At 34.1% G+C, this 72089-nt stretch overlaps 1 protein-coding gene and 1 pseudogene across 1 annotated transcript; both read left to right on the top strand.

Annotated features, from left to right (window-relative positions):
- The first annotated feature begins 24410 nt into the window (after positions 1-24410).
- LOC145255603 (uncharacterized) lies at positions 24411-54976 on the top strand. Its single transcript, XM_080114093.1, has 3 exons — positions 24411-24949; positions 48856-49065; positions 54604-54976. The coding sequence occupies exons 1-3, from the start codon at positions 24892-24894 to the stop codon at positions 54654-54656; spliced, it is 321 nt and encodes a 106-aa protein (XP_079970219.1). The 5' UTR covers positions 24411-24891; the 3' UTR covers positions 54657-54976.
- A 9089-nt stretch (positions 54977-64065) lies between these two features.
- On the top strand, positions 64066-64182 carry LOC145263677 (5S ribosomal RNA; annotated as a pseudogene).
- The last annotated feature ends 7907 nt before the right edge of the window (positions 64183-72089 follow it).

Genomic DNA, 72089 nt, shown 5'->3' on the forward strand with positions numbered 1-72089 from the left:
TATTACTTGAATTACTTTCCTTCCCATGAATCAAAGAAGAGGTAAGAAAATAAAACCCTGATGACTGAAAATTAGTAAAAGAAATAAAGTTATTTATACTCCTTGCTTTGTGTGTTACAGGAGAGGTAACAAGATATTAAGATTAAAGTAAATAAAATAAACCGTTTAATATAAAAAATTAAACTTATTACTATTAGAGCCAAGTCCTCCGATTGAGGTCAGCCCAAGTTTATTTAATGGGTGAGAGATTATTTCGATATTCTTAGTATTATTTTATTCCCCTTATGTAAAATGTCAAAAAATATAATATTCAAGCGTTTTCAGCAGTAACAATATATATATATATATATATATATATATATATATATATATATATATATATATGTGTGTGTGTGTGTGTGTGTGTGTGTGTGTGTGGTCCAAGATTAAACGTTATCAAGTTTTCAACTTTTCAAAATATATATTTGAAAATTTTCACTCTTCAACTTATATATATTCTTTATGAAATACGAGCAGGCCACTCGGTCGTAAACAATTAGATATTATATTTAAATTCATACAGATTTCTTATTTATTATTATAGAGTCAATTCTTTATTTATTATTATCCAATTATATAGTAATGATTTCAAAAGTTATTTTTTAAGTCTATAAATTGGGTACCATCCGCTAGAATCGAAACCAGGACGTTGAGCTATGAATGTTTAATTTTTGTACATGCAGGAGTAATATTTTATTCTACTTATTCTGCCAAGATCAAGTGTTTGCTTTCAATTTCAATTTGGACCCTTTAGCAGGAATTTTGCCTGATAAAAACCAAATAGAAAGTGTATTACAAGTCCAAATAACTTATATATAAAATTTCAACTCTGTAGACCAAATATTCTGAGAGGAATTTGGTAGAGACTTTTCGTACACACACACTGACACGGTTCCTTTTTATAGATATATATGTGTGTGTATGTGTGTGTGTGTGTTTCTGTGTGCTGAAACATCTTCGCTTTAAATTCTACGCAATTATGCAGAATGTAGAAAATATACATAAATAAATTCAGCGTAATAGTGAAAATGAAACTAAGCATCTAATAAGAAACCGAAAAAAGTGAATAAGTAATTAACGCTCGTTTTTTCAAATGAATTTACAAATTAGTTAACCTTCATATAGTCGTTTATTCATGACTGAGTATATTAAGAAGTTCGTTTCAATAATATTTAAATAGAAAAAGTAGGCTTTTAATATCAATATCAGAACAACATTCATAGATATAATTTACTTGATAATGATTAAAAGCAATCAATTCTTGTTGTTTTTGTTTTTTAATTTTACAAAAAATAATCTTCTAGATATAATTCCATAAAAACGATGAGTATAATTCCATAAAAACGATGGAGTCGGCATTGTTTGCTGTTGTAAAGATGTGCAGAGGGAGATGCTACGGTTGGCCAACCGTCTGCCTCTTTTATTCCTGCTTTAAAAATGCCCTTTTAAAAGAAATTTATTATAGGCCTGTGCCCCACAGAGACACGTTCATTAGTGCATATTTTCTTTTTTTTTTCACTTGAGTACCCGTCCTGAACTAGTTCTCTGTACATCACTGTGCTGTTGTAGTGAAAGTTTTTAAAGCGCGTAAATAAATGCTATTAAATGAGAAACGGTGATTTAATACTTAATAAATTTTGATTTATTGCTATTTACGAGCGCAAAGCAGGTAATAACATGAGTATTCACCTTCATAAACCAGAATGAGTAAAGAATATATATATATATATATATATATATATATATATAGTAACTTAAAAAATATATATTGCAATTAAGCTACACAGAATACTCTACCTATGTATTGAGCACTGTTGAAGTAAATACTTAAAGTTTACGCATAAAATTATACTTTCGTATATTAATTTATGCGATTAAATGAAGTAGTCATATATATATATATATATATATATATATATATATATATATATATATATATATATATATATATATATATATATATATATATATATATATATATATATATATATATATCATTATTTGGGGGGGATACAAAACTTTATTATAGCTATGAAAAAGTGAAGATTGAGTTTTTTTTTGTATCCATGATAAAAAGAAGGACGGAGGGAAAACATTTAATGGAAGTTAAGAAAAAAAATAGATAATTGGGGTGGATTCGGCCGACCAGGTTTCGCCCTCACTTTTCCAAAAGCCAAATCGAGGTTTTTTTTTTTTATTTATTTTATTATTATAGGGAAATGAATTTAAACGTGGGGAGCGGCTAAAATAAAATAAAATTATCGGGGGTAAGAAAAAAAATGGGGGAACAACTAAAATAAATCTATCGTTATGATAATTGTACAATGGGGGCAAAACGCCTTAGAGACAAGTAACGTCCACACCCAAAAGACAATCCTTCTGCTTACAGAGAGAAGGTCTCTAACCGGACGTGAATATATATATATATATATACTAGCAAAATTACCCGTCGTTGACTGGGTCCAAAAACAGCCTACAGAAAATGGACTCTGATTTATGAAAGTATGATAGGTTATGAAAAGGAAGGGTTGTAAATTTGGGTTGAATTTGGGGGTATCAAAACCAAAGCAAAATATGATGAAAGTAAAAATAAAATAGATACACCCCATAATTTATTATACAATACCTGTTCACACTGAAACACTTATCACAATATTCTGTGGATCTATATTAAAAAACCTTGTTAAACTGTAACATATTTCCATATATATATATATATATATATATATATATATATATATATATATATATATATATATATATAGATAGATAGATAGATAGATATATATATACGTGTTACGTCCCTTGAAGTCTTTTTCAAGTTAACAATCCTAAACTATACTAGCTATGAATAAGAATGAATTTGTATGCAGTCTACGTTGCAAAAAAACAAAACAAAAAACACAAGACAATGAATAACCCGAACTCACTTTTTCGTGCAACGACATTTATTTCCTCATTCTCAGCCACGTGTGACTTCTCGTTACAGTGGTAACGTCTCTCCCGTGATCGTCTTCTCTAACGTACTCTTTCGCTCCTCTTTTTACAGTGACGTCGTTTCGTATTTTATATGCATCTTCATATGCACATTCGCGCTCTGTTACAAATCTTTAATTTTGAAATACGAAAAAGCTGCATAGTGCAAGATTATAAATGTTGGCATTCGTTTCCCTGATATCTTTTAGTTAGTATTAGCATTTCATCCCGACGTTGCCCGGGTGTTTGGATGTGTCTGTTGAGCAAAAAAGCGAAAACAAAAAAAGTGGTGGTAGGAAGGCAGGCTTGAACCCGTACTGGTAAGGAGGAAAAGAACGGGGGGAAAACCCCCGACGTCTTGTTGCAGAATATAATGCGGTGTTAAAATAAATAAATAAACAATGGCTTTTCTGACTAGCACAGGAACAGTAAGTTTAAAAAGATGCCCTATACGACGAAGTGACTGAGAAACAAAACAATAAATAAATTAACTAAATCGACGTTTATAATGTATTTACATGTTGAAATTCTCTTCAAAAGACCGGGTTGTGATTGTTATAAAAAGTATGTGTCGTTTTTAGTGTTCATATAAAATAGTTTGATGGGCAATAGTGACCTGACATTAAACGAGAGTGTTTTGCACTTGCAAATAAAAAGCACGTCAAGTGGGAATACAATATGGCGAGGTTGTTGCGTGTTGGGGAGAGGAAGGAAAATCGAAATGTAATAAAGTCGTTAGTAATTTTTAATAGAAAAGAGAAAGCGTAGATATCGATTATAGTTTATTTTATAGTTAACTAGCAGTTCATCCCGGCTTTGCTTGGGCCCTATGTACTGTTCATAACTTTATACGCATATGTATATAGATATTAAAAAGTTTGACTTATGTCCAGGTAACCTACATCTAAAATTTCAAGTGTTTAGACCCAAAATTGGCGGAGGAGTTTGGTAGAGTGTCTTTCAACTTTGACCTCTTGACAGCCAAATGTTCACCCCAAAAACTGATTAAAAAGCTTGCTACATATCTGCATAATCTTTATGTAAAATTTCAAATGTTTAGACCCAAAATTGGCTGAATAGTTTGCTAGAGACCGCAAAGGTGAAATCTTTTGAACTTTTACCTCTTTGTAACCAAATTTTCGGCAAAAAAAAAAAAACGATTAAAAAGCTTGCCCTATGTCTGATTACACTTTATATTAAATTTCAAATGTTTAGACCAAAAATTGGCTGAGTAATTTGGTAGAGTCCACAGAAGTCAATTTTTTTTTTTTACTTTGACCACAATTTTGACTCCTTAACATTCATTGTTTTTGGCTTAAATCAAATTAAAAGTTTGACCCATGTCCAAGTAACCTACATCTAAAATTTCAAGTGTTTAGACCTAAAATTGGCGAAGGAGTTATGTAGAGTTTTCAAATGTAAAATCGTTGAACATTGACCTCTTGACAACTAAATTTCTGGCCGAAAACCGATTGAAATGATTTCCCCAAATCTCAATATCCCTTATGTCAAATCTCAAGTCTGTAGAAAATTGACAGAGTAGTTTGGTAAGGAAATGTACACACACACACACACACACACACACACACACACACACACACTATTTTTAATTCCGCCCGAATAGATCAGAGTGGATTGGAAATTGATCTTTTAATGTGACTGAACTTATGCATTCATGGCCTCAACTTTTTATCTTTCTGTTGTAGATATTGGACAGTATGAGACTCTAAGTATGCAACCCTTGTCATGTACCTGCGTCAAAATTCCTGTCAAAAGGAGAATAGTGGTGACGATGTAGAAAAATAAATTCTGGAGCACAAAATGTCTCTCGTTTAAATGGTACCACTCTCTTCTTCGTAGTTCTTTAAAAAAAAATTTAGTTAAAAAGCAATAGGCACCTTTACTTTTGGAACGACCCTCGTATTACAAGAGTATCTGTTCCATCAAAAATCGCGGAATAAGATGTTACATTTCTTTAAAAGATAAATCAACCCTTGAAAAAAAAAATAAGAAAATATTTTATCCATGTCTATGTTGGCAAAAAATAGCAATATAGTCCATTAAATAAGAGAGATGCAAGGAAAGCAACTCTGAAAACATTTATTTTCCATACGAGTGACTTCCCCTTGAAACAATTATAATTAGCAAATTAATAACATTTCGAAAAAAGAAAGTATAGTAGAAAAGGTACGTATAAATATAAGAATAACAATTAATAAAGAAAAAAATAAATTTTTAAAAAATACATATAGGAAAGAAATAAAAACTTGAAAAAAAGCAAAGGAAAAAATCTGAAAAAGGTAAAAAACGAAATTCTTAAAAAATACAAAAATAAGGTTTCAAGCGAGAATTTTGGTTCGCACGATATTCAGTATGGACGAACTTTAACAACGTGGTTATGGAATTTGTTTCCTCAAAAAAGTATACCAGGTTTTATGATGTACAAACAACTTTTTTAAAAAATAACATCGGAAGAATCGCATCTTGGTGACTTGATATAGGTTGGAAGATTTCGGTGAAAACATAAGAGCACGGATTTGTCCACCTGTTAACGAAACAGCTGTAATGGGAAAATTCACGATGGAATAAAAGAAAGTTATTAAAAACCTGCAAGTCTTTGAGTTTTAGCTATATATATATATATATATATATATATATATATATATATATATATATTAGCTATAGTTTTAGCTATATATATATATATATATATATATATATATATTAATCGAGCAAGTGACTGCTCGACAACAAAATGTTACTTGCAAGACTACAGTTGCGTAATGACGCCCTGAGTACTGCTTGAAAAAACACTGCTTGCTAGAGAGAAAGAGAGAGAGAGAAAGAGAGAGATAGGTGAGTGAGGAAAAATGGTAGTATGTTTATATATATTATATATATATATATAGAGAGAGAGGGAGAGAGAGTATATATAAACATACTGCTTTTCCTCGCTCACCCCTCTCTCTCTCTCTCTTTCTCTCTCTCTCTTTCTCTCTTTAATTCTAGCAGTGACGCTGTTATAGAGATGCAGAGTAGTAGTAGTAGTAGTAATAGTTTTAGCCGACAGATAAATGTTATGTTGTGGTGGTATAAATTGACGCACTACATTACAGCGTGTTTTTGTTCTTTCTTTGTTTTACGATATTCTGTACTCTGTGTGTGTGTGTGTGTGTGTGTGTGTGTGTGTGTGTGTGTGTGTGTGTGTGTGTGTATATTTATAACTATTTATTTAACAGAAAAAAGAAGCAATTTCTAGAAAGTTATATTGTCTTAACAGAACAAAATATAATATTTAAAAAAACTGAAACTTTGTCGTGTGTAAAGCGTAAGACTTGAAATAGAATATTTTTTAAACATATTTAAAAATATCTAAATATTTAAAAAAATATTTGAAAACATTAATAATTCGTAATATCGTGATAAAACTTTAATAATTCGTATTATCGTGATTTAACGGTTTTGCCCTCAAATAAATTTTTTTTAAATATTAAAACATTTTTTTTAAACCGTGAAAATTTGCTGTGCGTAATAAAAGGAAATACGGTACTCTTGCATAATTTGACCCGAATTCTCGTGAATTCCCGTCAAACATGGATCGGACGAGACCGGCAATCATCGGTGTTAGCCGAGCGTTGTTCAAATGTTGAAACGCTAACTCGACTTTTTATTTTATTTATTTAATTTTTTTTTCTGTTATGTTTTTAGTAATTTTTAAGGTGATATTAAGGGGACGGGATGACTTTATTTTCTTTTTAGTTACTTATATATTATTTATTATTATTTTTTTTTTATTATTGAATTTGTGGGAGTTTGATTAGCCAATGAAAAAGCGCTATCTAAATGGAAGCAGACGACATTCGAATTGGAAGAAAGCGACTAAACCAACACAAAAAAGAAAAGAAAATGTGAAAAACAAATATATTTTCAAATTTGCCAAACAAAAAAAATGAAAGGCGAGAAAATAAATCTATACACGTTAGAAAAAGAACTGAAAACATCGATGCAGACAATCAAGAGAAGTAATGGCTGTCTCAAAAATGGGGTGCAACAATAATGCAACATTAAACACAAACGTTTACTTTAAAAAAAAAGATCGTGTGTAAAGGATGGTTTCTCCTGGAGATGTACAAATGGACAGTGCCACCAAAAGAACTTGACTGAACAACAAGTCTTGAAAATAAAAAAAAACAAACAAGGAAAAAAATACGGTGACAAAAAAACAAAACAAAACAAAAAAAACTTGTAAACTAACAATTACACGGTTAAAAAATCTTTTCTTGGAGAAAAAAACTTTCTGTTAGTAAATATTTTGCAAAAATAAAAAAGAAAATTAAATACTGAAATGAAATAAACATATTTTCATTTTCCAAGGTAGTTTTTTTTTGTTTTGTTTTGTTATTTTTGATTATTTGCATTTTAATTTTTTCCGGTTTGCTTTGTTTTTTGTTTTTTTTGTTTTTGTTTTTGTTTTTGTTTTCATTAGTCTGCAACTGAGTTTCCTTTGCAAACAGGCGCCACACTAGATGATTTAAAAATCACCCCTTCTCAGGTACAAGGTATCATAACAACCCTAGACACCTCAAAACCATGTGGACCCGATTTCATCTTAGCTGTGCTATTAAAAAAATGCTTCGCTGAGATTGCTCCAGTTCTCTCCAAACTTTACAACAAATGCCTCAACGAATCTTGTTTTCCTGACTGCTGGAAAACCGCTTCTGTGGAACTAGTTTTCAAGAATTCTGGCGAAAGAACTGACCCATTAAATTATCGCTCCATTAGCCTTCTCCAATTTTTCGCCAAAATATCTGAGTCCTTAAATAATCAAGCTGTAGTCCATCACCTTACAGCTGCTAAACTCCTGGCCGACAATCAATATGGATTTAGGCAAGCCCGTTCCACAGCAGATACCCTAATTGTAATCTCTGAACATATATACCATTCACTGGACAAAATAGGGGAGGGTAGAGCGGTAGCCCTTGATATATCTATGGCTTTTGACAGGGTATGCCACGATGGTCTTTTAAGAAAAATTAGATCATATGCATCACTGGAAGAATACATAATGTAATTAAACCCTTCTTAAGAGAAAAATCTAGGTTGTCCTTGATGGTCGTATATCTAAACAATAAGATATAAATGCGGGAGTACCTCAGGGGTTTATCCTTGGACCTTTATTATTCTTGATATTCATAAATGACATCCCTGATAAAAAAAATTTTCTGAGATGGGTATATTTGCTGATGACACCACATTCTATAGCAGGCACGAGGGGAAAATAAATGAACACATATCTAAGGAAATGGCAGAAACACTAGAGGATGACCTCCAATCTGTAGTGGACTGGTGACAAAAATGGAGGGTCACATACAATGCCACCAAGACTAAGCTTGTTTCCTTCAATAATTACAAGAAACCTTCTCTACCACTAATAGCAATGGCCAAGAACACATTACCTGAAAGTACTTCCTTTAAACTCCTCGGCCTAACGTTTACAGGGAACATGAACTGAAATATATACATTGAGAGCATTGCCAAGGCTGCTGCGAAGAAGGTGAGCTCTTTCTACTGCACTAGAAAACTACTTACGCCTGAAAGTATCCTGTACCTCTATAAGGCCACCATTCGCCCATGTATGGAGTACTGTTGTCACATTTGGGCTGGTGCATCTGCTACTTGTCTCTCACTTATTGACAGGATTCAAAAGAGAGTCGCCAACCTGATAGGTCGTGAACTGTCATCTAGGCTTCAGCCTCTGTCCCATCGACGAAATGTTGCATCCCTCTGCCTGTTCTACAAGTATTTTAATGGCGAATGCTCTGACGAACTACAAGCACTTGTACTCCCTCGATGTCAAAACCCCTGGCAAACCCGACAAACAGCTAAATCCCACCACTTCACACTAGAGATCCCTAAGTGTAAGAAAGCCTTCTACTCCAATAGTTTCTTCCCCAGAATTGCTAAACTTTGGAACTCGCTTCCGGGATTCTGCTTTCCCAACTGTACTGACATGCAGAAGTTCAAGTGTAATGTGAACAGACATCTTACTGCTCATCTCCCTTCATAATACTCCTGTAACTTATGTCCCTGATAGTAGCCCCCCCCCCTACTTCAAAGTGGCACTGCCTAGTTTGGGATGAAAATTTGAATAAAAAGTATATTTCTGGCCCAAATGTCAAAGTAAAATCAGCTATTCTGCACACTTTGAATAAAATTGATTTTGGGCATTATACTTGCATTGTTAGAAATAATAACAACAAGTGGAATATTGTCAGTCACACCAACATTTCTAATGCCAATTTTCCTGCCGAAATGTCCAACATTGTTGGCATTTTTTTTTTTTTTGAAAAATTATGAAGGAAATAAAAATTTGACAAAAAACAGCTCATATATCCAATCTAAATAGAAAATAAATAGTGGTGGCTTTCTCCTTTAACCTTCAACCATCACCTCGGCGTGGCATGGGGTTGTAACTGCATCTCTGCAGGCAAACAATGGCACTGTTGAATCATTATAACTCAATTGGAAACAAGATTTCTGCTTCAACAGATAAATGTGCAATAGAATGTTTAGCTGGAAAATTATTTTACTGAAACTATTGATCAATATTAAACTTTAAAAAGGAAGATACTAGAGGTTAAAAAAAACTATTTACACTCAAACAATTCAAAAGTTTGCTCAAAACTAACTCTTCAATTCTCGAACATTGAATGTCAATAAAATACTGAGCACTTGGAAAAAGTTACTAGAACTTTTCCTACTTTTCAGCTGATATAACCTCCAACCTTTAGGTGCAATTTGTTGAACTCAGCAATCTATATGCTGAACTCGGAAGTCTGCACACAATTTCGATTATTTAATCCACGAGGTAGTTGCTCTCGTTCCATCAGCAATGACCGGGCAGAAGCCAATTCTAATCCTAATATTGTCCGTACTGAGGATCGAATCTTCAACCTCCAGAAGACTGTCATTGAAAACTGATTATTACTTAGCACTTATATCCGTGTTGCCACGGATCATTGCGGAACGAATGAATTAAGATGGGTGATGTAACGAGAGTAAGTTTCTTCAGTCAATTAAATAAAGCGTTCTGTTCGAAATTTAGTACAGATTCCCGAATCATAAATTTTCTCCATTTCTACAAGACGCACTCGAAAAAAGTCGACGATTTGGGGAATCTTAAGTAGGACGATCACTGGAGTGAATGTAATATTATGAAGATTCTAGCTGTGAAAATGATGGTGATTGAAGATTCTAGCTATGAAAATGATAGACATATATAAGGTGCAGTGACAAGGATTATCATAGACCCTTCTCTTCCCCTCCCCAGCACTTTGAATGGCCTAGTGCTCAATTTATTTTTGTATTTTTTCAGAAATAAATGATTTTTTCCAAGATGATTAGTCAGAATAATCCAAATAAGACAGAATACATTATATTGCAACGCGTACATTAACAATGTTCCTATTTATTTGCTTTTCCACGAAGGCAAAATTAGACACAAAGTCGTTTTTTTTTTAATGTGGGGGAAAATCCAGCTCCCCAAAATGGGGCACTCTGGATAGGAACAAAAATAAAAATTGCCTCAGTCATGAATACCTCACCTCCACCGACCGAGGACAGAAAAGGCGAAGTGCAATATCAGAACAGATACTACACTGTACATTAACAATGTTAACATACCAGACGAGTTTTCTAAAACTCCTGATCAAATTTGGAATTTGATGTTTCTTCCAATACCGGGTGATGTTGCGGCTTGTTTGATAACACTACGTTATAACTGACGATCTTTGGATCTCTCCCGTTGTGCTTGCAAAATTACTATTTGTTCTGAGTTACTTTATTCTTTTCACGATTTGGTTTTATCTTTTACAATCTTTCCCACTTCATAATTCCCTATTTATTCCATTTCTGCAAGTAGACAGAATAATTCTTAAAGATTCTTTGGTAGAAACAGTCGCGTTTTATTTATCAATGGACTTTGAACAAAGGAGATTTTAGCACAATCTACACCAGTGTTTCTTAATCTTTTTTTTTATCTTTGCGTAATCTTCAAAATAAATTGCACGTCTCAAGGAACGCCTACGCCATAACAAAATTGTATCCCATATCTTTTTAAATTTTACTTTAATCATAGTCCACATGGTAAATCTCTTAGTATATATCATAGAATAGTTTTTGTTATTGTTGTTGTTTTTTTTAATTAATACTCCTTTATCATTTTTTTTCGGTAATATTAAATAGAATCCATACTCGTTGTATTTAGATTCTTCGGATTACTGTTCTCATCTTGAGTGTCATTTTTCACAACGTTTTGATCGATGTAACCTCCGACCTTCTTCAGGTGTGTCTTGTCGAACTCTAGAATGTTTCTGGTTGAACTCGAGAATCTGCACGAAATTTCGAACGGAACCCTTTATTAACTTCACAAGGGTTAGTATGCTCTCGTTCCATCAGCCATGACTGGATAGAGGTCCTAAGTAATTTGCGATTGTATTTTTCAGTGGCTCACACTGAAGATACTTGGTGCGGTGGTTAGAGTACTTGGAAAACTTCTATTGTAAAAGTGACCTTTTCCTGAAGGTTGAAGGTTCAATTCTCCGTGTGGGCGACCGAAAAATACAATTGCGAATTACTTAGGACCTCTATCCAGCCATGACTGATGGAACAAGAGCATGCTACCCTCCGTGGAGTAACTAAAAGGTTCCATTCGAAATCCCGTGTAGATTCCTGACTTCGACAGAAACATTCCAGAGTTCAACAACATACACCTGAATAAGGTCGGCTACACCGACTGAAACGTTGTGAAAATGACAGTGAAGATGAGAAAAAAGTCACTGTTATATAAACTTGTTTAACTTCACACTAGGTTTTCTTTACATGGGATTCACTACTTATCAAGGCCTGAAAGCTACTCGAGGATAATAAGAGTTAATGAGTGTGCGGTAGTCACTGAGATAACAGCATATTAATAGTCAATGGTGGAAATGGGGTACAAATTGATTATTTATGGGGCTCAACAAGAACTTGTTTACATTGGACTTGATGACGACCATATTGTAGTCAGCTGGAAACCAAGCCAGTGGAACAGAGTTTCATGGGCGGGAAGTTCTAGAAGCTTTGTTCATGGAATTTACGCTTAAATTTAGACACAGATAGAGAGTGGAGAAATTGTTGATGGTTGTTATAGCTAAACGAGTGGGGTTTTTTTTGTCAAAGTTTGGCAAGGCGGACTATAGATTGAAGCTCAGACGAGCACTTGCCTTGAAAATAATGCTCGAAGTCTGAGGAGAGAGATGAGGACAGATGTTTGGTCGTTTCTGGCCTTTGAAGTGATGTCATAGATTGTAATGGAGTGTTACTTTTGGCGATTGAAACGATTTCTATTGGTTGGAAAATACTTTGGGTTCACATGTTTCTGTGAAAACTTTCTTGCTTTAGAAGTGAAGCAGAGAGCGAATCTCAGCGAAGCGAAAAAAAGAAAAAGAGCAAGTAAAGCCGTTTGGTTTCTAGCATTCGTTCGAATCGTATCTCGATGTAGAAATCCGACGATAAAAGAAATGAAAAGGAAAAAGGAAGCCAGACGAACAAAGAAAATGGGTAGTTTATTATGATCCGTCGTCTCGCACATCAATTTCTGATCTACCACAATATAAACATAAACAAAATGAAAAGTAAATAATTCCTGCATTAGTTTATCATTTACTAGCAGGGAGCGCCTGGCGTAGCCCGGTTGTAAAATATGCTTAAATATGATATTTTAATTTATGTTAATTTCGTATATATTATTATAGAGTCTATTCTTTATCGATTATTATACCTTAATTAGTAGTAATTTCAAAGGTAAAAAATTTCAATTTGGGTGCCATCAGCTAGAATCAAATCCGAAACCAAAACTTATAAACTAATTCCTGAATTAGTTTATTATTTATTTATTTATGCTGGCAATGTTGCAAAGATATACAATAAATTAAGGCAAAATGTATTGTGAACAAACAGATAGGTTAAGAAAATGCTCCAAGCTATTTTTACAAAGTTTTCATCATTTTTATAGACGAAAACAATTTAATGATTAAACTCTAAGTTTTGATTATCAAATTACTCCGAGGAGTATTTAGGCACCAATACCTAATGAAATATATACGGCATGATCACGTTGACACACCAGTTCCCGCCAGAACACCGAAGTTAAGCAACGATGAGCCTGGCTAATAACAAATCGGTGATCATTTGGGAATACTAAGCACTGTATAGGGTGGCGAGATAGTACTACTGTCAAAGGAAAAGTTAGGCACTTCCTTCCTTCCGATAGTCTGTCTGTGAGAGACTCCTGGGCATGCCGAGAACCCACTTCAGCCCCCCCCCCCGATCGGGTAACGTGATGTCATGGAAAGCAGGTGACAGATGTAATACGGAAGTAATCAGGAATAATTCTGTTCATAGTTTCGTATCTCGTTATACTAGGCAGAAGATCTCTTTGGGTACAATAGTCAGGACAATCGCCTAGTATGGGCACTGCTCGGACAGAAAGAAACTGCAACTTGCTGTCTGTACAACTACAAAGAAAGTTGTGGCAATACATCAAAAATTTTCGAGAAAACAGCATGAATGGGGTTGTGAATGATGAGCAGCAATGAATTTACGAATACCTCGAGGGAGAGAGATAGATGGAGTGTCATAGCTGTCAATTCCTGAATGAATGAACCTAATGAAACATGACGATATATTTACACAATCCTTTAAATAAATGACATGTCTCTAGTAAACCCTGTCCCTAAAGATTATATTCCATAGCTTTCTCATTTTATATTCATTGTAGTTTACATGGTAAATATCATTATATACATGGTGAGAAATAAATAACAGATGTTTTTTTTTTTGTTTATTTTTTTAATCATGAAATACAAGATTTTATTGAAAATGAGATAATATTTTCGTCAATTTTTTTCAAAAAGTGTGGTTATTCTATAAAGTCAAGTGTGGAATATGATCTCTTTCACTGAATGCCCATTTTTGATGATGCAGGTATGAATGTGTTTACGAAAGTTAGCATCCACTCTTTGCAGCAGGTCTCTGTCTATGCCTTCTATACGAAGAGAATGAACCCAGTTTAGAATTGTGTCTACTTTGGGAACTGCCTGATGTCGAGTTAGGTTAAAATGCTGACGAAATTCTCTCTGAACATTTGTGACCGACTCGTTACTTTTCGCGTAGCTCTCGTATGTGAATTATTATTGTTTCACACACGTGGTTGGAAACTACGTTGAGATAAACTTTATTTATACATTTATGACTGTTATAACGATGAAATAATTTGTTCTTACCGCTCAGGCCTGTGTTCCATGTAATTATGAGAGATGTTAGGGTTAGATTATTAGTACATTTTATTAAGAGAAAGCCATTTACCGGAAGACCTCGGGGTAACAGGAAATCCCAAATCGAAAGTCAGCAGTAAAATGTCTTTCGTATATATATATATATATATATATATATATATATATATATATATATATATATATATATATATATATATACGTCCTCCCAAGTCCTTTGATGTTGAGATGCAAGTTCTCTTAGCTTGTGTAATCTTGAATCCATCTTGATTGACATATTCGTCGTCCTGATCTTGATCGAGCCCCTAATTCTGGAGTTGCTGGATCTGGTGCTCCTGATCTTGGTTGATGAACCTGCTTGTGTACACTAAATATTGTGTCTGGGTAAGGTTGTGCTGCTGATATCTTTAAACGAGATATCAACAATACATATCAGCGGTTTCGGCGAATACTTCTGCCATTATTCATTAGTGTCGAGTTTAAGGTTGCCGAACAGTACTACTATCAAAGGAAAAGTTAGGCACCTCTTTCCCTCCATTGTTTGAGTATCCTGAACAAGGTCGAGAACCCACTTCATCCCCCCCCCCGATCAGGATAACGTGAGGTTATGGAAAGCAGGTGAACGATGTAATACGGAAGTCCTTGGTTGGGAGCAATGTTGAATCACTTTGCCTATTCTGGACCATGTTTTCCCATTGTGTATTCGGACATAATCACCTATCTATCTTTAGTGGAGACAGCTTACGCCGAATGCTGCTGTGCTGTTTGTTAGTTGAGAATGATATAGAAAGATCATGACTATATATTCTCATACTTAGAAGTGTTCTTAGTTGTCGGTTTATCAGTTTAGCTACTGGTGAAGAAGAGTTATTTTGCCAGATGTTGTGCTTAAGGTCAGTAGAGAAAGTTATGGGTCATCTCCAGTCTGGAAACATTTGAGCAATGTTTTCCTCACCGTTTGAATAGTTCTCTCCACTAGACCATTAGGTTGTAGGTATTCTGGACTGTTAGTTACATGGGAAAAGTCCCATTTTGTGGCAAATTTCTTGTATTCATGAGATTTGAATTTGGGGTAATTATCGTAGATTACAAGTTTGGGTATTCCATGCTTAGAGGAGATGTGTTTTGTACGAGTTATCACCGTTGGTACAAATATATCAGTGATATAATTAAATTAAAATAAAAAAATTAGTAGTAATCCACAACCATGACATAATCTTCCCCCCGCAATCTGAAGCGGTCTGTGCCAATCTTCTGCCATAGTTGGTTTGGGTATATCATACGACATCTCTGACTCTGAACTTTATCGATTGCTAAACCGTTGACATGAATTGCAGTTTTTTTTTTATCATGTTTTCTATTTCTTTGTTCATGTTTGGCCAAAAAAGAGTCTGCTTGGCATTTGATTTAGTTTCTCCAATTCCCAGATGTGCCTGATGCAAAATCCTACGCATTTTTTGCTCGCATATTGCTTGGGACAAAAATTTGTTGGCCCTTTAATAGTTGTCCTTCTTGGGATGTCAGGTTATTTCTGTAATTAAAATATGGGTAGAGACAAGCGTTGAAATTATATTGATGATCTGGCCAACCTATCATAATTTACTGTTGCATTTGTTGTAGAGTTTCATCATTAGTCGTCTCAATTGTCAGCTGTTGTCGACGTTTGTTGCTGATGGGTCTTGAGGACATTATGGAGTTGACAAAAAGGTTCATTTCTTTATCAGAGATTTCTGGAGTTTTGTATTTCTGTGCCGCACGGCTGAGTGCGTTAGCAACATGCATGAGTTTGCCCTGAGTGAAGTCAATTTCAACGTTATATTTCTGTAAGCGCAATCGGGAACGTTGTACTCTGGCTGGTGTTTTAGCAATTGGTTTTATAACAATGGTTTTGAGAGGCTTGTGATCATTGTTTATTCGAAAGTGTTGGCCATATAGAAATTCATGAAAATGTTCACAAGCAAATACTATGGAACGCATTTCAAGTTCAAGAGGGCAATAGTTTTTCTCAGCAAATGTAAGAGAGCGGCTAGCAAATGCCACTCGAGCCCAAATATTATTGTATTTTTGTTCCAACATAACTTCAAGTCCGTTGATGCGTCTGAAGAGACTTTGATGGGAAGTGCTGGGTTAAAGTATTTTAATGTTGGACTTTGCGTAATTAAATTTTTTAGTCGTTGAACAGCTTCTTTTTGTGATTTATCAAAAGACCACATGTTATCTTTTTCTAACAAGAGGCGAAGAGGTGCAGTTTCATTTGATAAGCTAAGAATGAATGTTAAATCAGCCACATTTTGAACTTTTATCTGAACCAAACAACATAATTGATTATCAAATTATAAAATGGCATGTTTTTGCAAAAAAAAAAAAAAAAAAAAAAAAAAAAAAACGGCATCTGTTTAATGTATTTCTAATAATATAGGGCAGAATAATAGCAATTTTAAAAACATTTCTGACCGCCATGTACAAGTGTATTAGAAGGCTATAGCAATGTGGGTTACCGGCGTGATAAGTGGTATGGAAAATGAATAAAAATAGACAAAAAGGTGAAAATCTTGTAGAATAGTGAAACGTCTATTTATTGTTGAAAGTCACATGTAATATCACTAAAATCAGTAAATGGGGACTTACTGTTTTTGAGGACTGGGATGGTTAATGTCTTTGATATTTCGGGATAAAATCACTTTGTCAAAAAGTAAAACGGTGTAAAGAACCGATGAGTGTTTCAAAAGAGATAAACCGCCATGGTGGTGTTACAGGAAGATGAGTTGGAACTACCACGCAGAAAACAAAGTCAAATTAATTATGATGGGGTTTAGGTTCTAATTAAATTTGGTGTGTAATAATATATAATATTTTACTTTGTTAATTTATCAGTACTTTATTTTTACTTTTTTATTTATTTCTGTGTATTTATTTATTTACTTGTTTACTTTTTCCGTTTTATTTATAGATTCATTTTATTTCATTTATTTGTATTCTTATTTATTTTTATACAATATATATGTACTTAATTTATTTTATTGAGTTTTCTATTTATTTTTTTTATTTTTTATTTTATGTACACATATATACACATATATGTGTACATAAAATAAAACATAGTAGAAAACTAAATAAGTTTTAGCGCATATACAAACGCACGCACGCACACACACACACACGCACACACACACACACACACACACACACAAAAACCGACGTTTGAGATTTATATAATAGATAAATAGCAAACATATTAATAATTATCTTCTTACCGCAACATGGAAAGCGCAACAATGTTGTAAAATATGAAAGAATAATTATAACATTGACGAAACATTAAAAAACAAAGAAAAAAATCAGTTTTGAAAAGTAAGGAAGCTTTACTTGCTCTAGTAAAATAATCAGAAACAATAAAATGGGACGATATATATATAAAAAAGGTACACACATAATTACCTTAGTTAAAGTGAAAAAAATGAATTTTCTTTCATAAAGTTTTCAAATTTCGATATGAATATGAATGAGCAAAAAATGGCGCCTTTTCCAATCAGAAGAGCCTTGTTTTCAGTTTTACTTTGTTGCAGAGTCTAGCTAGTAGTAGCTAGTAGGAAGCATCCACGTAAGAGAAGCATCGCCATTCGAATCTAGAACCCGTTCGATACAAGCAATAAGAATATGAATGCAAATTTGAGTGCCGTGTGGGCTCAGAGTGGTAGTAGATAAAGACATTCTTTTCTCCCTTCTTCTTCTTTTTTTTTTCTTCTTCTTCTTCTTCTTCAAAAGAGTGGCGACAATACCTCGGCCACGTGCAAGTGGAGAAGGAAGAAAATGAGAGTTGTGAAAAGTTCGTGTGTCGAGAATTGTCTAAAGTTCTGACCCTCTTTTTTGGCTTTCACTTTAATAACAACGCGTTAACAGGTGAATTTATTCGACACAATATGATTTCAACAGTAAAAAAAAGAATAAACTTTAGTTAATAATGAAGACAACGAAATGAAGTCTCATTTTAACATTTGAGAAACAACTTTATTTGTCATCTTCGTTAGTAGCGTTAGTATAAGAAAGAAACGGGTTAGTAAGAGGAAGTGTTCTTACGTAAAGATAGATTTAATATATTGCCGGCTTGTTGAGGAGAGAATAGTTCCAGTTAAAGAAGAAAGAAAGAGCAAGGTCTTCGGTGTATTTAAGTATTGCACTGTGTGTGTGTGTGTGTGTGTGTGTGTGTGTGTGTGTGTGTGTGTGTGTGTGTGTGTGTGTGTGTGTGTGTCGACGAGAGCAGTTCTTTAACATGATAAAGAATGTTCGTTTAGGTATATCACGTGGAAACAAATAGGAGCTAGAAGGTTGCCATGTTAGTTTGTACTCACGTTCGGCCTGGTCGAAGTCTGCTGCCAGCTGGAGCCAGTGAGAAAGAGAGAAGAAAACTTTGTGATTTCGTCTTTTATGTACTCGATCACGTGATTGAGAGCTGGCTTGTGATTGGACAAGCCAGGGAGAAAATGGGTTTCAAATCACGAGCCGCGAGAATTAGCTCCTGCCTGTGATTGTAGCAAGTTTCGCCTGCTACAAAATGAATGAATAAATAAATAAATAAATAATATTAATGTATATAATAAAGCTCAACGTATGCTTTTGTGTCTGTCTGTGCAAGAATATCCTCATATATGATTTATTATTATACTATATTATACATTATAGAAGAGGTAGTAAGGATAAAATGGATATGATAAAGTCGCCCCATAAAAGGAGGAAGGGTCCCACAATGATTGCCTTCGATCTCGACTAAAGTAGTTAGTTTCGTTTTTATTTTTTATTACTACCGTGCTGCAATAAAGCTCTTACAGTTTACGCACCGTGTTACAACAAAAGTGTCCGGGATAAACAACTTCTCTGTTCTTAAGTCATATATCCCGGGCGACACTGTGTTAGAATACAGTGTGTAAACAGTAAAAACTTTATTTCAGAAATGTAGTAATCATATTAAAGCGAAAAATATTTAAAAAAAAAAAAAAAAAGAAAAAGAAACTCACAACAGCCGAGATCGATCATAAAATGTTTGAGTATAAAAGCCGGATCGTAATCCATCGCGCCACAAAGGACAATGTGCAAAACAGTCGTTTTATAAAATAAAAGAGAAATCGTACAAAAAGCTAAGATGAAATAAGATAAAAGTTAAGGCATCTTTGTGAGACCCCATCCCTTTGGTGGGGGTGAGATTATCATACCTATTTTTTCTTCTTGATGACTCTTTTATCCTTGTATGTGGTCAGTTTAGTACCCAGAGCCTATTCGTGTATAGACAGACACATTGACAGATGTTAAGATTTATGTGTGTGTGTGTGTGTGTGTGTGTGTGTGTGTGTGTGTGTGTGTGTGTGTGTGTGTGTGTGTGTGTGTGTGTGTGTGTGTGTGTGTTAGCAGGACGACTTGTATTCCGGACAGCATCGAGTAAAATAGTATCCCCCTCCCGGAAGTGCTGGAACAACTTGCTCTATGCTGGATATTTAGCACTCGGGAAAAAAATAAAACAGATAGTAAAGTTGTTTATTCCAGCGGACACTGTGTTTGAACCTGATGCGTAAACTATAAGATTTATTTCAGCACGACTGTAACCAAAAAAAACAAAAAACAAAGAAAAAATGAAACTAACTACTTTAGACGAGATCGAACGTAAAACCTTATAAAAAAACTTATTATATGGATGCAAGGGGCTTACCTATTGGCCCGCGGCACCAAAGACAGCAAAACATCAGAATTCAGTTGTTTTCTAAAATAAAAGGGAAATCGCGTACGCACGCGCAAATAAAAGCTAATACATTATGGGTCCCCACACCTTGGTAAGGATGACTTCATCATACCCATTTTTCATCCGTGATACCTCTTCTGTCATTGAATGTGGTCAGTTTTGTTTAATAATAAACCATATAGGAACCTATTCGTGTACAGACAGACAGACAGACACACACAGACGTATATATCTGTGTGTGTGAGTGTGCGGACGCGTTCGTGTGTGTGCGTGTGTGTGTGTATGTATGTGTGTGTTTGTGTGTGTGCACACGCGTGTGTGTGTATGAATAACTGGTTTCAGAAAAAATAATACTTCTTTGTTAAATTTGTTTGTAATCTATATATCTATAAACGTGAGAATGTGTGTGAGTGAGGACAACTCTCAACCTCAACAATTCTTTTATCTATAGACTTGAAATTTGGTATATAGGGTATTCAGATATGTGGAAAAATTTTAATCGGTTTTCATTCGGAAAAAGAGGTTGCTAAGAGGTCAAAACTGAAAAATTGGTACTTCGGGGTCGGGGGGGGGGTCATCAGATTTTTATCAGCTTGTCAACTGTTTCACAGATGTGCATGCGTGAATCGTTCACATGGCAGCTTCCTTACGTTAAGAATAAGTAGGTTTGGAAACACGTCAAAGTTTGTGTCAAGCTGGCCTAATGGTTATCGTACGTCTCACTGTCTTTAGATTTTGGTTTCGATCTCAGCTCGAGTATTTTTTTTTACTTACAAGAAGTGAACTGTTTAGAAAAAAAAAAACATAATACTCGCATGCATGCACATGGTTCAGGTTATTCCCCCCCCTCCTTTTTTACTTAATTTTTTAAAGGAATTTAACGTTACGCTTAACACCTGGCAACGTTAGTATTAAATAAAATTCTTACTGTTCGTTTATAATATTTCATTCACAAAAGGTTTTAACCTCAAACGAAAAAAGAAATAAACGTAAGTAATCAATATCATATATCTATGTTATAAATCTAAACAAAACGGAAACAAATATTTGCTGTATCAGTTTATTGTTTACCTTAGAACTGCAAGCCTGTGAAACTCTCTTCCGATTGCCTGTTTCCCACCTGACTACAACTTGGATGTCTTCAAGTCCAACATAAACAAATTCCTGATAAACCGCCCCCTTAAGTAATCCAATTTATCAAATCTTCATTACTAATGATTACTACGATATTATCCCATTGATTACTGTACACGCAATAACCCTTATCTTCGTGTGGCCTCCGGGCCTTGATAAGTGGTCACTCCCATGTACAAAAAAAAAAAAAATGCTGCACTAGCCATGTTGAAAAAATAAACTATTGAAGAGGTTTTTATAAAATCTGTTTTTAGCAAAGAGTGTTAAGACCAATTTATTAGTAGTACAATGAAAATGATCGTGACACGAAGGAAAGCAAAACCTTTTTTTATATATAACAACAAAAGGATATTTATATTACTTACACCGTTTGTTAAAGGTTGAACAGTTTCCGAGGAAGGACAAGAAAAATAAGAAAGTTCTTTAGATATCGAAAGTGTTCGAGCAGTTGTTCTTCGAGTGAAAGTAGTCGATGCTCGGAAATCTAATGGATTAAGACAGAAGAAAGGAAGAGGGTCCCGTAACAGAGTGCGGACGCGCGTCTGGCGGCTATATGCAAATGCCGAGTCGTGTGCGAAATGACGTCACGGTAAGGAAAACGAAAAAGACTATAAAAAGGAGAGAGCACATTAGAGAAGACGATCACGTTAGAGACATAGGTGACGTCATAATCGTAACGAGAAGTCACGTGTGGTGGGAGAATAGGGAACTAAAGATCGTTGTTACAACAAAAATGGGATCGAATTATTACTTGTCCTTTGTTCCTTTGCAACGTAGGCTGCATACAACGTGTGGGTCCCGTGTGTAAACGTGTCCTTCTTTGCGATTTTCAGAAAACTCTCTGGTGATTGCTGCGATTCCTGAAGGGGTTTACTGTAGCTCTTCAGGGGAAATATGAAATCAGTGTACCCTGCAAGCTGATTGGTCAGTGTGTGACGAAATCACCTTACAGCTTTTATTTATGTCTGCTACAGTTCCACACTGACGCTTTATATATATATATATATATATATATATATATATATATATATATATACATATATATATATATATATATATTGCCAATGATTGTTATATATTTTTAATAATATAATTTACATATGATGACATCTTATAAACAATAAATGATAATAACTTTTTATTCATACTCATTCCAAATAAGACGAGATGCAAGGGGCTACTATGAATTAGAGATCAGATTTATGGGGGTATCGTAAATGGGGAGTTGTGCGTGTTTAGTAATATTACGCATATGGAATTAAATAAAACGTCAAATGTGCATTAGTTTATCTCATTTGTTCTCACGGAACCTAAGGGGACATTTGTTTTTTGTTATTCGCTTTAAACAAGACATGGCATGCTTCCCTGCTGACTACAACATAGTCGTTTTAGCAGAACGAATATGTTGTAGTCTGAGGGAGTATATATTACGTACGTGTGTCTAGGCTCGTACATCATCTAGTGGTATAAAATGTTCTTTTAACGAATGTGTTTGTCTATCTTGTTTTTCTACTGTTCATTGAATTGATGCGTGTATAACACTCACGACACTGTTGATATATGACAGATACAGTTTAACAACGGACATGTAATATTTACAATAGAAAGGGACAAATTACAGTTCTCTGAGGTTTTAACATCAGCCTAATCAGAGAAGCATACCTGATCCGTTTTTGATCTTGTTTGACGGATCCTCGGAAAAAGCTGCAAAAAAGATTCATCCCAATGAATCAACAAATCTCCGACTGTCTTTCCAGCAACTTTATTTACCAATGTTTCCCCCATTGGAAAGCTGCCGTCCGAAACTAACGCATTCTGCTCCCTTCTACTGGGAGCTATCATCGTCGTCCGTGGACCATCTTTCTCCTTCTCTCGATCCCGACTGCCTCTGCTCTCTCTCTCTCTCTCTCTCTCTCTCTCTCTCACACACACACACACACGCACGATTCTTAACTGACAAAATGATACGTGTTTTTCCTAGATCTACCGTAAGTCCACGTCACTTTAAGTGATCTCTACGAAGAACTACGTCAGACTCTAGAAGACAACCTATTTTAAATTATTGTTTGTGTTCTAAAATTCTTTTCTATTAAAACATCTTAACATAAATAATCTTGTCTGCAAATAATTATTTCGCTATGATAATACTATTTCTGACATTCTATTTTTTTTACAAATATTATAATTGCTATAACAATCGTCGACTAGCACATCTGTCGGCATTGCCTTTCCAATATCTAACACTTGTTGGGCCCTCCTTTTAAATAATAAAACTCTACACAATCCCCACTATAGTTATCAATCCTTTAGACAAACTCATTAACTTTTATCCTTGAGCGACCCTTGGGCCTTGATAAGCGGTGATTCGCTAAAAAATAGAAAATATTCGTTTTAATTAGATTTATTCGTAAACAGAAGAGACGTTGCGAGCCTGTCTCTGCTTTATCGTTATTTTCATGGCAAGTGCTCATCTAAGCTCCATCTATGGTCTCCCCTGGCCTGACTTTCACGAAAAACTCTCGTCGGTCTGAAATCACTATCAATAATTTCCCCCACTCTATCTGTGCCTAAACCTAAATGTAGATTCCATGAACAAGTCTTCTTTCTTAGAACTGCACGCCTTCGGAACTCCATTTTCTTGCTTTCCAACTGACTACAATATAGTCGTCTTCAAGTCCAACGTGAACAAGTTCTTGATGAGCCATTCCCCTTAAGTAATCCAATTTACCAAATTTCCACTATTAATGATTATTACGATATTTTCCCATTGACAACTATACATTCACTAACCTTTAACCTCGATTGGCTTCCGGGATTTGATAAGTGGTGACTCCTTCATAAAAAAAAAAGTTTTAAAAGAAAGAAAGCGATTCGATTTGGAAGAAAAGCATTTAATTGCGATCAAATTTACATGAGGGTTTACGAACAATAAACCTTACGTTTCCGTTTTTTTTTTATTTTGTTGTTGTTGTTGTTGTTGTTTTTTTTGTTTTTTTTTTAAGACACAAAATTACTATTAGTTAAATACACTCTATTGGGATTAGTTAGAAAATACACATAGTACTGAGAGAGAAGAGACTGATAGAAAGAGAGAGAAAGAGAGAGAGAAGGAAATAAAGATAACAAAGTAGTGTGAGAGAAAAGGAGGAAGCAAGAGAGAGAGAGAGAAATAAAAAGAAAGAGAGAAAGGGTGTTAGTTATTTCGAGCATTTTATTCGCGGTTTTAACTGTAATTTAATTAACATTCTTATTACAAAACCTTTTTGTGCATTGGTTTTAGAAGCCATATAGGTTGAATTGTATTCTGTCTTGTTTCAGCGGGGGTTCAAGAACTTACACGAAACTAAGTCTAGAACTTGATGGGGAGAGGATAGCAATGATTTAGATAGATTAAGATATTAAAGAATGTAAGCGTGGAAGAAGGCGAGGTGTGGGCGAGGAAGAATCTAAGAAAAAAAAACTTACGAAAAATGATAATAAATTTAAAAAAATAACAGGAAAGAGGAGGTCTTTCTTCTGTCGTTTCGACCATTCAGAACGACCGCCATTTCTCCTAAAACATTCGGACCTGGCCGATAAAAAAGGGGGCGGGTGCAGTCAATCACGTGATTCTGCCAATAGGTAAGAAGTGCCCCGACCAACGAGTGAATAAACCGCTTATCGCTGCCAAGAAAGACAGACATGGCTTTTGGAACTAGACAATGTTGCTGCCTTGCGCTCCTTCTCGTTATCACGCAAGGTAAGCTTATATCTTGATTTTCATTAATTTCATCTAATTTGTCTCTGGATCTCCATTTATATTATTGCCGCCATTAACGATGTTTTGGTGCATGCCACATCTGCGGACTGATGTTTCTATGTTGCTTTTGATTTATTAGCCTCCGGCGCACAATCGGACCACTCTAGTTCTTAAGGCGAGCAAAATAAGAATTAAGAAATATATCAAAGGTCGGGAGTTAGAAGTATAGAAAGCAAACTCGTTATTGAATATTAATCGAAAAAGTATATTCTACTAGCTGAAATGCTTGTCTCAGAACAGGGTCGTAATAATGAAACCCACTTTGACATTTTAATCCGCACAAAACATATCAAGGCAATGAAAAGCATAGATACTATTTAGACCGTTAAAATTAGGCAAAAGTTATAGACCGTTGAATGAGCGTTTTATGCCAAAATGGTGGTTGAATACGGTTAAATCTATGCTCATTTTTTTTTTTTTGCATTAAATACTAATCCCTAACTGTGCATCGAGCAGACACCATAATACTTATTTCGCTGCACCTTATAACAAAGGTCCGTACAAAATGTCAGTCAGATCGGTGCAGTAGTTTCAGAGAAAAAATGAAATGGACTGACAAACAGAATGAGATACAAAAAGACTAAGAGAAATATAATAAAGAAGTTTGAAAAGTTTAAAGTCATGTGCTTAGAAAAGTTTGAATTCCGTGGAGTTAAGCTCCCTTTAGAGGATCATTAATAAACAAAAGTTGTCCCTTTTTTTATGAATATCTGTTACTTATGGTCTCATTTGACATCAGAAGTAAAAAAAAAAAATAAGTCTCTGGGAGGTTCATGTTCTCTCTTAAGAAGTGCGAAAGACTGTAGGATGACAGAGATGCGATGAAAACGAACGTAAAATGTTATTAGCTTGTATAAGCTACTCTTTTTTCTCCGTTCGTTTAGATTACTCTTTTCTTTTCTCCCATCCCCGAAATAAAGAAAAACATGATTTCATGTAAGAGTACGAATTCTATAATTTTCAACAAATAGGAATTATTCCCGCTCATTCGAAACGATAAACTTAACGAGCCTGTGTGAAATACGAATTTCTTATAAAAGCAGGAACGCAACAACAAAAAAAAACAGAAAAGAGTCCAACAGATCAGTAAACATTTACATTTTTATCCCTTCTTGTTGTCATTTGCTCCTTATAAATATGTTAATTGCCCATGTGGGTCTTAGTAGATTTATAAAATCTATTCAAGCCAGTCACCAAGCCACAAGATTATAGCGCTAAAAACGCAATATATATATATATATATATATATATATATATATATATATATATATATATATATATATATATATATATATATATATATATATATATACAACTTACATGATCGTCTTAGAAAGGTTTCAATTTTGGGAGTGAAGACCCAATTAGACTTATTATAATCAACGTTTGCTAAAGATTTGAGAATTGATTTCATTTCTTTTTGTGTTAGGTAGCTATAACTTTTTGGATTAAAACTCAGCGATTAAGAATATGCTTAGTGTGGTTTTCATGGGGTTCTCTTAATTAAAAGTTTGATCTTCCTAGCTTTAATAATCTAATGGTAGTTAGTGAACAGAACAGGCAGACCTACAATTTTCATCTTTATATATATATATATATATATATATATATATATATATATATATATATATATATATCGTTAAGTAAAATAGACGGTATAGGTATGTATATATGTATTTGTATATGTATATTTACATGTATATGTGTGTCTATGTGTGCATATACATGTAGTGTGGTGTTTGTGAGAAAGAACCCCAATAAAATGCTCGATTGTAAAAAAAAGAAAAAAACTCACTATAAGGGGAAGATATTTATTTAAATATTTTACAGAAGGTCAGAAAAACATCGGTATCGTTGGTTTCAAATCCGATAAAAATAAAAAATAAATAAATAAGTTATAAACAAATAATTTGTGATTTAAAATAACAACGTGCGGTCGCCATTTACGGGAGAACAGATATAAATAGAGTCCGATCGAATTTGAAACCGACTGTAACGATGTTCTTTTTTTTTACCTTCTCTAATATATATATATATATATATATATATATATATATATATATATATATATATATATATACACTAACGGAGGTGGGCGTAAAATACGCTTAAATATGATATTTTAATTAGTTCCTAATTTTGTATATATTATTATAGGGTCGTAATTTCAAAAATATTTGGATGCCATGAAATTGAAGCGAAACCGAAATTGTAGCATTCAAAGCTGGCGACATTACCACTGTACCAACGTGACACGTACATGAACTGGTTCAAAAGTATGTAAAAAATGTAAAACGATTTTTTTTTTCAATTTTAACCCATTTTGACCCCTTAAAAGCTATTTTCACCGGCTAAAAAAAAAAAAAAACATAAAAAACGGTCCGTAGAATATCCTATCATTCGAGGCCCTTAGCGCCACTTTGCGATTTTTAGTTTTGGAGGAGATAGAGTTTGAAACTATGGAAACAGACAGTCAGACATATATCCTTTTATATATGAGTTGACAGAAAGAGAAAAAGATTGAATACTTTTTCAAATTTAGTATGTATACTAATAAATGGGGAAGTCTGTGACAATGTATAGATAACTTTCTAGTTAGTACATTCAGTAGCCCACTAAATGTTCATCTCCATAACTTTCGCATAGCACACCACTCAATGTTGACGGGACTAACTAATAAAACGACAACTTTTGGACTTTTCTACAACAGCATAGTTTCCTTCTAAGGTTATACATTGATTTCAAGGCTTCTCTGATAATTTGATACCTTTTGTATAGAACGAACTATCTTTGGCCTAAAACTACTCCCGTTACTTCTTCATTTCAACCAAATATATTTCTATGGTGCATTCTTTTGAGTTGAGCAAATAGCTAGCTGTCGCTTGATGCTAGATCTGGAGAATAGGGCGAATGCGCAAGCAATTTCAAAAGCAATTTCAATAGCAATTTCAAAAGCAATTTCAATAGCAATTTCAAAAGAACTTTTGCTGTCGACCTGATGTTACGTGATGCATTGCTGTTGATAAAAATGCACCTTTTTCTTCTTCATCTGTTCATATTTTTGTAGATTATAACATTCAAACGCACTAATACTGTTATACAATAATCATTAATGCTGGTGTTTACTTTATTAAGATAATCAATTAACAAAATATATTACGCATTCGAAAACATGAAGTCCAAAATCTTGGCTGACTATGTTTGCATCTTTGGTCACTTTAGACGACTTACACCAATTGTTGCCCGCTCTGGAGTAAAATGCTGTGTTCATGCTTCATTCATCGTTAAACATTGATGCAGAAGAAACTCTTTTTTGTTGCGTTGAACCAGTTGCAAACAGCGTTCTGAATCATCGACTGTCAACAAATGTGACACTCGCTTTGAACGGAGATTTCTCATTGGAAAATACCCATACAAAGTAGTAAATACGCTGCCTATCGTCAACTTCTCTGCTATCTGATGCAACTTCAATTTCTAATCAAACAAAACGAGTTCGTGAACTTTTGTTTAAGTTTTTTCGGGACAACTGCCGAATTTGAGCAACCTGGGCGTTCAGCGTTATTTATGTCTGTACGATCGCCGCTTAAAGTCAACATACCACATTCTAACAATTTTATTTTCTACAACGAAACAAGGTTCAGATAATTGCGTTGTTTTAATAGTATATTTACCATCAGAAAGCAATATTTTCTGAACACATGAAATTCAGATTTCTTCATTGTTTTAAAAAAATTGCAACAGTAGTTTGCTTAAATAACTGTCGATTGTAAACTATTAATTCGATTAGGTTCAAATTTTGAAACTTGTCATTTGAAGGTTATTACTTAATAAGCCCAAGCATGGTATATAGATGGCGCCACTAATTAAAAAAATCTATGTGAGGTTTTAAATCTATTATTAGGTTATCTGAGTTGGCAGATAGACCAACGTAACATAAAAATATCAGCACCCGCGTTTAATTTAGCACACGACTTAATAAGCCCAAGCATGGTATATAGATGGCGCCACTAATTAAAAAAATCTATGTGAGGTTTTAATAAACCTCACATAGATTTTTTTAATTAGTCAACAACAATTAAAAATTTAATTAGTCAACAACAATTAAAAAAATCTATGTGAGGTTTATTTAAACCTCACATAGATTTTTTTTAATTAGTGGCGCCATCTATATACCATGCTTGGGCTTATTAAGTCGTGTGCTAAATTAAACGCGGGTGCTGATATTTTTATGTTACGTTGGTCTATCTGCCAACTCAGATCACCTAATAATAGATTTAATTCCTACAACTAACGAAATGTGACATATATCAATTGAAGTAGAAGTATAGTGAGCAACTAAGTGGTTGGCTATTGATTCGAGATGCATATTTCGTTTATTAAGAAGTTGGATAACCAGCAATGAAAATTAGTAACCTTTGGAGAACCCCCTTTAACATTTATCTATGCTTCGGCAATGTAATACGCTTTATCTTGGTTTGGAATAGGGTACTTCTGAATAGCAATTATTAGTTCAAATAGAAGATGTACTGACGAATTACTATATTAATGTAAAAGTTTATTTGTTGCATTTATTTGAGTAAACCTTTATCAAACAGAGAACAACTTATGTTTTGGGATTTTTATAAGGATATTGATAATTTAAAATTTAGATATTGAGTATTTAAATCATTCGTACTACTGTTCTTGTCTTGGCTGATATTTTCATATAGTTTCGGTCGATGTAACCTCCGATCTTCTCCAGGGTCATTCTTTAGTTCTTTCTGTGATTTTTCTTCTTCCTGTAAACTATGATCGGATAGAAGTGTTATTTTCTTCTGTTCCATAACTAAATTAACACATACCCGGTCATGGCTGACTGAACGGGAACAATCTACTCCGTGGATTAAATAAAAGGTTCAGTAAGAAATTCTGTAAAATTTCTTGAGTTTGACATAAAGATCTACAAAAAAAAAATGCATTTGAAGAAGGTCAGAGGTTATATCGGCCGAAACGTTGTGAAGATATGAAATTTTCATGTAAAAATGGATATTTTCAATTTGGTAAAACTTTTATCTTTTCATCTTAACGTACAAGTCGACCCGGGCGAAATTGTTTTCGAAGACAATTAGCAAAAATTGAGTTTTGCTAAATTGACCTAAGATTTTTTAAAGTTTTCAGGAAAATAATTGCCTCTCTTGTTACGATTCGAACTGTCCTGTTTATTTTTAGCAAAACTCAATTTTCGCTAATTTTCTTCAAAAACTATTTTCATTGATAATTAATTTTCTACTTCATTGTTTGTCGTAATTTTTGGATCTGTTCATTATTGCGACATGACAATTAAGTGGATACCATTGTTTTATTTGAAATTCAATGATTCGATTTTCGAATTTCGCTCTAGTAACGAAAATTAGCTTAAAACGATGCCTTTGAACTTTCTTGCATGGATTAATTTCGTTTATTTTTCGTTTTGTATTATCTCCCCTTACGGATGTCAAATTAATTTTTAGCCGGTATTTTAACTCTTCCAGCCAGTACTTTTTAGCCGATATTTTACCTCTCCCTTGTGTCAGAAATTTTTTTTCAAAACTTTTTATAGCCGGGTTTATTTTTTTTATTATTCCTACTTATTTATTTTAATCGTGTTCGCATCAAATGATGGTGTTAAAAGATAAAGCAAGAGCTATACAATTTCTGCAAATAAGTATTTTTACAAAGCTCGACGATTTTTCAAAAGAAACCCAGCGTGTCATTCGATCGCAGATGCTACACTTTTATCTTTGAGAATTTTTGTAGCAACAAAATCACGAAGATTCCGCAATGATATAACCGCATTTCACCAGCCCGATAAGTTTTTTTTTCTTTTTTTAAATATTTTTTCTTTCCAATAATTTATTTTTCAAATCATTCCAATGCATTATTTTTTTGCTGATAAATTATTTTTCAAAATATTTATTTTTTCTTAAGGTATTTATTAATAGTATTTCTGAAGGTATTATTTCTTAAGGTATTTGCTCCTCACGGTCGAGTATAAGCAGAAACACTACATAGGATGACAAATACAGAAATCTTTTAATTTATTTCAATTTAATCTCTCTCTCTCTCTCAAAAAAAAAAAAAAGAGTACCGATTATATATATATATAAATAATTATATGTATATATAATTTTTTTTTACTATAATAATTAAATACCTACAGACACTAGTGTTTCATCCTTTCGGGAATCTTCAGTGCAGGGTGTCACGATTAATACCAGTCGAACGATTCGAACCCCGCATCACGAGACATCTCTGGCTCGACTAGCGAAGACCTAATCCATTCGGCTACCATTAACCGCGTGAAATACCGTCGAATTTAAACATTTTTAATTTTAAATGTTCATTTACGTCAGTCAGAGAGTGATCTAATCGTTATACGATAATCTAGGCATAAGAGCTAAATTGACCGACTTTAATTCAACTGAAAGTGCTCAACGATAAGAAACGAATTTCTTAAAGGGGCTGTCATAATTATTTTTCTTTTTTTTACTATAATAATTAAATACCAATCCCGGGCAACGTCGGGTCTTCCTGCTAGGATATATATATATATATATATATATATATATATATATATATATATATATATATATATATATATATCCTAGCAGGAAGACCCGACGTTGCCCGGGATTGAATGATAATCAACGAATATTTCACACTCCTATATTTCTATTATCATCGAAATCCGTGGAATAACCCGGGAGAAAGCTTCACATAGCTCCATGCAGTAACTTAGTCCAAAATATATGTTATTCTACATTGCAATCTAGTTTCTATTATAAAATTATTTCATATAAACTTCTTTCTAGTTAACGAAAAAAATTTAAGAAATTTACGTGCGGACTTTGAACCTACAGACCACGTCATACAAAAAAATAAAAAATAAAATAAAAATAAAAACAAAAAACAAAGCAAAAAAAAACGTAAATTTTCAAGTCTTATAAAAAATTTTGCAGTTAATGAAAAAAAAAAGAAATTTACGTGCGGAGTTTGAACCTACAGACCACGTTATGCAAAAAAAAAAAAAAAGAAAAAAGAAACACGCTATCAACTTACCCACAGTAGAATTTTCTCGATCCGTTGTTCTATCATTATTGCTAAACGGCGACATGGAAAAAATGGCTTTACCGATGATAGATAAATTAAAATAACGGTTTCGATTATCGATTATCGGTAACTATCAGGGGTATTCTGAGACAAAACTTAACTCCCAGACTTACATACTAAATTCTGTAAATCTTAAATAAAATCTGTTCAGCCGTTTCGGAGTCTATAAGGAACGAACTCACACACAAACAGACAAAGTATCATATATATATATATATATATATATATATATATATATATATATATATATATATATATATATATATAGTTTATTAATTAATTATTATGTTTGAAATACAAAGCTTCTCCAAATAATAAAAATAAAGACATAAAATATAAAATTAGCATAATGGTAAAAGTATTTGCTAATGAACTGCAAGACCGTGGTTTAATTCTCGTTCGAGTCCGAGTCGTAACATGAACGATAGTACTTGATGCCCCTTTGCTAAACACTCAACATTGTAAGTAGAGGAGCAAGTGTAGCAGCTAATGGAAAAGGAGCCTTCATGTCGTCCTCGACTATAGTCAGTTGCTTAACTTTTTTACGTTACGGTGTTAATTTTTTATGTATAGAAAATAACGTAACACTGTAGAAATAAGTACTGCTAAAACCGAAAATAAACGAAACGAAATTGATCTAATCAGGAAAGTTCAAAAGAACTTTAAAACGCCAGTGGCTATGAAGTTTGGCAGTATATGGATATTTAAGTCATAGGCTAATTTTTTTCTCGTGTAAATAAATGATATTTACGTAATGGTATATTTTCTTCATCTGTAGTGATGTATGTGATTTTTTTTACAGAACAAAAATGATGAGATGGTTATCTTAAAACGGAAAATATTTGAGATTTTACCTGGAGATTTGATACTACGCCGTTTGCAATGATCTTAAGTAACCAACTCACTTGACTTTTATTGCATGGCGTGTTCACAATACTGAGCCAATATTGTACTCTTTAAATACGTTTATGTGAGTAGTACTCAAAAGTACTTGAACGCAATTAAAAACGAAATATGCAACCTGCGTAAAAATTAAATTAAAGTGTTGGAGTTATAAAAATTTTAATTGTATGAAATTAAAACTTATTGAAGATTTCTTAGAGTTTATGAGTTTGATTATGCAACAATTCTGTTTAATTGCCAATAATGGCAGCTATAGTATATTTTACGAAAAAGAGAAAACGTTTTCAATGATTGAATTATATTTTATTCAACGCATAATAAATATCAATAAACATTGTAATACTTTTCGTATTGACTTATGAGTTTACTCAGCATTTTTTTCTAAACCGCTATCGAAGCCTAAGGGTTAGTAACTTGTACATCGCGTGATTTATAAAGGGTGTGTGTTTTTTCTTTTTATCTAGTTAATGTAAGGATGTTCATCCGTGTTAAAGTAAGGGCTTGATATCTGCGTTAGACCTTTTTTAGATGCGATCACGAAGAGATATTTGCACAAATGCTTGCACAATACACTCTCTGAGCCTCCATGATTATAACCCGGAAACATGACACGGCAAGATGGCCGATAATCACTTTAACCGCATACATTGTAGCTTCCTTCAGTCTTAATAGACTATGGATACCCACTGTAAGAGTGCCTGTGCGTGGAATTTTTGTGGCAAGAGTTGCACGATCTCCAACCACACCTCTCCTGAGTCGGCATTTTTAAATACCAGTGGCAAGTAAAGGTTCAGGGCGACTGGAAACAATGTCGAGATAAGCGGAGAGCACATACAGCGCCTAGAATTCCCAAATGGTCACTTATCTTGTACTAGCCAGGTTCAACGTTGCTTAACTTTGGTGATCTGACGAGAACTGGTGCTTGCTCTCGTTCTGTCAAACATGATCGGATGGAGTTTTAATAATTCATAACTGTATTCTTAGTATCGCTTATACTGAGGATTGAACCTTCAACCTCCATAAAACTGTCACAGAGCTGATATTACTTTTATCAGTTATGCAACCGGTTCTTGCTGGAGAAGGTTGTTGGGGTTATATCGACCGAAACATTGTAAAAATAACACTCAAGATGAGAACAGTAGTTTGAATAATCCAAATAATCCAACTTATCAATCCCTATCTCAAAAATTCCGAAATATACAAAATGTTATGCTTCTAAATTTTTAGATGAGGATTCATAAAGTTTCTTATTTGGATTATTCGGACTACTGTTCTCATCTAGGTTGTTATTTTGAGCCGTGGTGCAACGAATAAAGGCGTTAACAATACGTTATAAGTGACAGGCGTTGAATATTCAATCCTTACGAGAGGCAATAATAATTAAGAATGAAATAATAAGTGATTAACACTTGTAGCGAGTCATGTCTGACAGAACGAGAACAATCCGCCCTTTGCGAATTAAATTAAGGTTTCGGCTCAGAATTCAGCATGGATTCTATATTTCGAAATAAAGATTCCCAAGTTTAATAAGCTACACGCAAATAAGGGCACATTGCACGAAACGTTATGAAAATAATAACTAATATGAGAATTCGAATAATACGTATGAAATTATTTTGTTTAATTTTAACTTTCGTAAAATATACCTTAAACTTTACGGCTTCAAGCTCTCTAGTCATTGAATAAAAATTTAATTATGTAAGCAATAAATTTATTTGTCTGCCATACTGAGCCTAAAATATTCGTAACAGCGAAGATGAGAATAGTAGTCCGAATAACCTAGAAAGACGCACATAATCCTTCCTTTATTATCACATAATTCTAAAAATCACATCACACATTCCTGTGAGTGTCAGTCAGTCAGGAATCCAGATGTCTGCTGAAAAAGTGTTGCAAGACGATTCCGTTTTCATCATCTTGGAATGATTATAATTCTTTTTTAAAGAAGTTTTTTTTTTTAATGAAATTACTACACTGGTCTCAATAGGATATAATTGTGGCACGTTTTGACCAAATCGAACGCAAAACAAAAACAAAAGAAGTTCTAAATACAATCAGCCTTGATGCAAACTCACCGACCACAAGAATGTGTGATACACGGTCGCAAAGTTGGATTTGATGAGCCAACGCACTGGAGATAGTGCACTCTGGCCGACAAAAAACGCGTGCTCGAGCATAACCGCCTAGTGACATATTCTTCCGGTCTTTACAGTAAGTGACACAGTTCATTATTATAAGGTTACTTTAAAGTTGAGCACCATAATAGTTTCAAATAGATTTTTAATAACAAAAATAAATAATTACCTAATTTATAAAACTCATCATGTTTGTCTGCCTGTCTCCATTTTTCCAAAGTATCGCCTCCGAGATGCAAGGTCGCGGAGCGCATGAGGCGGGGCAAATGATTGCATTTTTGTGGACCGTTGTTTTATATATATATATATATATATATATATATATATATATATATATATATATATATATATATATATATATATAAACCGGTAAAAACTGCAACTTTAGCTGCTAAGGGGTCAAAATTGAAAAAAAAAATAGAACTTGGCAAGCGTAAAGCGACTTAAAGTACGCATACGACAACCTACATTTGTACCTTGAAGCTGGTTTATTTTAGCTATTTCTTATTAGTCTGATAATAGCTCAACCCTAATGACTATGGTTTAAGCGCTAAATGTTTTGGTTTCGATTCTAGCTGATGTTATCGAAGTCATATTTTTTCTACTTTTAAAATCACTATACTGGGTACAATATAATAATCAATAGAGAATTGGCTCTATAATCACAACAAAATGTTACGATAAAAGTTTGCAAAAGTATCTACTTAAAATATTTAATATTTTGCGAAAAGTGCTATCTGTCATGAAAAAAAAAACCCCTGGATAATGATCCCTTGATGTTTTGTTTCTGGGAGATATTTGTCAAGAGAAAAATTCAATATTTTATATCACAAGTTAATATCCCAGGTGTTTGTAATGTTAAAGCATACTCATCATCATATCGTGTGAATACGATGACTTCTTGTTAGCATTGGTGTACCCGATATTTTTAAGTCAGAATTTTTTTCTTGAAAGACATCCAGTGCTTACGGGGGGGACTACGAGGAGTTTACCAACATCCTAAGTAAAAGTGATTTTTATGGAACGAACTGGATTCGAACTTGAAACACACAGCATACTAACATTGTGATAGGGTGTAGATAATGACGTAATAATAGGCAAAATGGCCTGCGACACAATTTGCGAGTTAACTCATATTTGAATGGAAATTGAAGGTTCACACCTTTTCAAGTTTAATGAATAAATGGACGTAACAGATTCGATAAGATCTAAGCTCAGTTTAAGCCAATTCCATTGTTCGTATGGTATCAATTAGAATATATATATATATATATATATATATACATATATATATATATATATATATATATATATATATATATATAAAGAGAGAGAGAGAGAGAGAGAGAGAGAGAGAGAGAGATTTAATTCCAAGGTAGCGTCCGAGGTAAACACGCAATCCTGAATCTTCTATGGAATTCCATTTTTTCTGACATTAGGTTATCATGCATAATTCTTTCTAAGCATTTTTCTGCGCATGAAAAGATTCAATATTGGCATAATAATAATTCGGTTGTTTCTGCGTAACGAAACAGAACTGTAAAAAAAATGTGCCGAAATTTTTAAATGCTAAGAGAATTTGGTCAGAAAAATAAATATTTGGAACTTGGAATGTAGATGTAATGTTATTATATCATTATTATTGTGTTTCCTTATTACATCGACAAATAAAATCTATGTATACCATAGTAACATATGGCTTTGTCTAGTGTATAACTGTTATTATATATATATATATATATATATATATATATATATATGAAAGAGAGAGCGGTGTTATGTTAACATCATTCAAGCGGTGAGAAGTGAGAAATGGAAAAGGGGGAGAGTAGGTTGGGTATGAAGGAGGGGATAAGATGTATGTAACGAAGAAAACAGGCATGCAGACACAAAGGTTGGAGTCAACCAGTGTTAGATTTTGTCAATTTTTACTATTTATGTAGCATTTGTGTTAGAAATTTGAGGAAAAAATGGATCTTTGTGTGATTCAGTATTTAGTTAGTGAAATAAGATGATTCGAAAAGACGCCTGGTATTATGTGCGTGTTTAACTATAGCAGATTGTCGTGTATAAAAAAGGGTGGACTATTTAACTAACGAGATAGATAGATAGATAGATAGATAGATAGATAGGCAGGCAGGCAGGCAGGCAGGCAGGCATAAGATATATCTACGTTATTTTGGTAGAGGTATTCCGAAGTCTCAACAAGGCTAGTAATTGTGGATTAACGAATAATTAAGCTTTTGTTGCTAGCTGCAGAGTTTTTTTTATCTGTTCAAAAAAGCGCAACTGATTAAAAAGATGCTTCGCTAAATATAACTTAGGAAAACATTGATAAGTGGAAATAAACGATTTAATTGTATTTTTTTTATATATAAACTCCGCCCCTCTTTACCTCCTCTTCGCCAGTGTAAATTTGTTCCCCTCTCCCAATTACTCCCTTTGGTTAGTTCTTCTTTGCCGCGGCGGTGGGTGTTCTCAACGAATACGCGTGCCTATATTTTAAAACAGGCAGAACTTTATGATACTAAAATTATCTATCGTATTTAAAGTATGAACAAAAGAGTTTCTGTCTTCGAGTTTTCACAATTTGAGGGGGGGTCAGCTAATCTACTATTTCTTTTACAGAAAAATTTTTAACGGCGTTTTGAATAGAGGAGGGGGAGAAAATTCTTCAGACACTGATAGTCTTGATTTTTGCAACGCACTTTTGCTCTTATCCCTAAACTCATCAGCCAATAAGTATTTTATTGGCGCACTTTTGGCCTCATCTCTAAACTCATTAGTAGGGCTATGACAACAGCATATTTTTTTCATTGTTTTGACTCTCGAGTATATATCCGACACGGTTAAACAAAATTAATCAACCGAGTATCACATCACTCTACATAAAAAAAAACATAAGACATCAATCAATATATACCTGAGAATCAAAACAAGGAAAAGAATATGCTGCTGTCATAGCCCTACTCATTAGCCAATAATTCTTTTTTTAATTTTATTGATCCACTGTAATTTGTTTATCTTCCCCATAACAATGCTTGTTTATTATATACTAGCAAGTTGGCCCGACATTTCCCGGGATTAAATGAGGATCAACGAATGTTTTACAATTCCAATACTTTTCTTGACATCGAAATCAGTAAAATCGCCCATTTTTTCAATTAACTGCATTGGCTGCCTACTCTTGTCAGGAACCCACCGCGGTGCACCAAGAAGAAGTTTTACATGCTTTCCCGTAATGACTTAGTCCACAATACATTGTAGTCTACATTGCACTGTAGAGAACTTACTGTTGATCTTATAAAATTATTTTTTAGATAATAGTCTGAATTTAAGTTTTAAATGCAAAAGCCAAGTATCATGGTTCAGTTGTGCCTTAAACAAAAGTATTAATTTCGAACACGCCACTGTTTTATCAAAGAATCTACTGTTGATTTTATACGCCGTACCCTTCTGCTTGTACGATGATAAAACTTCTCAAATGCATTTGCGATGACAGGCTGTATATGAGTGTTAACATGGGTCCAAATCGGACTATTCCTACTTTAATCGAATTTTTTTTTCGACTCTCGATTTTCGATACTTATCGGAAGCATTCCAGTGCAAAACCTATCTAAGAACACTCCCAGATATATAAAGCACATTTGTGTGAAATTAAAAAAAAAATCGGCCCAGCCGTTTCGGAGTCCACAGGGAACGAACTCTCACACATATATATACACACACACGCAGTGCCTTTTATGTATGGGTAGAGATAGAGATATACGGTGCAACGTAAGTGACACCCTTTTTAATTTCATTAAAATGTGGCAATACATTGAGATTCGAAAATATTAAGAATAATCAAAAACACCTTTCATTTTATTCCACTTCAACAAAGGGCGTTAATTATGCCGCGCCTGGTATGTATATAAAAAAATATTAGTAAATAAGAATGTAAATATACCAATAGAATATTACGAGTAATAACAAAAATGGGGCGATAAGTATTTACAGTGGATTCGTCCGAACCATATAAATGCAGTAGATTTTTAAATAAATAAATAAAATATAAATACTTTCTTGTTTTTGGAGACAAGAACGAATGACACAGGTAAGAAAAAAAAATATGATAACATGAATAAGTTAGTTTAATTAATCTAGAGCAGAAAAAAACTGGATTCAATATCCGGAACATTTTTTGTTCCTTTGTTTAATGGAGGTGGTGTTTGATCAACACTGCTGCTGGGCCATGATTTTAATTGTTTGATTGTTTTGCTTTAAAATTCCCGAAACAATGCTTCGTGGTAAACAACTGATGAACCCTGAAAACTTTAGACCATTGTTTGTTCGAGCAAGCAACTTGATTCAACGATTGCAGGAGATTAAAAATGACTTACTGACAAAATGATTTTCCAACGATGGACTTAAAAATATTTTATATAGTTTTCAAGGTTAAAAAAGTTTCCAAGACACACACACACACTCTCTCTCTCTCTCTCTCTCTCTCTCTCTCTCTCTCTCTCTCTCTCTCTCTCTCAATCAGTCTCAATATATATATATATATATATATATATATATATATATATATATATATATATATATATATATATATATATATATAGCCTCGGACATGCGTTTCGTTGTTTACAACTCACAACTTCAGAAATCTGAAAACGAGCCAATCTCTGCTCGTTCTGGAATATATTGTTTTGATGCCATCTATGTGTAACACTATTTTCACGCATTTTTATTTTTTTCATTTTTTTTTTTTTTCTGAATATTTTTACGATTTCTATAAGAGCTTTGTGGGCCGGATTAAAGACTTTGGCAGGCCAAATCTGGCCCGAGGCCCGTAGTTTGTAGACCCCTGTCTTAAAGGACCATTACTGCACCAAATTCACATTTAAAGTAATTTTCTGAGATTAGTTTATTTTTTTAAGTGAATTGCGAGAAAAGCATTTTTTTCTAAATTTTTTAAAGTTTATTTAAACCACACAAAGTTTATATCATATTTTATAGGTCTTTGGCATCTATCATTTATTATCGGAATTCTTTGAGATGAGTAATTTGTATATTTATTCATTTGTTTATTTATTTGCATTATGCAAGCGAAAAAAATATAGTTTGAGTTTGAAATGTAAGCTTGAAAAATAAAATTAACATCTGCAGTTTTGTTTATAAGAAAACGACAGTTGGTTTGCTTGTAGTTGGACTCACCATAAGAAATATATCATATGCAGGCTTAATAAGTACACACTGGACACAAAAAGCAGCTTCTAACAGTGAAATTAGCATTTTAAGTAGGTTTTATTAGTAAAATTAGTTTACGTACTATCGTGATATTAGGTAATTTAAGAAATAAATAGGTTAATATTTATCATAAAAATATTTTTATCTGAAATCCGTCAAAGAAATATAGAAACTTTTTATGAAGTTCGTAACTAGCTGCAGCTATTACGGTTGTAAATGAAAATACCTCTATTCTGAAAAAATATATATCTTCCAAACTAGAATAAGTATTTTTGAAAGAAACTAAAGTGAATTTGGTTTTTAGTCTAAAGGACATGGCACAAGTGTAAAAAGGAAGACATCGCTAGTAAAAATTAAATATCGATTTATCAGATTCAAAAATATGTCCGTCCCATCAAACTTCGAGAATACAACTAACTAAATTATATATATATATATATATATATATATATATATATATATATATATATATATATATGAGACAGAGAGACGCACAGACAGAAAGGAGATACGTTGTGTGTCAAAAACGCGGATAATGCGGTACTGATTTGAACCCAACTTACTTGTGTCGAGTAGGTGAAGAAAGAGATTACTGGTGACACATCAAACTCAGTGACTTCTATTGACAGAACGTGCACCTGCATGGTAGAAAGGGGGTCGGTGCGTTTTGGGTGCAGTCCGGTTAACGGGGAGTTACCATCCCTTACATATACCCTGATATAAATAGAAATGCACATGGGGATTTTAGGCAGTAGACAGTCGATTGGAGTCGAAGTTTAGCAGACAGCCGGACGAGTTAGTTTCGAGACCAGGAAGGTCAGAGAAAAGATGCGTCCACGGAAACACAAGAAAAGTCAGCAATTCAAGAGCTCTCCGGTTCACTCGTGGATGAAATAAAGAGATCCTTGTCAGAAAATCAGCGTCGTGTTTTCGTCTTAAGTGCTCTTTATAGATCATCGACCAATGACAAGAAGAACCGCATCCCAGAACACAGGAGATGACAAAATAAAAGGTATCGTGAATTCTTAACGCGTATATATGCATACACATGCGCAGAGTTAAGAACTGCTAAGTTAGATACATACTTTAAGGGTCCTAAAAGAAGCTTGACCGCGTGTATACACACCAGACTGTATATAAACTGCATATGAGACTTGTATATAATGAAATGGGAAAAGATGCACCCGAGCGATTTTGAAGAGACGATCACATAGAGGCCATATTAGAACACACACGTTAGAGCAAGACGATGTAGACACGGTTATATAGCAGTTATATAAAAAAGCCAAGGCACAGAATATCAGATATTCTCGTCTCAAGACGAAAAACTAATAGTTACCAGGCGCTGTTGAGCTCATGTCAACGAACTTAGATTTACTTATGCTCTATTACAGATATTGAGCAATCGCCTCGATAAATATTATCATTGGTGCAACTGTGTGTATTCCTAGCTCTACCTCTCCGACATTACTCTTTGAATGTGTGTATGTGTGTGTGTGTGTGTGTGTGTGTGTGTGTGTGTGTGTGTGTGTGTGTGTGTGTGTGTGTGTAGCTGTTTATGTACAGACGTGTGTAAATATAAATACACCTTCATACAATAGTTTAGATATTTAAAGTAAGTAAGACGGCCAAAAACGTAGAAACAGCAACAATAAAGACGAGGAACACGGTCTGAAACGTAAATAATGAGATGGTGGTGGTGGTGGTGATGATTTTTATTATTATTGCTATTATTAATTTATTTTTTTAAGGACTCTTTTTTACCCGACTAATTTCCTTTTTAAGGACTCCTTTTTACCCGTCTAAATTCCATTTTTAAGGACTCTTTTTTACTCGTCTAAATTCCTTTTTTAAGGACTCTTTTTTTACTATCTAAATTCCTTTTTTAAGGACTCTTTTTTACCAATCTAAATTCCTTTTTTAAGGACTCTTTTTTACCAGTCTAAATTCCTTTTTAAGGACTCCTTTTTACCAGTCTAAATTCTTCATCCTGATACTTGTTTGTACCTTATTTATCCCTTAATCTAACTAGCTTAATATCCACTCGACTATATACGACGGGAGTTCTTAAACTAATGCCTCTTATTTATTCCGCCCGAATAGATCTGATGGATTTGAAAATTGTTATGATGACTGAACTTACACATTCACGACCTGAAAGTTTCATAGCTCTTTTTCACATACTTACGGTGTGAGACTTCTAAGAAAGCAACCTCTATCATGAACCTGCCAGAAGCAGAAATGCGTCACTGAATTCCTTCATGCAGGAAAAAAATTGAACCGATCAACATTCATCGGCGTCTGTTGGACATTTACTAAGCCGATACAATTGATATCAGCACAGTTAGATGGGTTTGTCGATTTCAGAGTAGCGATAGAGATACGAGTGACAACGTGTATTCCAGATGTTCAATCAGAATCACAACCCCATCGCCGGCAAAAATGCATTGAGAATGATAGAAAAACAAATTGTAGAAAAATAAATTCTGGAGCACAAAAGGTTGCTCGTTTTAATGGTACTACTCTCGTTTTCGTAGTTCTTTGACATTTTTTAGTTTAAAATATTGGCGGCCTTACTTTTGGAACAACCATCGTATGAGCCTTACACACACCACCACATAACATTCACACTCCACCACCAACACCACCCCTCTCTCTATCTCTCTCTTTTTCTCTCTCTCTCTCCCTCTCTCTCTCTCTCTCTCTCTCTCTCTCTCTCTCTCTCTCTCTTTCTCCCTCCTCTCCGTCCGCCTGTTTGGATTAAGATTGGGATACCAAACTATGAAGTCATGCAACAAAAAGTAAATAAATAATAATAAAAAATCAATGGTCAATTTTTAACGTATGTATATATTATTATGTTTCTTCTTTTTGCTCTTCTTTTTTTATACAAAACCATTTCTTTTAACTTTCTTCAAAATAACACTGTGTTTCGCTTTTTCTCCCTTGATAATTAATGCCTTTTCCTTTCATGCGTATGTTTTTTTTTTCTATTTCGTTGCTTTCTTTTTTTAAGTCTACATATGCGCGTATTTTACATAAACGTTCTTTCTTTCTTTCTTTTGCCTAAATCTCTCTTTTTTCTTTTCTTTTTGTAATTAATTATTCATGTGCTTCCATGTCTTATTCTTATCTCTATTAAATGTTGTCTTCCGGCTGTCAGTTCTATATACGTGCTTGTGCATTTTCTTTTTTATTTTACAAGTACTTACATTTTACTACCTCGTGTGACTTCTTTTCCTCTCTCTCTCTCTCTCTCTCTCTCTCTCTCTCTCTCTCTCTCTCTATCTATCTATCTATCTATCTATCTCTTTCTCTCTCTCTCTCCCTCTTCTTTCTTTCTCTTTCTTTCTCTCCCTTTTCTCTTTCTCTCTCTTTCTTTTTCTCTCTCCCAGTTTCTCCGCCCTAAAGTCTGCTACTACCCTCTCTAGTGTTTTTTAATTATTTTAAACTTCATTATTATTATTATTATTTACTGGTTTAAATGTTCATGTTGTGTCCACTTCAAGTAACATTTAAGTTTTTTTTTTTTTGCGATTTTATTACGTTGAATTCAATTATCTTTTAATTATATTTACTTTGCATGTACAGTGACAATTTTCCTTTTTTTTGTTTTTTTGTTTTTTTTTTTTGTTCTTTCCTCAAATATTTTTATGCAGGAAATTCCTGATCAACGACAACAAACTTGCCAAATGCTATGTAGTTATAGGGGTGTCATCAAGATACCCCTATGTAAGCATTTAGTTCCCAAAACACATTTAAACATTAATATTTTAACCATACCTTCGATAATGGCCAACGGTTTCTACATGTATATGTTGCTTGCCTCCAAGTACCGAGACCAATTCGTTATCTGCAACCAAAGGTTGACTATGTACTTCTTACATTAATTACCATCCAATTAATTCCAATAATATGTTCTTTAAAAAAAAATAATAGTTTTATTCAATCAGATGATACTTCCTAGCTTAAAAGAGTGGGATAGAGAGAAAGAGAGTTAATTATGTTTTAAGAACATCGCTTAATTATTAACTGTTTTGATAGATTTTTTAAACACGTCTTTACTCAACTGAGACTGTCACCAAGACTGACGTTCCTTCAACACTTTCTGTATATCTGACTGCTCCATCAACTTCCGATTTTCACGACTCAGCAGTTGACCTCTTCATGATCCTTTGTCTGAAACGTTTCCTGTTGTCCAATCTGAACAATAGTTACTACCTTATAGCTACTAATAGAAGTATCCTCCATCAATATTTAATCCTACTGTATAATTTAGTCTTAATGCATTTTCTTCCAATCTTGTATTTCATTGCTGTGAATTTAATGGCGTCCACTACCAGAACTCTCAGATACTTATTAATACATGTTCGCCAAACGCCCTTATTGCCTCTTAGTTGGGTAGTTCTATGCTATTTGCTGTTTCGAGTGTTCCCTTTTTTGTCTCCAGTAGTGAACATCCTTCAATTCCAAATTACATTCGAATTATCTGACTGGAAATTCTGATTATATTTATTAGATTAGTCTCGTTTTGGTTTTGTAAATAGTTTAAAGTCATGATATACAACATATATACATGATGGTTACTTTTTTTTAATTTGTGTCTACGAATTTGTATCTAGCATCGCACCTCCTGGGCATGTTGTTGTGTGGCATCAGTGTTATGATAAAATATAGTGGTGATAAAGAGTCTCCATAGAGATTTTCTGTATTCTTATCTCTGTTAGGTGCTGTCCTCCAGCTGTTAGTTCTAGTCTTTATGTCTCCCCTCTCATAGTTTTTTTTTTTCTGCAATAGAGATAGAAATAAATTAACATTTACCAAAAGATACAGATTCATGGGGTCATCTTAGATTATCCGACTTTTGGTTTATTTATTTTAGTAGTAGTAGTAGTAGTAGTAGTAGTAGTAGTAGTAGGAGTAGGAGGAGGAGGAGGAGGAGGAGGAGGAGGAGCTGTGATAAATGTCATTAACGCCATTCTTTTATTTCTCTTCCTATAATAATAATAATAATAATAATAATAATAATCACCATCATCATCCACGCACTAGTTCTTACACAGGTCATTACCAGCGATTACTCCCTGGCAGTAACCTGTAGTGTTCCCGGGAGTCTGAGTGACAACAAATCTCCCCAGATTTTCAGTGCTCTCCACCTCTCTCAACAACCAGTGCAGATGACTTCACGCTATCGCAACTGAGGCTTACGTTTGATCTCTTCTGGGCAATGGCCATTGGTATTTTTGTGGTTTGAGCGGTAAAAAGTCTCCCAAAGGCCTATTTTTCCAATAGAGGCTTGGTTAGTGCTCTCCCTCTTCGGTCCTTCTTGATCCTTCATGGTTCTTTGGTATGACATCATTTGATGTAGATGCCACCATTGTTTTTTTTGGGGGGGGGCGGTAGTTAACATTTTGTGGTTTCGGCTTTCTTTGTTCCTTGTGGTCATATTCTGTTTTGGTTGTATTATTATTATTATTATTATTATTATTATTATTATTATTATTATTATTATTATTATTATTTGTAATCGCTAGAAATTCTCACACAAGTCATCATAAAAGATTGCTCACTGACAACAACCGGTGGTTTTCCTTGGAGTCTGGGTGACAACAAGTCTCCCCAGATTTCGAGTATTCTCCACCTTTTTCGATAACCTTAGCAAATGAATTTGCATTATCGCAACAGCCACTTGCGATTGATTTTCGCTAGTAATGACCATTGGTCATCACTGGAATTCGAGTGGTAATAAGTCTTCTCATGGTCCCAGTTTCCTCCACACTCATCCAGTGGAAGTCTGGTTAGTGTTTTCTCTCCTCGGTCTTTCCATTCTCATTAACCCTTCTCGACTATTTGGTCTGGAGTCAGCTAATGTCGACGCTACATTTTGTTATGGAGGTGAGAGTAACTTTTGATTATACAGTTTCGGTTTCCTTGCTTTCATGTGTTGTTCATCTATTTTTTTTAATTTTTTTTTTACTTCTGTTGCAGTTTCTATATGTTCAGTTAGCATTTGTAGCTCACAAGTATTAGTCTTCACATTCAAGGGATTTCTTTAATTTTTCAGTCGTTTTCATTATTACTATCTATTGCGACCAAATTTCTCCCATCCCTTTTTTAAAGTGCACCTACGATTATTGGTGTTATTCTTCATCTTTCATATTTCTTCCAGCTTCCTGTCCAGTTCCATGTATTTATTTCACTTCTCCATCTCCTTGATATTCATCTTGTGGTCTGCTGGAACGGCGTTATCTATGATCTGACAGGACTCTCCTTCTTGTTAACACATCTAATCTCCTTGTTTGGATGGGTTTATCTGTTTGTACATTCAAGTCCTATAGAATTTTATGATTTCCGCTTTCAAGTACAGTGCTTGTACCATTTGTCTGGGTGTTCAAGGTGCATTTTTTTTTTTTTTTTTTTTTGCGTAGTTCTCAGTGTATTGCGTTCCTCCACATGGTCATTTTATTCTTTTGGGGCTAGTTTGCTGCATTCACTTATTATATGCTTTATCGTTTCCTTGTTGATCTTTACTTTGATATAGTTAGTTCTAATTGCGTTTTTTGTGCGGCTGTTATTAGTGATTCAGTTTCTCTGTTTAAGTGTTCTTTTCATAACCATGTCCAAGTCTCGCTTTTGCAATCCTTACGAATCATCCATGCAGCTGTTTTTCTTCCTATTTTTCCTTTCTCGTCTTATTTCTGGTTTCTTTGTTCTCTGTCTTGTTCATTTTTATAGCGTCTCCTACTGCGGTGATTAACCTTTTTGTGTTCTGCATTATGTATTTGTCTAAATTTTTTTTTTCAAGTCATTCACACAGTTTTCTATACTAACCAGTCCTCTTCCTTTGTCTTTATTTTCACGTAGCATCATCCTTTGGGTGTAATGTATTGTGCATGGTCATAAGTAAGTTTCCTAAACTTCTAATCGAGACGCCTCAGTGCATTTTTAGTCCAACCTACAAACGGTCCAGATTATCTTACTAGTGACACGGCCTATGTGTTTATACCTGGATTATGTTCTCTACTTATCATTATGATGATTATTATGATGATGATGATTATTATGGGCTCACAAGGAGCTTTCACACAGGTTATCAAAGATCTCATTGAATACAGCCTGTGGTGTTCCCAGGAACCTGAGTGACAACAGGTCTCCCCAGATTTTTCAGTACTCTCCACCTCTTTTGATGACATTTGCAAATAAATCTGCATTATCGCAACAGCTGCTTATCATTGATTTCTCGTTGGCAGTGGCCATATTATTATTATTATTACAAGTTTTCACACAGGCCACCATCACAAATTATTCATTTACAATAACCAGTGGTATTCCCTGAAATCTAAGTGACAAGAAGTTATTTGCATTATTTGCGTTATCGTAACAGCGACTACCATTGATTTCTCGCTAACAATGACCATTGATCATCACTGGAATTTGGGTAACAACAAACCTCCCCAAGATCCCAATCCTCTTCGTACTCATCCAGTTGAGCTTTGGTTAGTGCTTTCTCTCCTCGGCCTTTCCCTCCTCTTTGGTTCTTCTCGACTATTTGGTGTAGTGCAAGTTGATGCTAACGCAACACTATTTTGGGATGGGAGGTGTAGTTAGCTCTCAATTTTGTCGTTTCAGTTGTCTTGATTCCATGTGATGTTCTATCTTTTTGTTTTATTTCTGTTGCAGTTTCTATATGGCCGGTTAGCGTTTTGTAGCTCATGTGGATTAGTTTCCACATTTGAGGGTTTTCCTCAAAATTTCATCTGTTTCAGCATTATTATTGTCTGTTGTGTAATCTCTGTCTTGCTTCTTCTTCTTCTTGTTCCTATTATTATTATTATTGGCTCACAAGGAGCTTTCACACAGGTCACCAAAGATCTCTCCTTGATAACAACCTGTGGTGTTCCCTGGAAGCTGAGTGACAACATGTCTCTCCAGGTTTCCAGTACTCTCCACCTCTCTCGATAACATTTGCAAATGACTTTGCATTATCGCAACAGCCGCTTACCATTGATTGCTCACTAGTAGTGGCATCGGTCTTCACATGCATTTGAGTGGCAATAAGCCTCCCCAAGGTCCCAGTTCTCTATGCGCTTGTCCAGCGGGGATCTCGCCAGTGCTCTCTCCTCAGTCTTTCCTTCCTACTCAGACTACACAGTCTCTTTTTTTCTTTTTTGTAGGGAGACGGGGGGTGATGTAGCAATAGGGAATGGGGTGGCGTTAGAGAACTTATAGATATGCCGCTTCAATGTTCTTGGTTCCATGTAGCGTTTCATGTTTTGCTTCCATAGCAGTTTGTCTGGCCCATGCATGTGGCTCATGTGTGTTGGTCTTCACATTCAAGGGTTTTCCTTAATATTTCAGCTGTTTTCATTATTTTCATTATCATTATTATTATTATCATTATTATCATTATTATTATTATTATTATTATTATTATTATTATTACAGTGATGCTAAGTACAGCTTACAATCCTTACCCTTCAAACTCACGAGATGATGATTACGGTTCTAATGGTTATTCAGGCCGTCGTCAAGATCACGGCAGCCATGACCGTGACGATTATGATAGAAAAAGCTCCCACGATACTGGTCATCATGAAAATGATGGGCATGATCATGGTCATGACCATGACTCCAATGCAGCAACTTCAGTGAAAGGTAAGACAAGACATTTTTACTTCAATCTCTTCTTCAATTTAGCAGATGTTTCTCAATATTATCCACATCTATTCAATTAAAAAATAAACTACATTAATTTCTTTTTGTACCTTGAATGGATGAAAATAACACGGAGCTGGACTTACCTTACTTAGTGTAAGAAACTGTCTTAATGAAAATAGACTTCTTTTATGAAAAATCTATTATAAAAATAGACTGCTATGGTTTGGGGGAAGTGACGACTTATTGAAAATAGGAGAGAGAACATAAAACCCGGAGGAAAAAGAGATGTTGGTTGTTTTTATTTGATTTTAGCGGAGTAAGAATATAGGTGATAGTTAAGGAGAAGACGAAGAAGATAAAGAGAAGAAGGGAGAGAGCGTGGTAAAGAGAAAAAATAGAGAGATAGGGAGAACGAAAGAGAGAGGTAGAGAGGTTATGAAAGATAAGCAATCGCTGCCACCATTCAGTTCCAAAAAAACAAAGGATACCCCCTATAGGGGGAGCTGTGCATGTAATTGTGTGGCAAGGGTTGTACAATCCTCAACCACACTTATATTGAATTGGCACTGCTTGAGTCCAGTGGCAAAGAAAAGTCCAGGATGACTGGAAACAATGCTGAGATAAGCAGAGAGCACATACAGCACCTGCAAGTCTCAAATGGTCACCAATCTGGTATTGGCCAGGCTCATCGTTGCTTAACTTTGGTGATCTGACAGGGACCGGTGTGCCAAACGTGACTATGCTGTATAGGATAGACAATGGGGAAAAACATGACTATATATGTACAACAATTGTAATAAAACCAATAACAAATTATTCTTTTCAATAAGTTACATTTTTATTTGAACTTGAAAATGTATGCTCTCTCAAGTCGCATACTTTTGCTAGACTGGGAGGATCATATAATTATAAAATAACTATATGCAATACATTAGTTAAAATAAAATAAATTTTTTGAGCTATTAAAATAAAGTTTCCAGCGCTATTGATAATGTTTACCGATTCATTTATGTTATTTTTTATTATTATTATATCTTGCGTTTGAATTCATGCGTTGAAACATGACGTAAATCATAAATTAGTGACGTCATATCCAAACTATAATCATTTTGTTAAGGTAATGTTTTAAGCTCTATTTATAAGAAAGTCCAAATAGATCAGTTTGTAGAACCTTAAATTTAGATCTCACGGTTTCTGACTCATGAATCTATTTTTTAGCATGAATACAATATTCATTTCTAAAAGTAGTTAAGATCTCTGATATTTTAAAATGAAATAATGTATTTATTAGATTTTATTTTTTTAAATGTGACGGATCGACAGACGGACAACATCTTTATTTATATGAGACTAGCAGGGCTATCCGGCATTGCTCGGAATCATATAAAACAATGCGAAAAGTGAAGTTGATTTTAAACATACTTGCTATTCTTAGGATAGAGGAATTTCTGATGTCTATACATCATTTGCTATTTCGAGCAAAAGAATATTTTACTTGCCCTAAGACGGGTATTACACAACATATGTATGAAATAATTGTACCTTTCCTAAGACAGGTAATTTACTGCACGTATATAAAATAATTTTACCTTCTCTAGGACGGGTTAAGTACAAAACACATTTAAAATAATTTTACATACTCTCACTTTTGTATACTCCAGCCGATGTTTACTTCAATGGTCTGAACAAAAGAAAACGAGTAATAGAATATCTTAAGCAAGATAACTTTCTGAAATTATCAGAAACAGATTTATTTTTTGCACGTTATAAAATAGGGGACTTTATTTAAACCAAAAATAAAATAAAAATAAAAATAAATAAATAAAAGGGGAGTAATTCCCTTCCCCGGATATTGTGTCTGCTTGTATGCTCGTTTGAGAGGGGGGGGGCGAATTTCAACTGAAGACAAAATAAAGTTCGCGAGACAAGCAACAATAAACACAATAAATACATATATATAAATAAACAAACAAACAAACAAAAAACAAGAGGAAAAATAAAAAATAAACGCGTCAGCATTTGTTAGGATTAAGATGGATTAAAAGAAATTTAACACTTATCTGTTTTCGTCACCTTGTGTTCCAGCATGAGCGACCAAACGGGTGATGTAAACACATTTATGACACACTTGAACGAACTCTCGATAGGTATTGTACAACATATATGAACTAATTTCTTTTCCCCGCCAACGCTATTATAATTTTAAGAAAAATGAAGTCAATTTTAGATGATGGATCAGTTCTCGAGCAAAATCATTATTTGTTAAATAAATAAATATCTCTGGTGGGGAGTTTAAAAGAGAGAATGTTTTGGGGGGATTTATCAGAATCCAGTGTTTAGTTTGAAAAATCGACCACTGTAATGATTGCGAGCATCTTAGTCCTAATGTTGTTTTTGCTGCTATAAATAATTCGCAACTTATTGTGATTTATGGGTGTATATGGCTGCCCAAATGGACAGGGAAAATCATAAAAAGCATATTATCTTCAACTTCTATATATAAAGACCCTCAAAACCTATTAAACTGTATTACTGAAATAGCAAACAACTGTATACACAGAGTAAGCTTAACTTTATGATAAGGATACATAAGAAATTTTTTTTTAATTTTAAAGTAAAATATACTCCAAGCATGTAAAATGCACTCCAAGCATACATACATACAGGGTGGAACGATAAAGCTGTCACCCTAAAGAAAACGCTGCAACTTTATTTTAAAACTGTTATTAAAAAATCAATTCAGGTAATTTGCTTATGTAGAAAAGATGACACCTATTCAATGTAGCTGCCTTCAGCCTTAATCACCGCCTTAGTAAGATCTGGCCTGGGAGCATGCCTTAACCACAAGTGCCGGTGATCAGGCTGGCTTTGGTGTTCTGGAATGTCATGTTGATGTTCTCAATGTATGACTAAATGAAGTAGACCAGCAGGTTCAGGTCAGGTCAGTAAGAGAAAGTCTTGTGGGTCAGGGCCGAGTCCTGCTGCCATACCCAGGGTCTGACAGCAGCCACCTAATTACACCAGGGGGTCACTACATTCTTCAACACATCCAGGTACACTTTGGTGTTGACTTTAAAGCTAACTTTAAAGATGTGAGGTGGCATGATGTGGCCCTCACTTGAAACCACACTAAAGACCATAACCGTGGCCGGAAACTTTGTTTTCATCACTCTGGGCACTTCCCTGTTATTTGTGGCAATCCAACGATGCATTTTGAGGGTGCTGGCAGTAGTCCTGCTGTCATAACTTGGAGCGGTAGAGAGTGGCAAATCTCCGATCTCGCTCATTGAACATTATGTCACTTTCAAACATTGCTCTTGGGATTTGTACACAACTGGCCAAATAGTAAATGGTCTACAAAAAAGAAAAAAGAAAGAAAATCGGTTTTCATTAAACGGAAATGGAATCATGTAATATTTTCTAGGGCGACAATTTTATCATTCTACCCTCTACCTATGCCAAAAACCCTCTCTTTCCCAATTGTTCACTTCGATCTGTGCATCACATAGGCAGCAGACATTCTGCAGATTCAACGATCATAAGTCAAATACAAATAGACAAAACTTTATAACATCAAGAAATTGTAAGAGTGTAATGACCGCAACTAAGAGAAAGTATACCGAGATGATCAGAAAAAACAGTCAGTTGCAGGAATTAGGAACTTGCGATTTCTGAAAAGTTTATAAGAATGTGGTGAATAATAAGCAATCAATAACCCCCCCTCTGTTATTTAACCACCAATGATGTCGCTAGCATACAGCTGATAAGACTGAACTGCTTACCCAGCAGTTCATATTGAAGTCCACCTTGGACTCCTAAATTCCCGATCTCGATAATCTGATCATCACTCTTTCTCAAATCTTGTTTTCTTTAATAACCGGAAAATTACTTCTATGGTATCAGTTTATTTTATCTCCCTTTTCTTTTTCTTTTTTTTCTTTCTCGAAAATTCTTTTTGATAGACATTAAATAAAGATTTTATCCAGTTATGTTTACTTCAATTATATTTTTTTTTTCAGAATTATTTCGTTTTGAAGAAGAAACCAAAATGAATTTGTATTATGTTGGATTAGTCAGACTACTATTCTCATCTTGGATGCTATTCTCATAACGTTTCGGGGTAATGTTTAAAGATCACGGTCGGAGAAGAACTCGAGAAAAATTCAGTATGGACATCAAAAATAGTTTTACACTGTTGTTAAATATTATTAATTTATTATTATTATTATTATTATTATTATTATTATTATTATTATTATTATTATCATTATCATTATTATTAATAATAATTTATTATTAATTTTTTATTATTATTATATTTATTATTATTATTATTATTATTATTATTATTAATTTATTATTATTAAATTATTATTATTATTATTATTATTATTATTATTATTATTATTATTATTATTATTATTATTATTAAAGTTTCGTTTTTTAGATAAACACAACGTCAGGGCAAATTCGGTGATCATTTTGTTTTGACATAACTTATTCACATAATGTTGATACATCGTAAGCGTGTTTTTCTCAATTTTACATGCATAATACTAACTGGATTTTGAAGAGAAACGATTCCTCATTTAATAATATTTAACAAAAACAACAACAGAAACCCATTTTTGATGCGTATAGTGAATTTTTCTCGCATTGTTTCATGACCACAATCTTTAATCATTACTCGGTTCGGCTGACTTTTTTAGGTGCATCTGATCTTGTCGAATTCAAGAATCTTTATGTTGAACACGGGAATCTATACAGAATTTTAAACTGAATTAAGAATAGAATTTAAAAAGATTACTTAATCCAGCCATGGCTAATGGAACGAGAACAAGGGTTCATGCGTTCGTAATTCCATACAGTTTCCTGTGTTCAATAAGATGCACCTAAAGAAGAAGGTCGGAGATGTGTGGTGAACACCAGAGTCACCATTTGTAGTGAACATCGTTGAATATTGTCTATCACATCGAAAAAGTACCATTTATAGATGAACAATAAATAAAGAAACAACGCTCACTAAATGCGTAACTTACAAACCATGGGAATTTATTATGAGCAACTGGTACAAAACATGTTTACAAGAAAGTCAGAAGGGGGATTACTTTTAACACGTCCATTCTACTTGAATTCCCAGATGTAAGGGAGAGAGAGAGAGAGAGGGGGGTAGAGAGAGGGGGGTTAGAGAGAGAGAGAAAGAAAGTCGATATCGCCACCTGTGGTCTGAAACATGCAACTGCTAAAAATAAGGGGCGATAACTGTATATGTCTCAAACTTGAGGGTGTTGTGCATTATGTGCGTGTGTGCACTGTATGATAGCTAGGCTGGATTTACAACACGTCTCTATAGAAGTCACATCGACCAAAACATTGTGAGAATAATATCCAAGATGAGAATAGTAGTCTCAAATAATCCAAATTATCAATCTCAATCTCAAAAAAATACCGGAATATAAAAAAAGAATGATTTGCATGTTATTGGATTATGCTAATCAATGTTTTAATGAAAGATTTCTTTTCTTGTTTCAACAGCTATGTTCCAAACGATGTTGGTAGGAACGTCTCTTGTGTTGTATTGGTTGTAAAATGACGCCGTTTTCGCGGGTTTTGCCTTAAGGAGAGAAAAAGAAGATGGCCGTCTTCCAGAAGTAGAGAGATGATCCACATGAAACCAACAAAAAAAAAAGATTTAATTCAAAGAACTTTATATAAAAAAGAAAGCTTGATTTAACTTAATAACTTCAAAAATGTTCACCGTAGTAATTAATGCTTCAGTTTATAATATGAATTTTAATTTTTTTTAAATTCAAATCGATGTATTATTGTATGTGCATAGATCACTATAATAAAATTCGCTTATCATTTTTGTAGTTAAGATGAATAAAATTTGAATTTTGAAACACCAGCTTTGTGATATTTTTTATTATTATTATTTGACGATTTTTAAGTACAAATCTTACAAATGTTAGACTGATTATTATATTGTTATTACAAGTGCCAATGATGTTTAATTTTAGATAAGTTGCCATGTTTTGATGTAATACTAACTTATAATTATAGGCCTTTCTCCAGCTCTTTTGGACACTAGTCCGGTTTAATAATACCAAACTAGCTACAACAATAGCATATACCTATACTCTTAATGTCATATACTAATCGTTTTCGCTCTTTCCTTTTCAAACTGTTTGTTCCTTTATTTCTTTTTTCTGTTAGTTGTTCGACCCTTATTATATTTTCCAGAGTGCGACAGAAATATCTCCTACATTTTGACATGCGATTATAACACTGGCTGGCACTTGTCTTCATTAGTTGTTGTTGGAATAATAAAAGTAATACAAATGTTAACCTTTAAATGGAAAGAACTTTATTTGCCTTTTTACATTTTGGAGTGAGTATACCTCTTGTTAATAATGTTCACCGGCAACATACGTCTCGTTGGTTTCGGGGTTAAGAGTGTACTGCCTACTCGCCTATCATGCTGGCTTGGGATTAGTTAAGGAGAAAGAGAGAGAGAGAGAGAGAGGAAGAGAGAGAGAGACAGACAGACAGATAGACAGACAGACAGAGAAGGAGATGATGGGGGACCCTGGATAGCAGTTCCTGGTTTGTGTCTGGTTTATGAGAAAGAGAAAGAGAGGTGTAAGAAACTATTATTTCTTGGGGAATGGTATTATTTTCGTCCTAATTCTTGGCTTTTAGATGTGATTCAGGTCAGTCCTACACGATCACAGTCATGCTTGTGCAGTTTCTGGGCAGTCATTAATTTGTATGGACGGAATTGCATATCAGCGTGTGAAATTCTTCTGGCTGTTCGATCAGACAATCCTAAGACCAAACCATGTTTGCGAGCTGAACGTGTAGGAGACTGAGCAACAGAAAATTTCAAAGTTTGAATAATGGCCTTCGAGCGCTTTGAGGCCTTTCAAATGGCTTTCTTTTAAGTATGGAACCTGTAGCTCTGAGATTTGCAACCCATAGCTGTATTGATTTTCTATCTGGAACAGCATCATGTCGTCCTAACTTGTAATTCATAAAGTTCTCTGTGTTGCAGCTACAGATTCGCCATTCTTCAAAAACATTTCTACAGTAAAAGCACGTTGTGCACCAGTCCACACCATATTGCTTGATGAGGGTAATTGAAAAAATGGCAAGTTATAGCTAAATAAAAACATCATTAGCACTTGCATAAGTTCATTAGCAACATACAGTTGAAAGTTTAAAATGTGGGAGGTATTTTTGCCGCACCCTATATTTACGGACGGCTATCGTCACTTATTGAAACCTATGTTCTGCATCTATAACATCATTGTCATGGAGAAAAAGTATATTTTCTTTGGCCTATTTAACTATGTATGATTTTCATAAATAAATTATTGAAGGGAAGTTGTGGCATAACCTGTGGTCGAAATATCAGTCTTTTTTTACTCGTTGACGTTGATATTTGATTAGCACGATTACCCGGCGTTGCCCAGGGTAAAAAGTGTAACATATCTCTATTAAAATTCTTACCTCTTTCTATCTCTCTCTATCCGTCTCTCTATCTTTCTCTCTTTGATCCTCCCTCGTTTGGTCCCTACCTCTCCTCAATCTCCTCTTTCTCCTCCGTTTACCTTCATTACTCTCTAGTTGGACATACAAACAGAAAACTCACCTTTGGCTTCATCGAGTAATAATAATATAATAATCAGTGATGGGTTGATTCCAATATTTACTCGATTCCGATACAATTACCGATTCTGTTCTATATTACCCGATTCCGATACAATGACCAATTTCGATTCTTTTTAACTCTTTAAATATTTAGCTATAGAGTTGTTGTTTTTTAATTTTGGATTAACGTAAAAAAAACGATGTAATATATGCATATATTTTTCAAACGTGGGGGTGGGGAGCGGATGTATAGATACTGATAGCTTAAAATCAATAAATATTTATTTTATCATTGATACCAGCTTGGTCAATTAAGTTTTAAACAAAAACAAATAAATTTAAGAATCGTATATAGGCACAATTTTTTTTCCGATTGCAATACCTTAACTGTTTCAATTTTTCGATTCCCAATTTCGATTCCAATTAATCGTTCCAACACTAATAATAATATAATTAGAAATAAGGAGGATTTCTATCTTACCCTTTTGACGAATATACAGTTATTTTTCCCACTAACGAATTAAAAATATGCGTGCTACGTTGAATGAACTAATCAAAATTACGCGTAAGATGTGTAAGAAAATAATATCGATATTTCCCTCTAAATCTAATGACATAGATTAGCTAAACTGTATCGATCAAAATAAAAAGCAATGCAATCCATGCATTTTTGCCAGAAACAAGTTTATACATTCAAATTGCATAACCAACAACCGAGTCTCGCAAGGTATTTATTGTGCGAATAGTTTCTTGCTCATATAAAACTATTAAGATATTCAGAATCACCTCCCTTTTAACAAGTCCCATTTGTCACGTTATCTGTAGCACGAAAGAAGCAATCATAGACAGGCTGTATAAGAAAGCCGGCTTAACAAAAGAGTCTGCATGTAGTTGAAGATTCTTGCTCTTTTGTCTGACTTTCATGGAAGCATCAGAACCTCACAACAGACCTCCAACACATTTCACATAAAATAAAATATGCATCAGGTGCGCTTGAAAGCCAAATTACAACGCAATATTACGAAAATAAACAAATATTTTACTTGTTTGAAATTTATAATTTAAAAATATATTTCGGAGTCAAACTCCATGCTCAGTATTTAGCACATCCTTTTTCTTTCTTTCTTCCTCTTTTTTTTTCTCGTCATGTTGCAAAGTTAAAGAAAGAAAGGCTAGTTAGTAAAGGTCTGTGTGTTGTCTCCCAGCAGTTGTATTTTGAAATGTCGGAACGGTGCGTTGGCTACGCGAGATTAACGTTAAGGGTGTTGTTGGATAGCGGTGACAAAACATATGTACACAGAATGGTGACTGATAACGACATTTATTTTACTGTGTATAATGACGACGACTGTGATGACAATTCTTTCAACACATAGACGATGACCATTCATTATTGAAGGAGGGAATCCCATTAACACTTTGGAGGAGGGGGACTCAGTTACTCTTTGGAAGGGTGTTTCATACAAAGTTCGTTTACAAAGATGATCACAAAAAACACATTACCCTTTCGGGTTGAAAGATGACAAACGAAGACTTATAAATATAATGATCTTTATTTCATCCGGAGGAAATGATCAGGGATTCGAATGCCTTGCTGATTTCTACATTGTCTTTCTTCCCTTTCTTTCGCTTCTGAAAGGGGCTTAGCTCTCCTCCTTCACGACTCGACCCTGACTGATCTGTCTCTATTGCTCTCTTTGATCTGACTGATCGAGAACCCTCTTAACTGAATATATTAAACCTATCTTTCTTTGTGACATCAGAAACGTGCCCACCCATGTGATTCCTCACGTAGATTTACATATCATATGTCCAACACGTTTTGGGCAAAACAAAGACATCCCTTAATTTACATTGCCCGATATCTGACTGACTAGTTGTATTGTTATTTAGTTATTTCTAAACACAATGGTCAATTCACTAAATTCTTGAGATTGCATTATGTATTCATTTCAATTTATGATTACTGGGTTCGATTCTAACCTTTTCCTTTAATAAATATTATTTTTAATCCTATTTACGTCTTTCTTTAATTACTGGGAGGTTTGTCCCCTTCCATATATAATAGTGTGAGGTCCGTTATAGAAGCGTTTTCATTTGAATGAAATAAAATACACATCAGATGCGCTTGAAAGCCAAATTACAACGCAATATTACGAAAATAAGCAAATATTTTACTTGTTTGAAATTTATAATTTAAAAATATATTTTGGAGTCAAACTCCATCCTCAGTATTTTGTACATCTTTTTTTACTTTCTTTTTTTTCCTCTTCTTTCTTGCCATGTTGTAAAGTTGGAGAAAAAAGTCAGTTAGTAAAGATCCGCGTGTTGTTTCTCAGCGGTTGTATTTTGAAATGTCGGAATGGTGCGTTGGCTACGCGAGATTAACGTCAGACATTTCACATAATTATAAGAAATAACTTTAAAACTGCTATTTGGACTAGATATCTACTTTACAGATAAATCACGCAAAATATCAACAAATTTCTCCCCCTCCCCTTTTCTCTCTTTATAGCATATCTCGTATAAAAGTATTTCAATTTCAAAGTATAATCTGTGTTCTTTTCTCCTGTGGTTGCGTTATGTATTATTCCATATATTTATAAAAACTACATACCCGATTGTGTGTAATCTCAATGCATAAAAAGTAATCAGGTTACTTGAGGAAGTAATCGTCGGTGGGCAATATGTCCAATTTAATACCCCAATTTGTTAAGCTTTGTCAAAGTGACATATAAAACAGGCCGTAAAGTGCTGTAGAATTAGGAATTTTCTGTTGATCCGTAACAGATATATACACTATTTCGTCTCTTTGGTGACAATGCTTCTGCTGCGAAAGGTATCAACTTAATAATTCTGTTCTTTGTAGGGCTTTCAAACAGAAAATAGAAATATTAAGATAATAAGAGGTAGTGCCAAATACATTTATTAAAGTTAGCAATACACAAAATGTAAATACAACATTATGCAAGTGCACAGTGCTCTGGAGGTGCACCACAATTCATCTATAGTACATTCAACACATATATAGTACAACACATATATAGTACATATAGAATAATGTAGAATTGTCAGAGAAATAAACTGTGTATGAAACATAATATGCACGTACACATGCATGCAGAGAGAATGGTGCATCGTGTGTTATTTTGGTGAACTGCAGGAAGCATAAGGATTCTAAAGTATGCAATTTGGTTTAGGGGTTCGTGCCGAGGAATGGTACCTTTCCAATATGGTTCTTTATGGCATTTTCAACTGGCCTCCATGCACGCAGCACGATGTGGAGCATAAATAGCCTATTTTGCAGTTGCCATAGCTTCTCCATCTCTATTAATATATATGGGCATAGACAGAACACAGCAGATCTAGAGGAGTAAAGAATCCTGTTATCCCCATCGTTAGGAGTAGTTCCTGTGGCATCCAATGAACGTGTGGTAGTGCATCAGCGAACAGTTCGGTTGTGCGGATGATCATATTTTTGACAAGAGATAAGCACAATACCCCAGTTCGTGGAGAACTATGGTGAAATCGTGTCTGGACAAAATACTCTTCCTGTTGTAATATTATATTAACATGCTGGGGTAACGCCCAGTTACCCCAGCATGTTAATTTTTTTTTTTTTTTTTTTTTTTTTTTTTTTTATTATTATTATTATTATTATTATTAGAAAAATAAACCAATTAGATTTTGGAAAATGTGGATTTACAGCTTTGAATGTTTAGTCAGGAATTTAACTCAGAAATAAAATAAACAAAGTCGATTTAGGAATTTTCGGAGTACCTGTGCAATTTGGTTAGAAATAAATAACTTTTGGCTTATATGAGAGGTCACCTATTTTGCGTCTTTGTACACGTGATTGGAGTTTTGCTAATGTAATAGTCAGCAGACATCAAGCTGAATAATTGGCGAGAAACATGTTAGCAAACAGACGACTCCGTTGGAAGAAACGAGAAACATGTTAGCAAGTGGACAACTCCGTTGGAAGCAGAAGGGGGAACCAGTGAAAATGTAGAAAAAAAACCCAGTCTGTCAAGAGAATCCATGAGATGAATAAAGACTGTGTAAAAATATAACTTGTTGTTATGGCGTTTTAGGGGGGTTTGGACAAATATGAAGTTATATGGTTCTTTTGATTTGAGACAATCAGGCATATTGTTATCCCTTGATTGTAAAAAAAACTGTCTACAAAAGTTTATGTGCAACATCTGTTAACTGCGTGTATTTGTGAAAAAGCAGCTGCAAACATTATATATATATATATATATATATATATATATATATATATATAGTTAAATGGAATTGTAGAAGGCGGTACAATGCAAAAGTAACGGAAAGACACAGGCTGAAGCAGGTGAGAAATTTATTAATACAACTTATAAATACATGTGTACATATTCATATTTCATATACGCAGTGTATTTATATTTGCACAGTGGTTACCTGGGAAAGTCGGTCTGGTGGTATGTCCGTGTAATATAATATTTCGAGAAAGATCTCTTCGTCAGATGTTTACTTGACTTTTGACAAAGATGAATTAAATGATCCTAATTATGATATAATAAAATTATTAATTTTTATGTAAATTATAAAATTATTAATTCCATCTACTAACTAACTAACTAACTAACTAATAAATTAATTTTATTCAAACAATTTTCACTACATAAATATATGCAAATAATAGGGGGGAAATAAGTTCAATCCAGCGACTGACACCCTTTCTAACTCAACAATAAACAACAACATATGCAAATAATAAATAAAATATTTATCAATATTCAAATTTTATTTTTAGCTGCAATATTTTAAGTCTAAAAAATTCTTTTTTTTTTTTACTTTACTAGAATATCTTGTTCTTTACTTTTCCAGGTTGAATTTCTTGTCCTTTACTTTTCCAGGTTTAATAAAATCTTAAGAATATTACTTTTCATGCGCGCATTTTTCCATATAATCCATGATTTTTCCAGGCATTGCTATTGTATTAATATAAAAATTTATAATATTTATTAATGATTGTCAAAAAAAATTAGCTCTCTAACACACATTTATGCAATATTTATCATTCAATCACAGTAATTCCGAGCCAGGGTCTCTACCGAGATTGCAGTTCATGAATTTGTGATCTGTATAGAGCGTACACTAACAAAAAAGAAGATGGCACTCGCTGTCTTTTTAGATATCGTTGGAGCTTTTGACAACATACCCTTCAATAGTATGTTCAAGTCGCTACGAGAACTCAATGTGCCACCAGTACTCATCCGATGGATTGAGTATATGGTGAGGCACAGAACAGTTCAAGTAGAACTACTAAGGGCAACTGTTAAAAGGGAAGTAGTTAAATGAAACCCCCAAAGTGGGATTTTATCACCTTTACTATGGAACTGTATGCTGAATCCTCTTTTAGTGTTGTCTGTTTTTCTAAAAAATATTTCTCTTTCAACGAATGAGATAAATGAATAATAAAATAAAAATTCAACAATCTTTAAACTATTTTCAGTATTTCTGAGTCATTTTAAATAAAGTTGTGTTGTTTTTTCTTTCATTTCTTCTAATAAAATAAAATAAAAACTAAACTTTTATTTTATCCAAGTTTCATTGTCATCGACATTTAAAGTGACGTCTGCTTTTATCCTTTTTTTTAATTTACCTTTAAAAATCTTTAAACTATTTTCAGTATTTCCGAGTCAGTTTAAATAAAGTTGTGTTGTTTTTTCTTTCATTTCTTCTACTAAAATAAAATAAAAACTAAACCTTTTACTTTATCCATTTTTCTCTGCCTTCTTCTGATTGTCTCTGCCACTCTCACTAGTATTTTCTTCTTTTTAGTCTTTTAAGTTCACATGTATTATTCGACTTATTTACTTCCGAAACTAGGCAAGCAGGTTCACTGCTGCTGATGATAATATGGACAAGACACGATCTCACAGCAGCAGCAGCAGCTCTAAGAGTAGTAGTTATAATAATAACTTGGAACCGGCGAATTATTAGCATATTAATAGTTCGATTTTCATCGGTTTTTAATTTAAAAAAAAAACATTACACAGGATTGAACCTAAAATCTTTCCACCAATCCCGGCTCTATACCCTTTACGGTAACATATAACATTTCAATTTAATTTCGAATCACAGTAGTTGTTATGAAATGACTACATTTTTCATCAAATGTGATAACGAAAAATTTGAGTTCATTCAAAGAACATGCATATCATAGAATTCACTAATATTTTTAATCGATAAATTCACCATTTTTTGCTATAAAATCATAAGGAGAGTTTAAAAAAATTAGTAATTAAAAAAAATTTCGTTTTTTTTAAATATAAAAAAAAACGATACACGGGATTGAACCTATAATATTTCCACCAACCACCGGTACTCTAACCGTTACGCTAACATGTCATATTGGCAAAATCGCAGTAAAAATATTTATATACAAAAAAGTTATGCAAAATAAAAAAAAAGCGTTAGTCACTTATGTATGTACTTACTCTCCTGTTTGTGAACCCACATATTTTGTTGTAACTTTTTTTCTACTGAACCAATTTTCGAATTTTTTTTTTTTCAAAATGTAGCTAATGAGGTGTTCTATCCAACTATATAACCTGTTTGAAATTTGGTTGCGAACAGAGTTAGTAATGGGGGTTTCAATGTGTCTCGATTCATTCAATTTCGGACTTAAGCATATATTCAACCACTACCGTGGTTGAATGATACAAGACACCCGTATATATAATGTTATGCATCGGCTATATAAACTGTTTTGCTTCAAATAAACTATGGCTAAACTAAGTCTTCAGTTAAACAGACGTCCAAGCATCCATCAAAAGCAGACTCGTGCAAATCATGGCATCTGAATAACCAGCCAGTAAGGCAGTGCCTTAACAGTCATAGATTCCCAGGCAATTTATTTCATGCGTCAATAATTCTGATTGTGAAAACGTTTCCGGAAGTCATGGAAGTTATGCTGTTTTCTGACTTTGTAGGCATGAAAAACCGTACAAGGACATAACACAGTCCCCAAAACCTTCAGAAACATTTTTTTCGTGCTCAAAATTGCTGAAGCATGGAGCAAATATATAATTCATGTACTCTCACAGGTAGTGACACTTTCTACGTTTTACATATGAGTATATCTATCCGAATATTGCAGATATAGTACACTTAATCTAGACACTATACAGCAACTGTACACATTCACTCTGTTCTTTTCTCTGTCAACCAATGCCACAACTGATTCATGTCACGTGACCGATAAAGCAGGGTGTTCGTTTGAACCATACATTTCTTTGCAATCTCTGTTTCATTGACATTCAAAGAGGTTGTCGTGGATTAATCCCTCTGTATACCATGTACGGCATAATCACGTTGTCACACTGGTTCTCGTCAGATCACCAAAGTTAAGCAATGTTGAGCCTGGCTAGTACCAGATGGGTGACCATTTGGGAATTTTAGGCACTGTATGTGCTTTCCGCTTATCTCAGCATTGTTTTCAGTTGTCCTGAACCTCCATTTGCCACTGGTATTCAACAATGTCGACTCAGGAGAGGTGTGGTTGGAGATTGCGCAACTCTTGCCACAAAAATTTAACGAGCAGCCATCCTTATAGTGGGTATCGATAGTCTGTCAAGACTAAAGGAAGCCTTTTTTTGTTTTTTTGTTTTTCTTACCATCAAGTAGTTATCATTAGCTTTTTGTGTGCTTTTTTTGGCCGGAAAATGTTTTACCCCATCATTGTGATCAACAACTGAGTTGATCTTCACCGATCATTATAAAGGATCTACTTTTTGTTGCACATGATAATATGACTTTAAAACAGAAAGGAACTTTTATTTACCGGAAACAAGGCGTATTGTAGCCTTAAAAAAAGTGGATAAGTATCAAATGATGCGTCCCATCTTCCAAAATAGTTTCTACACTATTCGCTAAAATTCTAAATATTGTTTGTAAAAATGAATGTTACCCCCCCCCCAAAAAAAAACAGCATCAGTTTAAGGTGCTTCTATATGTAACGTTGCCTGTGAACCAACACATGTTGTATGCAGTTTCATTCGTAAAGGAGACTAAGACAAAGAATAGAAAATAACTCCGACTCGCTTGTTCTTTGTAGCAACAACATTTATTTCCTCATTCTCTCTTTACCGCTGTGACATCCCTCGCATTATCATCTTCTCAAGCGTCCTTAACGCCTCGCACATGATCATGAACGTTATCCACGTCTCTCCCGCGATCGTTCACTTTCTCTATAGCCTTTTTATAGCCTTTTTTACTTTCCCGATGACGTCATTTTGCATACATTTACATACGTGCATGTATACTATGTTACATATATTAACCAACGAAATTCGAAAATTAAAATATTGAATTTCAAGTGAAACAAATGGTACCTACGTAATTGCTATGTCGCAAATAGTAACATATCCAAAAATTACATAAAACTATAAGGTAGAAAAATAATTATTAATGAAAAACAGTTTTCGGTAAAGTTCAGATGGAGGAATGAAATTTATCTGGCATTTTGAATTATGTTTGTCACGTGACATAAGCAATTATTAATTATCTCCCCTGTCAATTTATCTCTTTTGTAGTAAACGTAATAAGTGGTTTCATAAATTTCTTTTTTCATTAATAATTATTTTTCTACCTTAGCGTTTTTCGTAATTTTTGGATATATTACTATTTGCGCCATGACAATTATGTATGTACCCTTTGTTTTACTTGAAAATAAATATTTCGATTCGTTTGTTTAATATAGGAAGACACCGTTTAGTTAACCCACACCTCATTCCATCTTGAACAAATTTTAATATTCCTCCAAAGCCTTGAATCAAAAAGTCAATTAGTTACACTTTTTCATTTACCCTTAACTCGATCGGAAGTAAGTGTTCATTTTACATTAATTTTATATAGAAAAATATTATCCCCTATTCCAGGACTGTTCTGTTTAGGGGATTACTATACCCACCCTGGGATCTTAGGATGGATAGTCTTCTAATATTTATAGAGAAATATTATATAATACAATTAATAACAACAAATTTCTGGAGAGAATTTGCCAAGAAAGTTTTGTCTTGACTGGAGAAACAAGCACTCCCTCTAATGTTTCGTTTAGTTTTCGAAATGTTGTTTTCTTTCTCGGAAATGCCTTTCCCTTTCGAGAAAGAAAACAACATTATGTTTCCCAGGTTTCATTCGGTATCTGAAAAGGACAAACAAAAGCTGGGAAATAAAATGCCTTTCTCTTTTTGAGGAAATCATTATATTATGTATTTTTTTGATGTGGAAAAAAACTTGCGACAACTTAATACAACTGAAAAACTTGACTGGTTAAAAAAAAATGGTTGTGTGTGGTACAAACATAGCAATGGAAAGATCATGCACAACTAACTGTAGACAAAGGATGACACCACACCTATGTAAATAGGAAAAAAGTGGGAAGAGGACTAGTATGTATAGAAGACTGTATAGGTAATTACCATAAACGAACTCAAAATACAGAAAGACTGATTACTAACATTTTTTTTATTTATTGAGATTGTCGGACTGACATCCTCATCTTGGTTGTTATAGTCACAACGTTTTCGGTCGTTTTTCCCTGTCCGACAATCTCAATAAATGAAAACACCTCATTTCAAAAATACAGACAATTACTATTTTTTTTTATAATTGACATTTTACAAAAACTTGGCCTAATACAGAGAAACTATTGCTATATTCATATTCAGAACGTCCATATTAACCTAAATCAACTGCAAAACCTATTATTTTCAAAACGTTGATTTTTGTTACCCTGTATTATTTATCTATCTAACATACCCCCTCTTTTGAAATTTATAGTGTTTTTTGTAAATTTTAATGAATTTTGGATGCAAACTGACCTCCTCGATAAAATCGTTAGTTGGACTCTAGATTCTTTCTTCTACATAACTGAAGAGCGTTGTTAAGGTATCGCAATTGAAAAGGTAGTATTTTTTCTGTGAGGATCTTAACTGATTTGTATGGTGAACGCAGATAGAAGACTGCACACTGGAGTTATCATTTTTTTTTCGTGGAAATCCCTCCAGACAAAGCATGAAGACACGTGATGTAATGAACTACAAAAAAAAAAACTAGCTATATATATATATATATATATATATATATATCAAGCAGTAAAAATTAAGTTTATATACCAAAAGTTTCCGTAAACTTGAAGTGAATATAAATATTAATATTTATATAGTAATACCAACAAAATAAAAAAGCTCAATACAACCAAGATAGGAAATAGAGCTTGTTATAGAAGAACACATATATTTTACATGAATTTATTGTTCGACAGGATACTCAAATAATATATATTAAAATTTCCTTTATCTGCAGAGTTTCAAAGAAATGTGTTCTTCTCATCGGAGGAAATATATTAGCGAATGAATTTTATAGCAAAGCTATAAATTTACTGGTACTGGCATTGATTGAAACAGCATTATATGAAAACTAGTCATAAATGCAAAAAAAAAAAAAAGTTTTTAGTGCAAAAAGTTCATAAAATGGGGGGAAAATATCTTTCCTCTGATGAGAAGAACGCATTTCTTTGAAATTCTGTGGATTAAGGAAATTTCAATATATCTTATTTGAGTATCCTGGGGAACAATAAATTCATGTAAAATATAATTTAGCCTTAAATTTGTGTTCTTATAGTGAAACAGTACTGTATGTGGATGACTGTAATGTTCCCTAATTTAGGTTGAGCATATTGGGAAGTGATATACAAACTGCCATTAGTGTATTAAGCGATACTCTTTGTGTAAACAAATCGAGCTTTGGCATTTGGACGATGTCAAAACATTGTTAATTCACTACCCACACAGCAGCAGCCGAATAGCGTAATGGTAATAAGCCTTCTGTCATTTGGGCAGTCGAATTTTGATCCTGGCTCAAGATAGTTGCCTGTCTAGCTGCACTGATGAGCTGTGATACAGCAAAACAGTATTGCATGTGGATGACTATATATATATATATATATATATATATATATATATATATATATATGGATAGATTCCAACCCAGGAAACAACAATTTCCTCTTCTTTGTCAGAAACGTCATAGAATATGAGGACTAAAGGATAAAATAAGGGAAGCGAGATTTACAAGACTGATGAAAATAAATCTAACATGTAATCTTGTGTCTCATCTCTTTGTCTTTTACCCAGACAATTTATCTTAGTTTGAGAGTGAAACTTACTGCACCATAATGGCAGTTGGACTGCTGTTTTGTTTGTGTATTTCTCTCATGAGAAGTTTGTGCGGCTAGATAATTGACATACATTAGTAGTCAGACTTTCTGCTTCAATTGAACTTCAATCAGTGAACTCTTATTAGGGGCGTTTAGGCTTGATGTAGCTCTATTGTTTCTACGGAAATACCTCTAGGATTTCTGGTGTTGTTCTCTCCCCTTAAAAGTGCTCTCTAAAATGTATCCACAAAACGCTCAACTTGTCTGTCTAAATGTAGAGGAAATGATCGCATGCATTTGTGATTAATGCTATTCTATTGGGAGAACTCTGTAAATTTAATCAAAGTGAAAAGAATACTATCGTCAGAAACTATGGTCTGTGGGATCCTGAATCGGTTGCGAATGTGTAGCAATTTTAAAATTATTTTCTCAAAAGTGATTTTGCTCCACTGAAAAAATTTCAGGCCATTTACGGTAAGCATCTAGTAGTAGTAGAAAACATTTTCCATCCATAAGTCTTGATCAAGGGGAATCTGAAATCGGCCAAGAAAAAGAATTTTGCTTTTCTCATGGCTTTTGCTGCTAACTGACATTTTGTACAATTATGGCCCAGATGTGTTCATTGCTTATCCATGTTTGGTCAGAAGACATAGCAATGACTTCGTGTGGCTAATGCCCTTATTTTCAAAGTAAAATTGTTTCAATACACAATTTTATAATGTTAATGGAACAATTACATGTTTCCCAAACAAATGCATTCATCAACCTTAAACAATGATGATTGATACTGAACAAAAGTGTTGAAGGTTTTATCTTTGCATACATCAGGCCATGTTGTATAGTGGAAGTGCAACACAGTTTAAAGTAAAAGATCAGAATCTGTTGACTCATAAATCATTTGTGAAGTAATTGGCAGTGTTCTGATAATTGATCTGAATTGAACTTAGATAATTTCTAGTTCCACAGACAGTGCTGATAAATACTGAATCTTCTTTCACTTTGATTGTTGCAAAAATGGTGAAATCATTCTACCGCTCCAGTAGATTTCTCTGCCTGTAAAAGAGCCAAGTACGTCCAAGGATAGAGTACTGTTGCCACATCTGAGCAGGAGCTGCTAGAAGTAGCTTATCCTGCCTTGACAGAGTTCAAAATAGACTTCGTAGTCTAGAAGAGAATACCCTTTTCTCTTCCCTGCAACTTCATTCCCACAGAAGAGACGTGAACAAATTCTTGATGAGCCGTTCCCTTAAGTAATCCAGTTTACCAAATTTCCACTATTAACGATTACTACGATATGCTCCCTTTGACCACTCCACACTAACGTAATGTACTTGCAATAACCCTTATCCCTGAGTGGCTTCCGGGCCTTGATAAGTGGTGATCACTGTGTAAAAAAAAAAAAAACACTCATAAACCCTTATCCTCGAGCGGCCTTGATGAATGCTGCAATATTTCTGCCAATCCGATTAAAATTGTATCCATTAATTGCTAGAATATGATTTGAGTTTGTTTTACATTGAAAGAAACGCGCTTGAATCTAAACAGTTCCTTGTGTGCATTGATTTTCAGAAGCTCTTTGGGCCGATCATCAACCTCCAAACGCATGTTAACTCGTTTTAAATTGATATTCTCAAAATAAATCCATACTTTCTCCCCCCCACACACACACTTCAACTAGTCAATTGACCAATGGAATCTAGTCTTTGTATATGCCATAACTGGTAGCAGAACACAATGAGCCAAGATTTGACATGACTTGTAACAAACACGACTGATCATTTTTGTAAAATCAAAACTCATTCATTATTCTAATCTCCCACTCCCACCACACAAATGCCACAAGCACACATATTTCTATAGTCAGAGTTTTGTCATTAGAACATGACTAGAAATGACAATTAGTGAATGCATACAGTGAGCTATTCGTCTTAGCTGTTGTATCTTCATATACAAGTGGTTATTATATTATTTGAGACGGTAATATCTCTATTCTATCTAGCTATCTTTTTCTATCTACCTTCTTCTATCTATCTTCTTTCTATATAAATAAAATGAACTCATTTTTCCCCTCTGAGTTTGACCTTAATAGGATTAAAAATCAAGACATTTCATGCAAATGTACTATACACGGACTACAGTACAATATCTCTGGTTTGTTATAGGCCTCTTACCTATCCACTTTCTCGATAATCTTAGATCCCTATATTTTTTCAGCTGAGAGTTCATGGCCAAAATCGGTTACGTGTGCGTGTGTGTGTGTGTGCGTGTGTGCGTGTGTGCGTGTGTGTGTGTGTGTAACGGGGGTTGCGTGTGTATTTAATCTGCCTGAATTTTATCAGCTCGCCGCATTTTCAAAAAGCAAAAGCGAATGATTTGGCTTGCAGCGCAAAACTAGGTAAGAAACAACGCCACCTCCTCGCACCTGTTTATTTCACTTCATAAACCTTCATATAACGCCCTTAACACTTCCTCTCACTCGTGGCCCAGATGGTTAGGTGACTGGCTTTTTCCCCTTTCGTTTCCACCTTCACCTCAAGGCTTCATGGTTCAATCCTACCTTCAGACCAAAACTTTTTTTTCTTTTACACCTCTACATTTCACACGCCTCCAAACACCCGGGCAACGCCGAGTATCCCCCCCCCCGCTAGTAGATAAAATAATATGATCTTACCGTATAGGAGGATCATGTATATTAAGAGCCTTGAGATGAGATGGCGATGTCCTAGAAGAGTAATGAGCTGAAGAGATAAAGAATAAGAGTATTTGATACATGTGTTCATTCACAAAGTCATTGCAGGAATCTCCGAAGGACCAGAAGTTACTAATCGCAAATCCGCAGCAAATGTCTTTCTAAACATATCTACAAGTATATAAAAACAACTTTGCCTGTGTGTGTGAGTTCGTTCCTTATAGACTCCGAAACGGCTGAACAGATTTTCTTTAAAATTCACAGAACTTTAATGTATAAGTCTGGGAGTGATCTTAGTTAAGTTTTTTTCTTAGAATACCCCCGATAATTACCGATAATCGATAATCGAAGCCGTTATTTTAATTTATCTATCATCGGTAAAGCCATTTTTTTGCTTAACAACAATTATAGAACAACAGGCCATGAAAATTCTACTTTGGGTAACTTGATAGCAAGTTTTTTTGTTGTTTTTTTTGTTTTTTTTGCATGACGTAATCTCAAGGTTCAAACTCCGTACATTAATTTATTCATGTTTTTTTTTTCGTTAACTGGAAAGAAGTTTATATAAAATAATTTTATAAAAGAAACAATAAGTTCTCTGGAGTGCAATGTAAAATAAAATATATATTTTGGACTAAGTTACTGCATGGAGGTAGGTGAAACTTCCTCCCTGGCGATTTCACGGATTTCAATGACAATAAAAATATAGGAGTGTGAAATATTCGTTGATCATCATTCAATTCCGGGCAACGTCTCTCTGCTAGTATATATATACATATATATATATGTGTGTGTGTGTGTGTGTGTGTGTGTGTGTGTGTGTGTGTGTGTGTGTGTGTGTGTGTGTGTTGTGTCTGTATCAATAACAACACGAACGCAAAAAGTAAAGGTAAAACAAATATATTAAGACGAAAAGATAATACATATTTACAAAGGTGCAGTTGTACTGCAGTTGGAAGATTGTCCAGCAGAGGGCGTGTTAAAGTCTTTCATGGAGCAACCGGTACATGCGTCTTGCCTATCCGGCGTTCGAACACAGCTCTCCGTTCGTGCTGACTTGATACCTTTATCTATATCTTGGTCACCCACGTATGCTAATTAGTGGGCGTCTCCACAACACCCCCCTCCCAAGATTTGAAGTTGTGTAGATTTCAATATCTTTTCCTTTTGGGGTTCATTATCATTGGGTCTATAGCCTTTCTTTTCCTTCCCGATCTCTTCGGTTCGGGCATGGTCTGTGGTGGTTCAATATTAAACGTTTCATATACTATATCAATTGAATCTTCCTGTTCCTCAGGTTTGTCATGTTCGTTGTCCTTCCTATGACGTTTTCTCAATTGATTTTGGTGTCTTTTGTGTATCCCTTTTGGACCTTTTATTATGTAGACCAAGTCGCCGATACGTTTATCTACCGTACCCGACTCCCAATATGACATATTATTTTTAAAACATTTAAAATATACCTGATCA

The sequence above is a fragment of the Euprymna scolopes genome, chromosome 3 (assembly GCF_053919585.1).
Source record: "Euprymna scolopes isolate OS-2025 chromosome 3, ASM5391958v1, whole genome shotgun sequence".
NCBI lineage: Eukaryota > Metazoa > Mollusca > Cephalopoda > Sepiida > Sepiolidae > Euprymna > Euprymna scolopes.

Bases quoted from the DNA above. Each gene is read 5' to 3' on its own strand.
- LOC145255603 (XM_080114093.1), top strand. From the start codon at position 24,892: ATGGCTTTTGGAACTAGACAATGTTGCTGCCTTGCGCTCCTTCTCGTT. The intron at 24,950-48,855 runs GTAAGCTTATAT...TTATTATTACAG, and splicing joins CCTTCTCGTTATCACGCAAG to TGATGCTAAGTACAGCTTAC. The intron at 49,066-54,603 runs GTAAGACAAGAC...TTGTTTCAACAG, and splicing joins TGCAGCAACTTCAGTGAAAG to CTATGTTCCAAACGATGTTG.